Here is a 72,089-nt window from a genome sequence, read left to right as displayed (position 1 = left end):
TGATAGAATATTCATTAGTCAAACTAAATATATTTTTGATCTTTTAAAGAAGTTTGATCTAATGGATTGTACATCTGTAAAAAATTCCCATGGCCACAGCAACTAAGCTTGAATTAAACACTACTGAAAAATCTGTGGATATTTCAAGTTATAGAGGCATGGTTGGCTCACTTCTGTACTTAACAGCTAGTAGGCTATATATAATGTTTGCTACTTGTTTATGTGCTAGATTTCAGGCTGATCCTAGAGAATCTCACTTAATAGCTATTAAGAAAATTTTCAGATATCTCAAGGGAACACCAAACCTTGGCATTTGGTACCCTAGAGATTCTGGTTTTGATCTAACTGGTTATTCAGATGCAGATTATGCAGGTTGTAGAATTGATAGAAAGAGTACAACAGGAACCTGTCAATTTCTAGGAAACAAGCTTGTGTCCTGGTTCAGTAAAAAGCAAAATTCAGTTTCTACTTCTACAGCTGAAACTGAATATATTGCTGCTGGCAGTTGCTGTGCACAGATTTTATGGATGAGAAATCAATTGCTGGACTATGGTTTGCAAGTTGAGAGGATTCCAATTTTCTATGATAATACAAGTGCAATTGCCATCACTGAAAATTCAGTGCAACATTCAAGGACAAAGCACATAGATATCAAGTATCATTTCATAAGGGAACATGTAATGAATGGTATTGTGGAGCTACATTTTATTCCAAGTGAAAAGCAACTTGCAGATATCTTTACCAAGCCACTGGATGAATCCACCTTTTCAAGGTTGGTAAGTGAGTTAGGTATGCATAATTACTCTTAAATCTATCTGAGTTATTTTGCAAGTTGATATGTAACCAGAAATTTAATTGATTTTTCAGTCCTGGATGAAATTTTGGCTAAGTCAAAATTTACATCTCGACGGATGACCCTTATCCATCGAGTTTGGTCATCCGTCGACACACAATTTGCTAATAAAAATCAATTACTTTTCTGGAATATTTTATTTCTCGACGGATAATAGTTTATCCTCATCCGTCGAATTGTCTTAATCCCAGCCGTTAATTCCCTGTACATTATCCATCGAGTATACTTACAGTTTGTAAGCATTACACGACGGATAATGGGTGGAATTTTTACAGTTTATTTTTAAACGGTTATTTTAGGCAATTTTTATTGGTTAATTTATTTTAATTTATTATTTTTATCAGTTATTTTTGAGATAGTATAAAAGCTTATTTCATTGCAATTGTTTTCTTTTATCATTCTCAAATTCAACTGCTCTAATTTCATTCTCTCTCAAGCACTTACTCTCCTTCTCTTCAAACTTTTATTCTCTAAACAATGGCACATGTTGTAAAGATTATGTCTCAAACTGGGTTCATTTATGAGAAGAACAATTTCACTGCATTAGTTAACAAGGGTATTCAGCAATCGGATGACTATCACAAGATGATGGACTTTGTGAAGAATTGCAAGCTCAATTATGTCATGCTGGAATCACCCACAATCTTCTGTGAAGTTGTTGAAGAGATGTGTACCACTGCTACCTACAACTCTACTGACAAGACCATCACTCTAACCATCAAAGGTAAAGAATTTTGTATCAATAGTGATGTGATAAAAGCATGTTTCAAAATTCCTGATAACAATGTAACTTCACCACACAATGACACTGATATCATAAATATGCTTAATTCCATGCACTATGCACTTCCTACTTCTAAACTGAGTGATATTAGGAGAATGGGTCTTAGGAAGGAGTGGAGTTTCTTGTGTGATGTAGTTACAAAGGTTTTCTCAAAAAAGATCAGTAATTTTGATTCAGTGAATATTTCTATACTTAACATGCTATATATGCTAGTTACAGATAAATTTTATAATTTCAGTGACCTTGTCTTGTTTGAGTTAGGTTTTAAATTAGGTGAGTTAGCTAAAAGAGGTAAGAATGTGTATTATGCTAGATTTCTTATGTTATTGGCTAACTACCTTTGTGAAGAGATTGTGCTTGAGAACCCTAACAACAAACTGGATTGTTGGGTGCAAGAGAGAAGGCTCATTGCAGATTTGAACAGGGCCAATCATCACAAGGATGTGCCAATGTTCTACTTTCCTGTAATGCAGGCACCTCAGGTAAGTGAGGTAAGTTCATCCATCCCTACAACTATTCCAACCTCTATAATTTCTTTGAGTTCAGGAGTAGCTATGGCAACTATACCAATGACCAATCAGTTGCCTACCAAAGCTGCAAAACTTACTACTATTTCCAAATCCAAATCAAAGAAAACCCCCTCTGGTATCTCTCAAAAGATGCCAGTTGAAAAATCCACCAAAGCCAAAGAGGGGAGTGTGAAGGAGGGTAAGTTAGGTGAGGAAAGGGGTGAACATAAAAGAAACCCCAAGAATAAGGTTGGAAAGTTGAGTGAATCCCAGCCTAGCCACACTGCAGTTTCCCAACAAACTGCAGTGCTTAAAAAGGATAAAAGCTCACTTCTAGCTGCATCCTCCTAAAAGGATGTAGTTATTGAACAAAGCTCTCAACCAAGAGCACAGGCCAAGAGGGTTAGGGACACAAGCTCACCCCAAACTTATACAAGAAAGAAGAAATCTAAAACCTCTGGGGATGCACAGGATACACACATAGTGCAAACTGGTGCTAAAGACGCAGTCACTGCACCTTCTCAAGTTCAGTTTGATGTGGCTCCAATAAATGTGGAGTCACAGCCAAAATTTCTAATAATAGAAGTACCTCAAACACCATACTCACCAACAAATTCTCTGAATGTGGATATGATAAACACATCAATTCCTGATTCCCCTTCTTTAACTCTGTTGGGGAAGCCAAAATCCAGTGCAAGTGAGCATCATCTTTTAGATGATTTGTTGGCTCACTTGCCAATTCTTTCAGAAACTGTTGTGTCATCTATACCTAAAATTTCTTCAATCAGCACAGAGTCAATAATAGTTTCTCTTCCCACCTCATTCATTTCTACTCTCTCGACGGATATTGCTCATCCGTCGAGTAGTGATTGTATCCCGACGGATAAGCCTAACAGCAGTTATCCGTCGGATAGCAAAACCACTCACTCGATGGATATCACTCATCCGTCGAGTATCTCTGCACAACTTCAAACTTCAATTATTTCAAGTGCAGAAGATTTAGTGGTTGTACAGTCACTCTTAGGATTGAGAGAGCAGAGTGTCTTGAGTGAGAGGCTGGGTTGCTCCCAGGCAAAAGGAGAGGAAATGAGTGAAAATCTGCAATCCATTTCTTCAGGATTGGCAAAAGGGAGTGAGAGGAGTCCCACCTTAGTAGGTGAAGGTGAGGGTGTGAGGGTGGGGAGCCAGGGTGAGACCCTGATGCAACAAAAGAGAGAACATGAGAGAAAAGCAGGTACAGAGGATATAAGGGTGGATTCAGCCATTGCTCATGAGTCAATGATTGTGGATGATGCAGAAAAGGAAAGACAATTTCAGCAACATTACAAAACTGTAATTGATAATATTTCCTTGGATGCTGACACTTTTACTCATCCTGTATCAGCCTATCAACTGTTGGCTGCTCAGGGCAATGAGGAGGCAGAGAAGATTTTAAATCTAGTACATACTTCAGAATCTCTATAAAGGGATAAAGCTGCTGTCAATTTAATGCCTTCTACAGCTGGTGAGCCATCTGAAGAATTTGGAGTAAATTCTAATGATGATGACTCTATTTCATTTGATTGAAGCATGAACTTAGGGGGAGATGAAGGCCCAAGTTCCATTCCAGATCTACCTGAATGGGCATTGACAAAGGAGTCTACACCAGGACAATTCAATGTATCCTTAGTCAAACAAATCATGTCTATTCAAAAGGCCATTCAGAACACCTCAAATGCTGGTACCAAGGCTATTTTTCAAGCCCACTTAGATTCTCTACATCTCATGAGACTACAGCAATTAAGACAGAATCTGAGTGTGGATGAACTCAAAAAGGATATAGCTGACTTGAAGACCTATAATTCTGAGAAGCTGGATTCAATAATGTCTTATGGTACCATGCAGGATCTGCTCCTGAGACTGAGAAGAGAATCAGATGCTAAAAAGAAGTTGGCCAAATTGGAGGACAGAGTTCAAGTTATTGAAAACTCTGTGGCCACCATTCTTCAAAATCAACAGTCTCGGACCAGTCTTCTAATGCAACTGGCTAAAGCACAAGGCTTGACTCCTCAACTTGATGATAACAAAAAGGGGGAGAAAGGACCAAGTGAGGGGGAGAAACTTCAGATACTGATCAGTAAAGTAATTGTGCATTCAATTACTGTCTCAAAGCCACCAGTTGCAGATGGTATAGATCTGATTCAAGCAGCAGCAGCTAACTTGAAAGTTGCTGAGAAAGAACAGTTGAGTTTGGTCAACTGGAAGAAGATTGATGAGGAGATACAGAAAAAGTTTGAACTTGTCAAGGAGCCAGTTAAGTCAGCCATCCATCACTCTCAAGTCAAGCAAATTAGTGTGAATGAGATGAGCATGAACTATCTGGAAAGAGGACAATCTTCTTGCATCAAGTCTCCAAAGGCTGAAATGATTCTTAAACCAAGGGCAAACTACTCAAAATCATCCTTGAAGAACCCATTGGACACTGTGTATGAGACACCCAAGCCTGATGAGAAGAAGCTTCTGTCAAGATCAATTGTCTTCTATAAAGATCCAGCTTATTCAGTTTCTAAAAGGAGGATTGCTAAGATTTTCAAAAATGAGAAAGAAATTTGTGTGGTGGCTGGACACTCTCAATTTGCTCAAGCAAAGAGAGAAGAAAAAACTAGATTGAAGCAGGAGAAGAAGCAGGCTGCTCTAGATGCTAAAAAGGCTAAACAAAAGAGAGAGCAGGATTGCTATCTTGGCCAAGCTACATGCTGTAAATTCATCACAACAAATTCCCTCTCAACCGTCTGAAGCAACTGAATCAAGGAAGCAAGTTGAAGAACAGAAGAAATCTCTAAGAAAGAAGCAATTGGCTAAAAGAACTAAAAGGAAACTGGATATTGTTGACAAGGAATTGGAAGATCAATTTCCTAAGGAATCCACACCAGCTACAACTCTAGCATCAAAGCCCTCTGTGGTATTTGAAGACATAAAGGTGGTGGATCCCTACAGGAATATTCATGGTGAACCTATTGTGCCCAAGGATGAGCCAATAGAATGGGAGAACATACCAATTCCAGACTTCAATCTACCAATCCTTAGCAAGCCAAAAAGGACAAAGTCAAGAGCAGTCAAGAAAGTGAAGCTGTCACCTCTAAAATCCAAGTCTGTAGTTAAAGCTCATCCCAAAGTCAATAAGGGAGACTACTTGTACTTGTGTGACATCAAAGAATTTTCTGATCTAAACATCTATCTGGATGAACTAAATGAAGTAAGAAGTATTGATGCATACAGGAACCTACCTGAAAGGTTAGTATTCAAGTACAAAGGAGGAAAGGAGATTCAGTGGCCACTTCACAGGATTCTTCAAGAGAGCCAAGCTGTACTGATTAAAGTTTATTCATCCTTCAAGAAGAACTTTGGGTTCAATATCACTGCAAGAAGACTAGTATTGAAGAAGATTGAAGAACTAAGGAGTGTTAGAGCTAAAGATGCACTCCCAAAGACTCTTATCATCCCTTACACAGGGAGAAGAGTGCATCTAAGGCCCTACTGGCTGATGGAGTTCATAGATGACAAAGGGGTGAGAAGATTCTTCAGATTAGAAGACCAATTGAGCATCTCCAGCAATGAGACTCTCTTGGAAATGCAAGAAAAGCAAAATCTCTCAGAATCTGATGAATTGGAATTCCACAGGCAGCTCCAAAATCAGATTGATGAAAACAACAGATTGCTTGGAAGAAGATCCAGACCTTCGAGAAACTAGAAAAATCTGCTCAGGCTAGAAGAGCATGTTAAAAATGACTGTGAGCTAAACTTTGTACATTTTGATTAATTGAAGCACTTTTCAGTATTATCTACTTTTCTTTAAAGTTGTATGTTTAGGGTGTTTTATTATCATCAAGTATGTCTTAATTTATGGCTACAATTCCAGTAGACATAAATTGGGGGAGATTGTTGTGCATATGTTGTGTACTTGATGATTACACAAATAAAATATCTAAGTAGATTTTACTTAGTGAAATAATGTAGCACTCGACGGATAAGGATTATAGTCCCGACAGATAAATTATTATAGTCCCGACGGATGATGACTTATTATCCATCGAGTGAGTAGCTTATGTAATAACGAGTCTGTAGCACATTTCTGCATACACCTTTGTATAGATTCTGTAGTAGCATATAAGTCATGTTGACTTTAACTAGATATGCAGAATAGGTTGATTAATTGTACATAGATGATGTCTTGTAATTCTGCATAAATGAATTGAAGTCAAGTGCCAAAATAGCTACCGACGGATGATTAACAAAGCCATCGACGGATGATCAAATAGCTATCAACGGATGTTTAATATAGCAGTCAACGGATGATCAATGAAGCCATCAACGGATGATCATAAAGTCGATGGATGATCATGTACTCAACGGATAAAGAATTCAAATATCAGTTGATAGTGACAACTGGTCACATGCGTCGAAGTGTATGCAAATGGAATGAGGAAGCCTATTAACTGGGTAATAGAGAACAAAGTAACAAAGCATTAGACCCGATAGTTTTTACAATGATCCTGTCATTTGACTTTGTAATCTTGGTAATATATAAACCAAGAAGTAGCAAATAGAAACCAAGATCTGAGATACAAAAAGTGAGAAACATTTGTAAGCAGAATTATTAGCATTTCTCTATATTCTCAGTAGTTCATTTTTGTAAGCAACTGTGAGCATTCTTGCACACAGAGTTCTCTCGATATAATATATATCTCTGGTGGAATTGTTTAAATCCACCAGAAAGTTTTTAAAGACTCTTATTTTTAATTACTTGCGTTTTGATTCACTTAAGTTTTATTTCGCATTGTGCTAATCAATACACTTATATTTATATTTGAGTTTGAACATTTTTATTTTAAGAAAAAGGTTCAAGAATTTCATTCAACCCCCCTTCTGTAATTCTTGCTATATTGTTAAGGGACTAACAGAACATGTTTTAAAGTTTTCATCAGTTTTTGAAGAAAAAGAAAATTTAGAAAAGTTACAAAAACTCCAAAGTAAATAAGGTTTAAGTTTTTCTTAATATATCTTATTTTTTATATTTCTGCAAATAATTAAATATTATGTCATGCATGCGATTATGTTTTTAAATATCTTCGTAAGAAAAAAAATATTTATTGCTTAAAATTTGTGCGAGTAATATATTATTGTGCTTGTAAAATTTTCGTTAAATGATGTATATATTTTTGAAAATATCGTACGAGATATTTGTTTTCAAGATTTGTGGATATTTAGAAAATCTTACGAGATGCATATTGCTAAAAAAACATTATTTATGCGATGGATTTCAAAAAGATTTGAAGGTCTTAACTTCACAATAAAGACAGCAATAAATTTCCATTTTTTTACTTATACATGCACTTTTAAAATCTTGGCAAAAATATATCTTATATTAGAGCAACTCTAAGATATTCTATATTTGTTATCCGTATTTAAGAATTTAGACTAAAAAATGTATTCTAACGGAATCATAGTGAATCCTTATATATTTTACTAAGATCCTTCTTTCATTACTTATAAATAACTAACCTACCCCCTTCTTTCATTACTTATAAATAACTAACTTACCCTTTTTTTCTCGGCAAGTGCTAACTTTTATTTAATATTATAATATTATAGTACTTTTTTTCTTTCATGAAAAGTACTTTTAATGATATAATATCAAATAAGAAACCAATATAAAGAACATTGTTAGAACTTAAAGTTCTTATCAATATTCTGAATTACTAAAATACAATATTTTATATTAAATATAAGAAATGAACTAGCACTCTATTGGAGGTACTCTTAACTCTCATATACTTACACTCACAACTGGTACATATGTTTTAATGATTTATTAATCTCAGTTTTTCGAGCGACCGAAGAAAATTTGGAAGCTTGAAAATTTTTTAGTTCTCCACTACAGCAAGTTACACTAAAGAACTAAGGACTATTTGTTATACCACATTTTGGCATATTTTAATAACTCCCTAATTTTTAATATCTATTAATTATTAATTCAAATTAATAATTATAACTTATTGCCCAAGTTTTATCTTATCCCTTAAACGAGAAAAAAATCAATCTTAAAGATTACATTACAAAAAATATCTCGAAATGATATCTTTGAAATTAAGAAAAATATCACAACGTTAAGATTAAATCAAATAATATTGATAATTAACCGAAACTTATCCCCAAAGTCGCCTTGATCCAATATAAAATTGGTACGCACGCATCTTGGCAAAGGGATCCGATACAACGAGACAAAGTCGACATGTCTTCCATAAAACCTTAATCCCTACAAAAAGTTGTTATCATACTCAAATCGCTCTAACACCCGGTATCTTTCTGATTTCGTATTGTTACAAAATTCCTCCAATAATCACTCTGACACTTATTTAGCTTTTTTTTGAATAAACTTTGTAATATAATACTTTAGAAACGATAAACTTGATTACGAAATTACTTAATTACAGTTTTAATTAGCACAATCCATAAATTTATGGGTTACAAATAACAATTCATCAATTGCATTAATTTTGTGGGTGCATATATGAACATTTCGAGAGCCAAGCTTTGCTCATCACCAACACAAGCTAGGAGTATTGTTCTATTCTAGCCTTTGAATTAAACACAAAAAACATGAGTATGAACATGAGATTTGTTCCTAGCCTCGTTATTATATGTGTGTTAATAGTGACACCAAAAACCCAAGGTTCATCGGTGTTTAATAATTGTTTTTCGACAATAAATGATATACCTGGTTGTTTTCAAGAAATTCTGTCATCTTTCTTGACTATTCGTATAAAAATAGGGCCTGATTGTTGCAAGGCTTTGCTTCATATAGAAGATAATTGTTGGAGCAAAGCTTTTCCTTACATCACTCCTTCCTATCCTTCATTGCTCCGCGCATTTTGCAAATCGCCTCCACCACACCAGAAACAATCCTCATCTGCCCAGTATTTGGCGTATCCTCCACGTCAAGATGCATGATCAAAACTAATTACTGAGTTTTAATTGCGTATATGAGTATGCAGCGGATTGAATATTAATAATGTACCTCTCCTAGATCAAAATAGGAGAGTACTGAGAATAACAATATAGTAGTAGCTGGAAAATGCTCGTGTTAATTCTCCAATTTTTTATCTAGGTAAAAAATATATGTTTGCTTGGATGTCAACTAGGGTTTCTATTTTAATTACAGTTTTGGTAGGTCTATTACAGTTGCCACAGCTTTCAGCAGTACTGCATTTGAATTTACTTTTATATTTTGATTTCATTCCGAATGATCCTTATGAACTGTATTGGGCTTAATATCCAGGTGATAATGATGTAATTTATGTTCCCAATTGTAGCTTAACTTTAATTAAAAGGGTAACAACAGTTTCCATCTGATTCTTGAACTGGCCTAGCTAAACTTTCACAAAGGGCTGCCATATAATTTAGATTTCTGTAGTTGTAATAGACAAAGAGACATGTGCAACTGTAAATGGAGAAAGACGCGAATGGCTAGAGATATGATTCTGGTAAATGCTCTGTTCTATAATTTATTTTCACTAATTAGAAGCTGCAGGCTAAGTTTGGCCGCATATGATGCCAAATCACAAAATCTAAATGTTTACATTGCTAGATACAAAATTTATGATGGAACAAGCTTGTGAGCATGACAGTTTCTTTTCCCTTTTTCCATGCCGTGTAAGATAAAAGATCTGAAACTGATCTCCTCCAGTAATTTTCGGAAAGTTTTATAAGTTTTCGAAGAATATCTTTTCATTAGTCAGATGGTTGATAGTGCAGTTGTTCAGGAATAACACAACTCCAAGTAGGAACATGTGGTTCCTGTTATAAGATGGACAGAAAAAAGGTTTAATCAAAATAACCCTAGTCCCAAACTATAAAATTAGGAACATGATTAAAAAAAAATCAAATACAAACAATTTCTGTTTTCCCGGTAAGATGGTCAGTTGAGCAAGGAGTCTTGGAATCAGTAGAGAACGCAACCACACTGCTTGGCTGTGAAATTCAGTCAATAAATCATCGAAGACATCTTTGCTAGACAGTCAATCAAACATATGCAGTGTTTGGGTTTTGAACTAATTTGATAAATAATCGATGCTAGCTTTTATATCTTTCCAATAGTGTGATGGAATATCAGGTATTATAGGAAGCTAAAGTGCACTTAAGATGGTTATCGGAGAAGTTCAGATCACTTCTGTATTCAATGACTTTAGTGATGATCAATGACATCTTGGCACATGGTTGCATTTGTATAAGGCTCATCATGTTACTGATTTTTGTCAAAAAACCACAAGTAGTTCTTGCTCAGCATAAAATGTATGTTTGAACTCATTTTATTTGTAATAAATTTGTTATTTCACACACAAAACAGTGATAGTTTCTCTGACAAGCGATAACTGGCAAACCATCTATCCAATCAAATTTTCCAAGGATAGGTGACGCCCTAATACAGAAAAATGAACCTGCATTCACATAAATATTCAGTGTTTATCCTTTCTGCGTAAATTTCCCATGACTAGAAGGTTGCATACATTAATTTTCGGGGATAGAGCGAGTAGGCATTATTGGCAGAGAAGAAAGGTGGTTGAATCCATCGAATGTTAGGAACCAGTACCCTTTTATTTCATTTTCATTCTATAATTTATATGTATTTCTTTGCAAAGACGAACAATAATTATATCTTAAGCAGCAGGAAATTCCTTCAAGCAGTCACATCAATATATTATCAATATATTAGATATTCAGTTGGTGGATCTAGATTGAGGGGCTAGGGGCCTGCACCTAACGTCTGCAATATTGCTTAACGAGCGGTGGAAATTCAGGATGAAAAGGAAACATTTTCTTCCAGCACTTATCCGGTGTCCCAGCAAATTTGTTGCAACATTCTGAAGAAAGGGTAAAATGTTTGTTAAGAAGAAACTCAATTATTTGGTCCGGACATTTATTAATAGTGGCTAACGGAAACCAGCATTCCTTGATATAATCAAAACTCTCTGGTGGACTACTCGTTTTTGGCAATGATCCTGGTCCATCGAGACTGAATCGCGATGTCACTGGGCGCTCTGCTGTTGCCGAAACAAAGAAGAACATCAGCATTGCTACGAAAACCATCAAATTCGACAACGAGGAGCTTGAGTTTACCATTGCCTTTTCAAATGTGGTGAATTTTGTGCTTCCACTAATACTTGTGCCATTTTAATAGTGCCGTGATTAGAAACAGTCACAGTAAATTTGCGGTTGTTGTAAAAAACCTTAAATAGGGTGTATTAATTACAAAGGTAAATTAGTACAATTACAGTTAAATTAACATTAGAAAGCCCAAATATTAACAACAGGCCTTCAATTTCTAGAATGGGCCTATAGGACTTGTATAAAAAAGTGTTGGACCAGTGTGTATGTTTTTGTGGTGAAATGTTGAGCAGAAAGGCTAGCTTAATACAAGTAAAATTGGAAGACAGAGACGAACTCGAGTAAGCTCGCAAACGCGCCGCCGCAAGCTCAGCCGCCGCCACCGGCGCCGGAGTCAACACACTTCTTCATCACTTTGACCAAGCGTCGAAAGACTCTTCCTCCAAATCTTCTCGCATCGGTCTATCCTGATTGTCCAATTTATAATTATTATAATACGCCTATTTGTTTTTGAGGTACTCACTTCTTATTGTATCAGAATTGGCTTATATATATGTATGAGCTGAAATTTGTAACTGATATAAAACTGCTATACATATATTATAAACGATTAGGTTTCTAGTTTCGTTGATGAGGACTTTAAAGTGAAATGAGAAATAGGAAGCAAATTAGAGGTTGAATGGAGTGATATAAAGAAGAGAGGAGATAGAAGAAGAAATGACACATGTAAATTTTACGGAGAAGCGTCTATGTATTAGTATATAAAACATTGACTAGTAACCTGCTTGTGAGGTTGAGACCTGAGCTTAGACAAGTTTATGCATGTGAGTAGGAGAAAGAATCAAAACTTATACAAAATAGAGCAAACTTTATTGTTCCTTACAACCATAACTTATGCACTAGTAACTTACTGTAATTGTTTCCCCCGTTTATCAATATTGTGCAAGAATTGGACCTTGGTATTTTTGTAAAAAATAATTGTGATTGCAGTTAGAGATTTTTGCTTCTTTATTTATTTATTCTTTCCCTGTTTGTGAAATTCGAGAATGGAGAGTGACGCGTAGATAGGACTTATTAACAATTCAAGTCATAGCTCGGAAGAAATGTAATAATAAATTTTAAATGTGAATTTAATAATTGTTCTCGTAGAGTGGCGTAACGTAGACTTTAGAGTCATTTTTATTGTGATCTAATATAATTTCTAAGGGTCCTGTTCCCTAGCAATCGTGTGTTATATAAGCTTTATCTAACATACTACCACAGGGGCGTCGGATCTATATTTCAAGGGCCCATATTTAAAGAATTTTTTTTAGCATTCTGCGGATATTTTTCACGGAAGGGTTCCGCGGAAGGGAGAAAAGCCCTTCCGCGGAAAATATCCGCGGAATGCTAAATTTTTTTTATTAAATCTGGGTCCTTGAAATATTGATCTAAGGGTTCTGGAACAGTGTGTTAGATATGGCTTATCTAGCACACGATTGTTAGGGATTAGCGCCCAATCTCTAAATATTAGATTATTTGTTTGTTATGTGTTAAATTATAGGTGATCTACCAGAACTAGTTTCTAGTCTCGTTCACTGATGGAGGTTGAAGTGAAGCTCAAGCTACCAGATTCGACCACTCACCAGAATCTTCAAGCTCTCCTTGCTCCCTTTCACGTGATTACCCACAGTCAGTACAACACCTTCTTTGATGGTGCCAGTGCTGAGCTCTCCACCCGGCGTGCTGTTCTCCGGCTCCGCTTCTATGGTGACAACTCTAAGTGTGTTGTCTCTCTGAAAGCTAAAGCTGTATTAGTTGATGGAGTGAGCCGAGTTGAGGAGGACGAGGATGATATTGATCCGTTGGTTGGGCAAGAGTGCGTACGTGACCCAACTCATCTCAGGTCCGTGGAATCAAGGGTGGTGAAGAGGGCTAGAGATGAGTTTGGGGTGAGTGAGAAAGGGTTTGTGTGTCTTGGTGGTTTTAGGAATGTTAGAGGGGTTTATGAGTGGAAAGGACTGAAGTTGGAATTGGACGAGACAATGTATGATTTTGGAACCTGCTATGAGATTGAATGTGAAAGCACAGAACCTGATAAAGCCAAGAAACTAATTGAGGAGTTTCTGATGGAGAACGGGATCAGTTATTCATATTCGGAAGCTTCCAAATTTGCTATTTTCCGATCCGGGAAATTGCCGTAGTAAGTTACTTACCTTCATGGTTTTATTATGATCCTGATGTTTGCAGTAAGTTTCCTGATGTATTTATATTATGTATGTTATCGCTGACCGTAATATGCATTGCAGACTCTAGGACATTATGGACTCCCCTGATACTTTAATGAATGCATAAATACAACTACAATTTCATGTCTGCATATGCAGTGCTGAGCTTTAAATTCATCCTTTACAAGTTACAATAAAATTAAATAGATTCCAGAAGCACTAATATGTTCGAATGTGTATTTTTATTTAGGGAATTTTATATTAGTTATATGCAAGTTTAACAAAAAAAAGATATAGAACTGGGGATAAGTTGGGGTTCTAGGATTTATAGCGGACTTAAGAAGTACACATGAAAGCTTAACAATTTGATCGATTTTTCTGCTGGAAAATTAGGGAGTGTAAAAGAATAAATGTTGGTACCAGTGAATCTTAGTGATTTTTCTAGAGTTGAAGTGTATAAAATAATTCATCTTTTTTGTTTGTTTGTAGATGTGTCAAAAAGTTAAAGTATATACTTTATCTTTTTTTGTTGGATTCGATCATATTGATGTTGCAAGTCGAAGAATAGCCCATGAAACAGATAAACACACATAAGACTTGAAGACTGTGGTAATACTTTTGTTATCAGTTTCCTGTCTACATACTAAAAGTTTGACAAATAAACACACATAAGACTTGTAGACTCACTGTGGTACTGTAATATTTTTGTTATCAGTTTCCTGGCCACATACCAAAAGTTTCTGTCAAAAATTACAAGTCTGAATTACGTTTAACTGTAGGTTACTTGATGGATGGTTCATAAAAGACGACTACTGGGGTTTGAGACAACCTTTGCCATATAGAAGATGGCATTGCTTGGCGACTTCAGCATTACATCTTGCATCAGCTTTCAAGTTTAACTTTGATGATATTTTATTTAAAGTCCATGTATGGCTACTTAATCTAGAATCTAGATTGTTGCTACGTATTGCTACTATTGTTTAATATGAACGCAAATCGGAGCCCCCCTTTAATTTTATATTGCCAATACTTGATGCAATTGTCCAGGTCTTCTCTGTCTGCCTAGGTTTCAAATTATAGGCATACCATAAAAAATTATAAAATTGATTTAAAAAATGTCTAGTTCGTTAAGGCCTATTTGGAATTGTCAAGTCAATTACCAAGTTAGCCAGCACTGGTTTTAGATTGCACAGTGTGTGCCAAGTACAATTCGCGAAACAATGGTAGTTTCATAGTTCGTAACTAGAGTGCGTTGCATTTTGCACTGCTTATTTACAGGTTCCTAGCAAACTTATCTTCCTAACACATGAAACAACCTTAAGTTTGCACAATGTATCCGGCGACTCGTCATAACTATTTTTAAGTACCATCTTCACCCTGTCCACCCTTGTAGATAAAATCAGTAACTCCTGCATTATTTCATTATCATCAATGATGACAACTTGTAGAACTTGATAAAAAAATATCCTGCAACAACTAATAATTTGAGGATTATCCTGGCAGGAGACTTTTCGAAGGCTCGCCAGAAGACAATGATATATAATTTTCTTTTTCGTCTGCTTGACAAATGATAAATAGCCCAACTGGGGCACTTGCTACAATAAAAAAGTCAAGTCTTCCTCAAATATAATATAACAATTGTTATTATTTTATATAATATTCTTAATTTACAGAACTATCCTTTTTTTCCTCTCTGGTTCTCTCAGAGTTTTGTCTTGTCATATTGACAAGTTTTTCTTTTGTTCACTTTGGTCGATAAGAAAATCTCAAGATTTACTATGGAACATAATAAAGCAAATCTGGAAACATTATATGCGAAATTAACAATTGCAGATGAAGAAGAAGAAGGAGTTGTCGTAGGTGCGGCGGAAGGGCAAGAAAGAAAGGAGAGTTTTATCCTGATGGGAAGGTTTTTGACGGACAAGAATATCAATTTTCAAGCAATGCAGAATGTCCTCGCATCACTGTGGAGGCCTGAGGAGGGAATGGAAATACATGACATAATGACATAATGACATAGGGGGTACAGGTACTCTTTTGTTTTCTACCATATTATGGATCTGCGAAAGATGGTTGAAGGTGGTCCATGGTCGTTTGAGCAAAATATGTTGGTGTACCAAAGATTACAAGAAATGGATGATACATATACGATAGCTCTTAACGAAGTGGACATATGGGTGCAGGTTCATGATATTCCCAAAGGTTTTATCTCGGAAACTGTCCTCAGATGTAGTGGAACATTTGTAGGCAAGTATGTTCAGTCAGATTCGGCTAACTTTGATGGCATATGGAAGGCGTCTGTTCGAATATTGGTCATTTTAAATATCTTGAAGCCATTAAAAAGACGGATGAAAATCAAACGAGAAGGAGGGAATTGGAGCTGGGTTAATTTTAAGTATGAAAGGTCGGGGACTTTTTGTTTTGTGTGTGGAATCATAGGACATACAGAACGTGACTGCAATGTTGTCTATGCACATCCTAAAAAAGAGATTGAACATGCATATGGAGTGTGGCTGCGAGCACCTGAACGTGGAGGAAGACAGAATGCAGGAGCAAGATGGTTGAGAAATTCAAGTGGTGGTGGTAATACGGCGGAGTACGGTGGAGAATTTACTCGACAAACATCAGGCAGTGGAAGTATGGAGGGTAAGGAGATATTTACGGCGATGGATGGAATAGTTAGAGAAAATAGTGGAGAGATTGGAGCTCTGGTTATTACACCAAATCCGGAACATAAAGATAAGGATCGATATATTTTAAATGTAGAATCAAATCAGGAAAAGCTAGCTATTAATTCAGAAAGTCAGAGAAAAAGGGTTGATACGGGAAAAATTGATGCTGACAATGGGCCTATGTTCATGCAGACAGATGGGCCAGAAAAATCAATTGCTGACAACATAAATATAGAAAATAGTTCAAAAAACTTGCAAGGGGCGGGCTCTGGTATCCAGACCCGCTGAGAATTATGAGTTTCTTAGCCTGGAATTGCCGTGATATAGCTAAGCCACGTGCAGTTCGTTTTCTTAAAGAAATTATTAGCCAGGAGAAGCCGAGTATTATTTTTTTGTCTGAGACATTAGTTTTGAAAAATATAATTGAGGAAGTGTGTAAGGCGATTAACTATAGTGGGTGTTTTGCCGTAAACGCTCAAAGACATGGAGGAGGGCTTGCGTTATTCTGGAAAAACGAGGGTGGTAATGAAATTAAGGGCAGCTGCAATCACTATATAGACTGTGAAGTGGTGTGCGAACAAGTGGGAAGGTGGAGATACACAGTGTTCTATGGGTGCCCTGAGAGAGAGAAGAGAAGAATCGTGGAGTATACTGAATCAATTAGCAGGAGAATCACAACTTCCATGATTTATTGCGGGTGACTTTAATGATATGATGTTTGCATATGAGAAAGTTGGAGGGAAACCACAACCTAGACGACTACTAGAAAGATTCAGAAATACGATTAATGATTGTGGCTTGTATGATATAGGTTTTCAGGAAAGTCAATTTACATGGGAAAGAGCGAGGGGTACTGCTTCATGGATTCAAGAAAGGTTAGATCGGGGGTTGGCGAATTATGAGTGGAAGAACATGTTTCCCAGGGTTGAGCTTATAGTTCTCGAGGTCTCTACGTCGGACCATTTACCTATTTTTCTTGACTTAAAAACAAAGGTATACGTCCAAAAAATCTGAAGGTTTCAGTTTGAGAATGGATGAATTCGAGAGGAGCAGTGTCGTAAGATAGTACAGGATAGCTGGATGCAGCTGGAAGGTAGTGGTGTCATTAGTAAGCTCGAATATGTCAGCGTAAAACTTGCAGAGTGGGGAGGGGGTCATGTGAAGGAGATGCGAATCAAAATTCAACAGTATAGGAGGAAAATGAGAGAATATAGATGTCGAAGGGACGCAGTGGGAATAGGGAGATATAATGAAGCCAAAGATGAATTTTTAAAACTACTGGAGAGACAAGAAATTTATTGGAAACAATGATCAAAGCAATTTTGGTTAAGGGAGGGGGACCAAAACACAAAATTTTTTCACAGATTTGCTACAACTCGACGAAGGCAAAATCAGGTGGTGAGATTAAAAGATGAGGAGGGGGAGTGGAAAGAAGAGAAAGAGGATGTTCGAAAGGTGATTGTAGATTACTTCTCGGAGATTTTTCAGAGCTCGATGAATGAGGAAAGCGTGTCGGACAGAGAAAGAGTAAAACAGGTCACAAATGAACAAAACCAGGAGCTTGTTATGCCTGTGCAGAGTGAAGAGGTTAAACGGGCTATTTTTGCAATGCACCCGGATAAGTCTCCGGGTATTGATGGATTGAACCCAGGTTTTTTCCAAGCATATTGGGGAATTGTAGGGGATGTTGTTGTTATATTTTGTGAGCAATTCTTTATGACAGGGGAGCTACCAAGGGACAGTAATCGCACAGTGGTTTGTCTTATTCCTAAGGTGAAACAACCTCAACAAATGACGGATCTCCGACCAATATCCTTGTGCAATGTGCTGGTTAGAATTCTTTCAGAGGTAATGGCTAACAGATTAAAGGAGTGTTTGAACACGGTGATCTCGGAGCAACAAAGTGCAATTGTGGAGGGACGGTTACTTACAGACAATGCTTTGCTTGCATTTGAAATCAATCACTATATTCGAAGAAAGACACAATGAAATAATGGTGTGGTGGGGTTAAAACTTGATGTCTCAAAGGCATACGATAGGCTTGAATGGGGGTTCCTTGATGCTATGATGCGAAAGTTTGGTTTTAGTAACGTATGGAGAGAAAGGGTTATGACATGTGTATGATCAGTGTCATATAGCTTCATTTAGGATGGTGAAATCTTTGAGGATGTACAACCGCATCGAGGCATTAGACTGGGAGACCCTATGTCTCCCTCTCTTTATATCCTCTGCGTTGAAGGCTTAAGTGTCATGCTGAGACGATATGAAGAGGTAGGGTTGATACATGGCTGTGTTATTGCTAGAGGAGCACCGTCGATATCCCACTTGTTGTTTGCCAACGATTGTTACATATTCTTTAAAGCTACAGAGGCTGAAGCAACTAATGTTAAGAACTTATTGGGGATATACGAACGAGTCTCTGGGCAGGCGATAAACCACAGAAAATCAAATGTGTGCTTCAGTCAGAATACCACTACTATGGTTAGGAGGAATGTTTGTACTGTGCTGCATGTGGGTGAAGTTTTAACACCGGGAAATTATCTTGGATTACCTATGCAGATAGGTAGAAAGAAGAATGAGGCGTTTACATTTCTTATTGATCGAATTAGCCAAAACTTCAGAGCTGGGGAAGGAAAGCGATATCTAAGGGAGGGAAGCTAATATTACTCAAAACGGCAGCGCAAACAATAACTAATTTCTGGATGAACTTGTTCTTGATACCAGCTGACATATGTAATGGCATTCGAATACAAATGAATTCGTTTTGGTGGGGAGGGGGAAGAACGGGGAAAGGCATACGATGGTTATCATGGGAAAAACTTTGTATGGTTAAGACATGGGGGGTTTAGGGTTTAAAGAGTTAAGTAAGTTTAACCTAGCTATGTTGGTAAAGCAGGGTTGGAGGTTGTTACACAATGCAAATCCCCTTGTCACAGGTGTTATGAAAGCAAGGTATTACCCGGAAACCGATTTTCTCCGAGCCAAGGTAGGAACGAACCCAAGTTATATGTGGAGAAGTATTGTTGCAACGCAAGATATTATTGGTAAGGGAAGTCGAAAGCGTATTGGTGATGGGGAGACGACAAGCGTATGGAAGGTTCCATGGTTGCCGTGCACAAAAAATGGTTTCTTAACTTCTGAAATGTCTCCACAGCTAGAGCATATTCGAGTAGTAAATCTTATGGAGCCAGCCACTAAGCAATGGGATATGGAGGTCTTGCGAGATATTTTTAACACTAGAGATGTGAGCTTGATTACAAGAATCCCACTCAAATTCAGCTGTAATGCAGATAAATGGTACTGGACATGGGAAGACTCAGGACGATTTTCGGTGCGAAGCTGTTATAGAAAATTCAGGGAGAGCAGGAGTGGGAATACCAGGCTTTTTGGAGAAAATTGTGGCATCTAGACTTACCAGGTAAAGTTATAAACTTGGTATGGAGGGTGTGTCTAGCAGTTTTGCCAACTACAATGGCATTGATAGTCAAACGAGTGCAAATTGATGTAAGATGTCCGTGGTGCTTAACGGTGGCTGAAGACTCAACCCATGTACTGTTCGACTGCTCTTTTGGTCGATCAGTATGGGCGAGTCTGGGAGTTAATGAAGTAAGTTCAGGGGGATACAGTGGAAGTGCTTTTGAGATTTTTAGACAGATTGCTACTGTCTGTGATCGAGATAAGTTGGCATTGGTTGTAACGGTATGCTGGAATTTGTGGAACAGAAGAAATAGATGGGTATGGGATAAAGTAAATGTATCTGCGTTTGGGGTGACAACAACGACACTCAATATGCTGCAAGAGTGGAAGCGAAGTAGGGTGGAGAGGACAAGCATGGAGGTCTGCATACTGTAAATCGTCGACGATGGAATGCACCTCAATGAGGTTGAGTTAAGGTGAATGTGGACGCTGCTGTATTTACGGAAACAGACTGTGTTGGTATTGGGAGTGTTATTAGCGATGAGAATGGTGGTTTCTTAAGAGCTCGGACTCAGAAAATTAGAGCATTGTTCCAGCCTAGAGAAGCCGAGGCTATTGCGCTAAAGAAAGCTCTCTCATGGGTAAAAGAGGTAGGCTATCAAAGATGTGTCTTCGAAACGGATGCAAAGACGGTGGTGGATGCTTACAAGAGTGGTGAAGGTAATACATACTTTCACTTAATTATTTCAGGATGTATCGATATAGGGAAGCACTATGATGAGGTGCTAGTTGAGTTCGTTCATAGATCTGCGAATGGTGTGGTTCATGCATTAGCTAGGGCTTCTCATTCTGTGTTAGATGTTCAGGAGTGTGGATTTGTACTCCTCCAGACTTTGTTTCTGATGTATTACTTATGGATTTAAATGAATAAAAAGAAAGTATGTTTTATTCAAAAAAATAATATTCTTAATTTTGTGGCAATCCCCCCCACAAGGTAATGGCTGCCAAATCCTTCTATTTTTTTTGACAAATATGACTTATAACCTTACAAATGAGTATCTGTTCTCATAAATTCTCGGGGTGAGCGAGAATCGAACCCAGTACCTCAGACGACAGATGATAAACTCTTAACCAATTGAGCTATCCGTGCTCAAATCCTTCTATTATTAAGCACGGCTGGAGCTAATATTAATTTTAATTATTACTTTAAAAATGAAAAATTATATTGATACAATTTATAATTAATTGGTCACCTAAATTTTTAAGACATTATTTAAAAAAAATCGTATATTTTGGTTAATTTTCGTAGATTTATAAAAAAAAGTAGGAAATAATTAAAATGGGCGCCTGTTGTCGCGGTTGCTGTTCGATAATATTGTGGTTGTTTGTGTATCCCTCTAGAGACATTAATCTCGACCGAGTCAACACGGACTCATCTCTCTCTCCCGCAGCCTAGACATCTCTTCTTCATCTCCGATTCCAATACATTTCTATAAAATTAATCACATCTGCCGGTGCTATTGTTTTCTAACTATTTTAATTATATTATACAATTACAATGTCATCGGAGATTGAGGTTGTTAGCGAGGTGGAGTCGCGAGATGCGGCGGCGACAACGACGGCGACTAGCGGCGAGGAAGATAATCTGAGAAACGACGTGTACACGGCGGCGGCCTATGGAGATATGGAGAAGTTAGAGAGATTGGTGAGGTATGAAGGTTGTTCAGTTACACAGCCTGATTCTTTAGGTTATTATGCTCTTCAGTGGGCTTCGCTTAACAATCGCCCTGCTGCTGCTCAGTATATCATTCAGGTCTAATTCCTCTATCCTTTCATCTCTTATGTATTCTGTCTTTTTATTGCTGTTTTTCGAGTTTACAGAATTCAGAAGTGGCGGTGAGCTGTATATTCAGTTTGAATGCTAGGTTTTAAGGAAGTTGAGATTTAGTACTGAAAGTATGAGGTAGAAAGGTTGCGAGTAGCTTAATTAAGAGACACTGAATTTTTAAGTTTGGAATTGAAGGATTCTATATTCATAATTTTTGATGAATCAAATAAGGTCTATAAAGAAGTTGAAGTTAAGCATGGAAATTGTTAGCTCGAAAGGTTGTGACTTGTGAGTAGCTTAATTAAGTAAGTTTGGAATGGGAGGATTCTACATTTAAATTTTATAATGAATAATTGGAAATGGGGTCCGTAAAGAAGCTGAGCTTGAGCACGGAAAATTAAAGTTTGAGAGGTTGCGAGTAGCTTTAGTGTTGACGGGCAAAGAGTATATAATGCAAGGTTTGGGGTTTATATGTTTGATGAAGAATACGTTTAGTAATTAATAAGTGTTGAAGTTTAAGGAATATTCTGCTGTTGGATAGTATTTGAATTTGGAGTTGTGGTATTTATTTTTTCTAATACTGTGAGCTTTTGGACAGTATCATGAGATCACGGACATATAAAACGAGGTGCTCATGAAAATCTAGTAACAAACGAGTGACTTGTAATCGCTTTCTTAAACAACATTTTGAGCTAGGACCAGGCTTGGGGTAGGGATCACCTATTTTTTGGCGAGCCCAGCTTGAGTTGTGTGAAACACGGCACGTTTCATTACAATCTAACTTAACTTTTTACACACAATAATCATAATAGTAGCTTCACTTTATTTGTAGTGTATTATTCCTTTTGTGTTTATTTCTTAAGCTGTGTGAAGCATTAAGTGAATATAATTTTGGATTTATGTATTTGAGAAGACAACAGGGTATATAAATTTGAACTGAAGCTAACTTCGTTGTACTTACTTTCCTCGGGCAGCATGGGGGAGATGTGAATGCCGCAGATCATACTGGACAAACAGCACTACACTGGAGTGCGGTGCGGGGAGCTGTTCAGGTTGCAGAGCTATTGCTCCAAGAGGGTGCTAATGTTGGTGCTGCTGATATGTATGGATATCAGGTTGATATTTCTTTTAATATTCACATTTTAAAATGTATTTCCAGAAGATATCCTCCTTTACCGAGTCCAGCTTTACCCAAAAATTATATGCGCCAACTAACAATTACAAGTTTCTTTTCTAGTTTCAGCAATAAAATTCATTGAAATAGAAGCAATTATATATTAGACTGGAAATATGTATTAGGGGAATTTATAATTAACCGTACATCGGACATCTGCATTTCTGCTCTCATCATTAAATTGAATATAATGGTGTTTTTACCAAAAAAGCAAAAGAAAAAGGAAAATAAAGAAAACTCACTAACACTTTCGATGCTATGAGAGGCTTCTGTTACGTTCCAAGTTTTACATAGATAGAAAGTAAAGTTTATTATGTATATCTACACTTATTTTTGTTAATTAGTATATCTACTCTTTGGCCGACATATAACTTGTAAAATACACTTATGAGCCTACCACTTGTAAATCGAAGTTCAGATTTTGTTTATTTTAGCTGATTTTGTGAACCTTTTTTGTCAATTTTACATTTCAGCGACTATATGTGTGTGTGTATTATATATGTTAGGCCCAAACGGAAAACGTAGTTGTTGAAATAAGAATTGGACGAAAAATCCTCAACTAATTCGTTAAAATAGACGAAAATTGCACAAATGTAACTGAATTTGAGTTTTGGTATTGCGAATGGTAATTTTGAAAGTGTACATTGCACGTGGCATGCCAGCCAAAATTCAAGTACACATATTGCACACTTTTAAAAGTAAGGAAGATTTAAGTTGAACTGGAAGCTTAAGTGACATTTTAGCACTTCTTTGAAAGTCAAGTGGTAGAGGACATTCTAGTGCTTTTGCGTCCTTATTTGGTCTAAGCAGAATTTTTCAAATAGTGATTCCGAACTTTCAAAAATGATAAATTAGCATATTAGAACAACTATGTAATTACTGAATAAACCAGTGCATGTTTTATTTTTTTGTACATTACTGAAATATGCATATACATGCTATGGAGAATTCAATATCCACTACAACTCCAGACAAGCAAACTCAGCTTCAAAATGAACACTTTCTGAATATTTAATGTATAGGTATCAGATGTCTTAGGGTATTAGCAAATTACAATATTCTTACAGTACCTTAATTCAAATGTTGGACCCATCTTCACAAGTAAAATCAGTGTTGGTATTTCTTAAAGTTTCGATTGAAGTGGTAAAGTATTTACATACTGTGGCGGGACCAGGACTCTTAAGATGCCTGGGGCTATAATATTTGTCACTACTTTCTAGAGGCTGCTTTCTCCTGCTGATTTTTGAAGTTCAAGTAGAATAGAAGTTTAAAAAAGTTGACGAACTCATGTTGCCTGATGAACTCTTTTTTCTATTTTATTCCCTTCTTATTCATATATTTAATATTTCTATTATCATCTTTATCCTTAATCATTTTCTGCAGTATCCGTAATATTTTTGTCCTCTTTTTTTTTCTATAAGATACTTAAAAGATCTTTCAGTATATAATCATTGCTTAACTGCAGGCATCACATGTTGCAGCTCAATATGGCCAGACAGCGTTCCTATATCACATTGTTACAAAGTGGAATGCAGATCCAGATGTTCCAGATAATGATGGACGAAGCCCTTTACATTGGTACCAAAATGCTAGTCACACATATATAATAATATTTCCTTTCCGTGTCACTAAATTAGTAAATTTATTGTAATTGCTCTTATATTACATAGGAGGACCTTTTCCCATTTCTTTAGACATTTGAGACTACATGTGCATGACAGAGCAAGTTGGCTCTATGGCTTCCCCACTTTTTTTGGGTGGGGAAGGAGGGAGGGTTGACTTTATATATATTTCAGAGTCATTTTTATAGTGATGATAAATATTCTTGTGTAAATGTAGGGCTGCATATAAAGGCTTTGCCGATTGCATACGTCTTCTTTTATTTTTAAATGCATACCGAGGACGCCAGGACAAGGAGGGTAATATTTTTATGTTTGTCTTACTAAGTTTTTCATATATTTGTGACTGAATCTTATAGTATAGTTGTAGTGAAAATGAGAATTATAGTTTGTGGATTTAGATATATTTTTGCTTTGTATTGTTAGGCTGCACACCTCTCCACTGGGCTGCTATCAAGGGGAACTTAGAAGCATGCACGGTATTGGTGCAGGCTGGAAAAAAGGAGGATTTAGTCGTGACAGATAACACAGGTCTCACTCCGGCACAGCTTGCTTCTGATAAGAATCACAAACAAGTTGCCTTTTTCCTTGTAGGTATCTCTTTGTACTTGTAGATTTAAATTTGGTAATAGTACTTGTCTGTTAAATAATATATTATTGTTAATTAAAAATACAATATACATATATATATACACACACAAATGTATATATATTATGTATTTCAGATTTCTAAGTTCTAGGTTTTAAGTTCCAACTCATTCCACAATGTTTTATTTCAGATTGTAAGGAATTAAGAATCTAACACCTGGAGAGAATGATGAAAAAGCTAGAAGATCTAACAAATGATAACAAAGAAAAGTACTTGCAATCATCTAACAATTTAGAACAACAAAGAAAAGTACTTGCAATCATGTGAAATAAGTAACAATTATTCAATAACAATTGTCTGATACAAATGTGATGTGATGTGGTAGTGCAGCATGTAAAAAAAATTATGCAGAAAAAATATATATACACTGAGCAGCTCGACTAGTCGACCGCTTAGTCGACTAGTGATGTGATGTGGTAGTGCAGCATGTAAAAAAAATTATGCAGAAAAAATATATACACTGAGCAGATCGACTAGTGGTCGACTAGTCGACGGACTAGTCGACCAGGCGACTGAAATATCGACATTCAGCTAGTCGACATGTTGAGTCGACCTCCAATCACCGCTTAGTCGACTAGTCGCCGACTAGTCGACCGACATGACAACCATGACGCTGACCACAATGATAAATTTTCCAATATTGGACGCTGACCACAATGATACGTTCTTACACATTCTATTATTAAAATGTAGGTTTTTGTTTTATTTGTGCATCAACACTTTTCTCATGTCATTCTACCTTTGTTTAACTGGCTTTGTTGTCTTTTGGAACTATCCTCCTTTACTCTTTATGTTCTTTGACAAATTCTTTTCTACAGGGTAACGCAAGGAGGTTGCTTGATAAACGTTGGGATGGAAATAGTCACCTTGGACAGCTTTCAAAATTAGGACTTGCACCAATACTTTGGTGCATCATCTTCATGTTACTTGTGACCTATGTTCATTCAGTAATCATGGGTATGGCGGAATATACATACTTGTGTGTTTTATAGAATAAAAAGGTTGCAAAAAAAAGGTGAGTTTTGATTATTTTATGTCCGATGCAGTTTCAAATCTTCCAAAGTTGACTACTGGGCTTGCCTTTGTTTCCTGGCTGGGTGTATTGCTAGCAACGTCTGGACTATTTTTCTTCTATAGGTGTAGTAGGTATGTGTTGTTAATTTGTTTCAAGAAAAACTTTGTTAATTCCCGTAATGTGGTGATCTACGATGCATTTAGTTAAAATTTCCATGATGTGGTGATCGACAATGCATCTAGTTAAAATTTCCATAATGTGGTCATCTATAATGCATATAGCTAATGCATTTTGCTAAATTTGCATGTTGCCATATTTTTTTTGGGAGGAAAGGTCTATTTAAAATGTGATTTATCATTCCCGTAGTTTTTTGAACTTAACCAATTAATAATTATTGCATGCAATATACATCTCAACTTTTGCATTCAACCCAATAAAAATATTCAGATCAATTAATAATTACTCTGATAGCTGTTATTTTGTAAATATTCAGATTCTTCCTGTAGTTTTTTGATAGTGGAACTTGCTTGTCTTTTCTTATTTGGATCTCTATACAGTTCTTTTACGAATTACCCTGTAAATGACTAAGCTAAGGTGACATGTTTATTTGTCTTCTCGATTTTACTGTGTATGACTGTTACAAATTAATTTGTTGACACCTTAAAACATATCAGAGAACTTGCAAGTTGCAACGCAAAGAAATCAGTACTGAATTGATGTTGGGGTTTATAGCTTGTTTTCTTATGGTTACAATTTACCCCCAATTCGAGGAGAGGTGTGCCTCCAAAACAAAGATACGACTCACAACTTTTTGCCTGCCTCCCCACTACTCTTTTCCCTCCTTATATTTTTTTTCCTCCTTTTTAACCCCTCTTAATATTCAACTAATTACCCCAGTACTTGTTTTACCCTCCCTTACTATTTTTCCTCTGGTAAGTCAGCAAGACAGGTGGCATATTCTGATTCACGGCATTACCCTGCGCCCAAGCATTCACCTTGTCCTCAAGGTGAAAATGGGGAAACAGTAAACTCGCTTGCTGAGTGTCTTCCCAAGTTGCTTCCCATTAGCCGTGATTTGTTTAATAAATCCATCTTTAATTTGAGGAAGGAAATCAGTCCACTGAACCCCGCAAGCTGTTACTAATGTAGTCAACTCTGCGGAACCAATATACTCCCTTGATAACGCATCTGCCACCCGATTAGAAGCCCCTGGTTTATACACAATCTCAAAATCACAGCCCATTAATTTACTTACCCATCTCTGATATTCCATTCCCACCTCGCGTTGCTCCAATAGAAAACGTAAACTTTGTGGGTCTGTCCTTACACAGAAACGTCGACCCAATAGGTAGTGCCGCCATTTTTGAACTGCGAACACTATCGCCATTAGTTCTTTTTCATAAATAGCCTTGAGTCTTGTGCGCGACCCCAACAATTTGCTGAAGTATGCAATTGGGTGGTTGTCTTGGAGCAGACTGCCCCGACACCAAACCCGGAGGCATCCGTTTTTATGGTGAAAGGTTTGTCAAAATTCGGTAGTACTAGAATTGGGGCCTCGACCATGGCCTTCTGAAGTGCTTTAAATGCCTTAGATGCACTCTCCGTCCAGTTGAAGCTATCCTTTTTTAGCTGATCAGTCAAAGGACCCGCTATTTTGGCATAATTTTTGATGAATTTCCGGTAGTAACCGGTCAGGCCTAAGAATCCTCTCAACTCCTTTGTGTTTATAGGCTGGGGCAATGTTATTAAAGCCGAGATGCGCACCGAGGCGCTAGGGTCCCTTGGAGCCTAGGCGATGAGGCGCGAGGCGAGGCGCGAGGCGAGGCGCGAGGCGAGGCGCGAGGCGAGGCGCGAGGCGAGGCGCGAGGCGAGGCGCGCGCCTTATTGAAGTGAAAAGAATTTATTTAGAAAACAAATTATTTATTATAGAATTATGCAAAAACACCACAAATAGGAATATGAAACTTATAGGAACTTCCATGTTGGATTAATTTTTTTACTATCACTTTTTTCGGTAGCCATTGCTCCTTTACGGTGTAAATTCATACATATATATTAGTATGTAGCCGGAAACACAAAAGAACAAGTAAATATATGGTATATTAGTATGTATAACACTACAGCTGTAAGAATATACACTATATATATATTTGTATACACACCCAATATATATATATTTATTTATTTATTTATTTAAACTATATATATACATAATACACACCCTGCTTTACTGAGTAGAAAAGAAGTAGAATATTCATGTCTATGTAAGGATATATCTTCACTTTTGTTATTATTGATAACATGAATTTCTAAACACTTATAGGCTTAAAAAAGTATGGGTTTTAGGGCTGTTTTTGACTATTTTTACTGTTTTTGCGCCTCGTTGCGCCTCGCGCCTCGTTGCGCCTCGGTAAGAACTATGCGCTAATAGTGCGCCTCGGCGCGCCTTTAACAACACTGGGCTGGGGCCAGTCAAGCATCGCTTGGACTTTAGATAAATCTACAGATACACCAGCGTAAGCTACTCGTGTGCTGCCAAACTCACATTTTTTCTTGTTCACGTACAACTGATGTTGAGCCAATACATTTAAAACCTCTTGTACATGTTGTATATGATCGTCTTCATTCCGACTATAAATTAAAATATCATCGAAAAAGACTAACACGAACTTACGGAGAAATGGACGGAACACGTCATTCATTATAGCCTGGAAAGTTGCAGGCCCATTAGTTAACCCAAATGGAAGGACCAGAAATTCATAATGGCCTTCGTGAGTCCGGAATGCAGTTTTTGGAATGTCAGCTGGCTTCATTCGGACCTGGTGATACCCCGATTTCAGGTCTAGCTGAGTGAATACAGCCGCCCCGTTAATCTCATCAAGAAGTTCGTCGATTACAGGGATATGATACTTATCGGGAACCGTGACTTTGTTCAGGGCCCGGTAGTCGACACAGAAACGCCATGATCCATCATTTTTCTTCACCAATAGAACTAGACTTGAGAATGGGCTTGTCGATAATTGTATTATGCCAGCACTCAACATGTCTTTAATTAACTTTTCAATTTCTCCTTTCTGCACTTGAGGGTACCTATATGGACGAACACTTACTGGATTTGCACCCTCCTTTAAGACAATGGCATGATCTTGACTCCGTTTTGGGGGCAGGCCTTGAGGCATGTCATGTTTATATTCTTCGACCACTGGCACCAAAAACGCAGGAATCCTAGTAGGTTCTGTTTCAACTGATTGCAAACCAAAAGGGGGTTGTCCCTAAAAAGTTGAACTGTACTAGTATTCCATTACCTTCTTTTCGCAGATTCCTTATCATTGCTTTCAACGAAATCCTTTACTTCCCAGGGATGGATGACCTCTTAGTGTTACTGTCTCTCCCCCCAACTGAAATTTGAGAGTTTGTGTTTTCCAATTAGTCATCATGGTGCCTAACTTCTCAAGCCACTGGATGCCTAAAATGACATCTGAATTTCCCAAGGGCAAGGGCAAATTTTTTTCGACAATGACAATGCCCTGCAACTCCAAAACTACGGACTTACACTCCCCTTCTCCCTGGACTGAATCTCCGGTTCCCAAAGACACTCCAAACATTTTGGATGGGATAACTGGAATTCCTAATTTACTGACAGCCTCATTTGAAATAAAGTTATGTGTGGCCCCTGGATCCACCATTACAATTACTTCCTTTCCTCCAATGCATCCAACCAATTTTAACGTTTTGGGACTAGTAATACCCATAACAGAATTTAAAGAAATTTTAGGTTGATTTAGCTCAGGAATTACCTCTGTGGTATCATCAGACATGTGGCTATTTGGGCTTAATTCTGTATCTTCCTCGTCTCCTTCACTTGTTAGCAGCACACTTAATTCACTTCGTTTACAGCGATGACCCAACGACCATTTGTCGTCACACCGATAACATAGCCCTTTTTCTCTCTTGCTTTGTAATTCCTTATCACTGAGTCTTCTCACTTCTCCGACTGGTTTGGCCGATGAATATGCACTGCTGATACTCGAGGACATTACTGATTGCCCAGTACTCAAAATTGTTCGGGGATATACTGTTCCCGTTGAGTGACTAGAGGTATTACCTCGAGAATAATATGAAGGATATTGGTTGTAAGGACCTCTGGTTGAATTGATTGGACTAAAACGATTTTCAATCTTTTTTACTGAGGAAACTCTCAGTTTATCCTCTACCATCAGGGCAAGGTCCATACTGTGATCTAAATTACGAGGCCCAAGCAATCTTACTTCCACTCTTATTTCTTCCTTCAAACCATTAAGGAACTGACCCTTCGCTATTTCTTCTGGAATTCTCTCTAGAGGAGCTAACAACTCAATGAATTTTCTTCTGTAATCAGCCACGCTTCCACTTTGTCGGTGACTCAACCACTGCTCATGTATGTAGAGTCCCTGTTGCCGTTGATCTAACATGGCGCCTAATCATGGTCTTCATCTCTTCCCAATTTTGAACAGGCCTCCACCTATTCTCCCATTGAAACCACAACAACGCATCTCCTTCTAACGCGACAATTGCCGCCTCCACCTTGTCTTCTTCACTCAACCGATAAAACTGAAAATAACGTTCTGACCGTAGAATCCACCCATCGGGGTTAACTCCATCAAATAATGGCATATCCAGTCTTTTAAATCTCCAATTTTCTCCACCCCCCGGATTTCCGTTACCTCCGTTCGTCATACCAGCACTTCCCCCAAATCCCCCAGCCGACTGCTTGTACTACCTTCCAAACCCTTTATCCCTGGTCCTCTCTGAGTTTCTCGATGATACTCATTCACCCCATGGCTCACTCCGCTTTTCTCCACTAGACCCGACCGAAACGCCGTCTGTAACTTTGTCTGTTCATCTCTCAGCAATCCAAACATGTTTTCATAGTTTTCCCTGGACCTGTTAATTCTCCCTTCCAATCGCTCACCGAGGTTTTCGATTTCTACACTTTGTTTCCTCGATGTCTCTTCCAAACAACCAACTATTTCTGATGAAAGAGATGTTCGAAAAGCAGACATCGCCCTTTCGATTGCTGCTGAAATACGCTCTGCCATAGTTGTGTCCATCGAATTCAACCTTTCTTCAAGTGCCTCTAATCGTTGTTGTTGCGTTGGTGGTCCCATGAATCTCATGATACCACTTTGTTACAAATTAATTTGTTGACACCTTAAAACATATCAGAGAACTTGCAACGCAAAGAAGTCAGTACTGAATTGATATTAGGGTTTATAGCTTGTTTTCTTATGGTTACAATTTACCCCCAATTCGAGGAGAGGTGTGCCTCCAAAACAAAGATACGACTCACAACTTTTTTCCTGCCTCCCCACTACTCTTTTCCCTCCTTATATTCTTTTTTTTCTCCTTTTTAACCCCTCTTAATATTTAACTAATTACCCCAGTACTTGTTTTACCCTCCCTTATCTTCTTACTGTTTTTCCTCTGGTAAGTCAGCAAGACAGGTGGCATATTCTGATTCACGGCAATGACTTGGTCACTTGGGCAACATTTTGAAATGCATGTACTCATTTCTATTGTTTTCTCTGTCCTCATTCTCTTTAAACAGTTTATGTTTATCTTCAAGGCCTAGACAATATGATTCTTATAAGTAAATTCGTTATTAGCATTAAACAGATATTGTCACAGTTTTCATCTGGTTACAATATTCTAATGTTGCCTTTGTATTTTTATGCATTAATGGTATCTAACAGGTGCATTCTTTCATTTGGATGCTGATGCTTGTGCTGATCTTTTACTTTTTTTGCATATATATTACGTGGACCATTTATGTTCCAGTGCAGAATGCAAAATCTAGTTTCAGTTACTGTTATGGTCCGTGGCTATGGATCTCGTCATCTAGTTTCAGTTACTGTTATGGTCCGTGGCTATGGATCTCGTCACGGGTCTATTACCAGGAATAGATGGATTGATTCCCCTGGTCTTAGAGGAACCTTTCTTTCACAATAAGAGTTTTACTCAAGAGAACTCTTCAACTCTCCTTACACAATTGTTTACTGAATGAGTAATGATTTTATTTCATTCAATCGTCTCTCCATATATAGGAAAAGAACGAATAAGGTAACACACAATTAAGGGAAATAGTGATTCCCACAATCAGGGAGCTATCTTTGACTCTACCTATAACTGAGGAACACAACCAAATCACATAGCCATAAAATCAACTATGACTTATTTGACATAAAGATTTACTTAAAAACAAATCCCTGAAAATATTTTAGAAATAAGAATGCGATCATATCTCTGAAATTACTCCAACAGTTTGCTGCTTTCCTTTATTCTTCTTTTGGTACTTTTGACCAAAGAATGCATCCACAACATTACTCCCCTCCTCGACAACAAGCTTGTCCTCAAGTTCAAACTCAGGATAAACTTCTTTAAATGTATTTGCTTTCTCCCAAGTAGAATCAGATTCTGACTAACTAGCCCAATTTACTAGTAGCTCAGGTACACCTCTATTGACACGAAAACGAAGGACAGATAGTGGTTGGGGAATTACTTTTCCATCAATAGTAGGAGGTAAAGTGGGTTCTTCTGCAATTTTCTCTCCCTTAAACTCTTTAAGCACTGAAACATGGAAAACATTATGGAGTTTGCAATCAACAGGAAGCTCAAGTGTATAAGCAACTGAACCTACCCGATTCAAAATCTTGAAAGGACCGTAGAACTTGGGTGCTAACTTGGGACATGATCTGTTGCCAATAGAACGTTGTCGATAAGGCTGCAGGCGAAGCCACACAAGTTCACCTTGACTGAAAGACAAATCTCGGTGGTGCTGCATCATGAAAATGTTTCATACGGTCTTGAGCCTGGTGTAGATGAGCACGAGTTGTAGCCAGAACTTCATCACGATCCTGCAAACAACGATCAACGGCGTCAACGCGCGTTGAACCAGGTTCATAAGATGGCAAACGAGGAGGTGGCCTGCCATAAACTAGTTGGAAAGGAGTGGTACGGAGAGCTGTGTGGAAGGACCATTCTACCCATTTTCTTGGTGTATCACCCACAAAACAACGCAAATACATCTCAATTGTTCTATTAACTACCTCTGTTTGACCATCTGTCTGAGGATGGTAGGCTGAAGAGAAAGATAATCGAGTAACACTCAAGCGAAACAACTCTTTCCAAAATGTACTAGTAAACACAACATCCCGATCACTTACTATTGACTCAAGCAGACCATGTAAACGAAAAATATGGCTGAAAAATACTTGAGCAACTGAAATAGCAGTGTACAGATGTGCAAGAGGAAGGAAGTGAGCATACTTTGATAAGCGATCCACCACCACAAATAGCACAAATTTTCCCCCTATCTTAGGCAGACCCTCGATGAAGTCCATAGAAATATCCGCCCAAATATTTTCTGGAATTGTTAATGGCCGCAAAAGACCTGGGTGAAGATTTTGCCACTTATGTTGTTGACATATCACACAACTTTGAACAAAATCATGAATTGTAGTTTTCATCCCCTTCCAATAAAAATCAGCCCGCACTCGATGAAGAGTTTTTTGAATTCCTTCATGAGTTGCATTGTGAATAGCAGATACAATGGTAGGAATCAGCGGAGAAGTGGGCAATAAATAAACTCGATCCTTGTAAAATAATAATCCATCACGGAAAGTAAAATGTGTTTCTGCAGTACCTTTGTGAATGAGAGTGATAATTTCTTGGATAGATTTTGTGGTTACGACCTCTCTTTTCAAATCTTCTAAAAGTGTCAAGCGAGGTTGTGAGATGGCGAAAACAGCCCCTACCTCATCTTCCCGACGTGACAAGGCATCAGTGGCTTTGTTAAGCGTCCCGGGCTTGTACTCCACTCGAAAATAAAACCCAAGCAACTTACTAACCCAATGTTGTTGAGGGGCAGTTGTGAGACGCTGTTCCAACAAGTATTTCAAGCTGTAATGATCAGTTTTAATAAGAAAAGAGCGTCCCCAAAGATATGGTCGCCAATGTTGCACTGTTTTGCCCAATCCAATCAGTTCTCGCTCATAAGCAGGAAGTTTTAAATGTCGATCAGCAAATTTGCGACTGAAAAATGCAATTGGATGGCTTCCCTAGTGTAAGACAGCTCCAATGCCTATACCAGAGGCATCACATTCTACAATGAACTCTCGATCAAAATCCGGAAGTTGTAACACGGGTGCAGTAGAGAGAGCTTTCCGCGGGTCATAAAATGTTGTTTCAGCAGCTGGAGACCAGTTAAAGGAATTGTGCTTCAATAGGCTTGTCAAAGGAGCTGCTATAATTCCATTATCTTTTACAAATTTACGATAATAACATATGAGCCCTAGAAAGCCGCGCAAAGCTTTAACAGACTGAGGTAAAGGCCATTCAATTATTGCAGAAATCTTACCAACATTAGCTGAAACCCCATTTGCATGAATAACATGTCCCAAATACGTGACATGCTGCTCACCACACGAACATTTAGATTTTTTAAGGAATAGTTGATGTTTTCGTAAAAGTTCAAACACCTGACGGATGTGTTGCATATGCTCCACCCATGTCCTGCTATAAATTAAGATATCATCAAAGAAAACGAGAACAAATTTACGCAAATAAGGTTGAAAGACCTCATTCATCAATGCTTGGAAGGTTGAAGGAGCATTTGTGAGACCAAATGCGAGTACCAGAAATTCAAAATGGCCGTGGTGTGTACAAAATGTTGTCTTCTCTATATCTTTTGGATGCATCCGCACTTGATGATATCCCGAGCGTAAATCAAGTTTTGTGTAAAATTTTGCACCATGGAGTTCATCCAATAGCTCATCCACCATCGGAATCGGAATTTTATCCTTTTTTGTCATAGTATTGAGCTCTCTATAATCAACACAAAAACGTGATGAGCCATCATGCTTGGAACTAACAATACCGTAGAAGAAAAAGGAGACTTGCTAGAACAAATTATGCCTTGCACAATCATTTCCACACATTGTTTTTCAATTTCATCGTTTTGACGATGAGGATATCGGTAAGGCCTGACAACAACAGGGCATGAACCAGGCAACAAATTGATGCGATGATCACATCCTCGTGCAGGTGGCAGCCCTTTTGGTTCCTAAAAAAGTCAGCGTAATCAACCAATAATTTTTCCAAAGTTGAGCGCAATGTTGCCTCTTCTTGCAATGTAAAAACAGTAGCATCCCCTTTTTTGACAACTTCCCCTTTCCAAATAATGTGTTGATCTTGAAGGTTAAACCTCATGGTAATGGTAAGGGTGCTGAAATCCCATAAGATAGGACCTAGTGTTTGCAACCACTTCACACCAAGTACCACATCAAATCCTCCAAGAGTTATAACATACAAATCCAAATAAAAAATCTGATCTTGAATGCGTAATGGAACAGCAATACAAATACCTGGACTAGACACTTTCTCACCATTTGCTACAACTACTTGCAATGAAGAACGACAGGAGATAGGTAATTGTAATCGCAATGCAGCCTCTTCACTAATGAAATTATGTGTGCTGCCTGAATCCACCAACCCTAGGATCATTTTTTCAGCCACCTGAATTTTAAGCTGCATCGTTTGAGTTGTTTTGATCCCTGTGATAGCATGTAGGGATATCTCAGGCGTTGTTAAAAATTCATCCTCCCTATCATAGTCTTCCACCATTAGACAAAATATTCTTTTACATCGATGACCAACCGAGTATGATTCGTCACAATTGTAACAAAGCCCTTTTGATCGTCGTTCCGCCATTTCAGCCCTGGAAAGCTTCTTAATAAATGGACTTGTCACGCTCCCCACACTTGATGCCTTGGAAGTACCCGAAAATGCTTTTTGTCCTATAGTCTTAGCTTCTTGACAAGGTGTTGCCGACAAGCTTGAAAAGGCAGTCTTGCTAATATTCCAGGAAGAAGTAGTACGTTGCACACTACTTTTGTTGGTGATTTGTGACTTTCTCTCAAAAGCATGTGCTAGATTCATTGCAGTTACAAGATTAAGAGGGTCGTGCATCTCTACATCCACCCGTAATCCTTCATTTAATCCAGCAGTAAACAAATCTACTTGTTGATCGGTCCTTACCGTGGTTGCTCTTGCTAAGAGTGTTTGGAATTGTCGTTGATACTCCTCCGCGGTGCTTTCTTGTTTAGGATTAACCAGCTCTCCCAGAGGGTTTCCGCTTAATGGAGGACCAGAACGAAAAAGATAATAGGATTTGAACTGATCCCATGTTATTTTTGGTTCCTCTTGCTCCAACTTGTATCCCTATAGCTGAGCCTCTCCAATTAAATGAAAAGCGGCTAGCCCCACCTTATCTTTGTCTCCAGTTTTCTGGTTAACAAAAAATTGCTCACATCAATACAACCAACCCAGAGGGTCTTCAGTACCATTATAGGATGGAAATTCCAATTTAGAGTACCTTGGAACAATCCCATGTTTGTGATTCTCATCCTTGGCTTCTGTTTCCGTTTCTGCACCATTAGAATTTGCTGAAGTTTCTCCCACAGACTTTTCATTTGATCTTTGTTGTACTGCTAATGCGCGCTGAATTGCTTGAATCCCTTCCCGTAACTCTCGAATCTCTTGGCTGACCTTCTTGTCCAACTCTTTTACAATGGACATCACTTGTTCGGTATCTCCCATGACGTGAGGCTCTAATACCAAGTTGTTATGGTCCCTGGCTATGGATCTCGTCACGGGTCTATTACCAGAAATAGATGGATTGGTTCCCTTGTTCTTAGAGGAACCTATCTTTCACAATAAGAGTTTTGCTCAAGAGAACTCTTCAACTCTCCTTACACAATTGTTTACTGAATGAGTAATGATTTTATTTCATTCAATCGTCTCTCCATATATAGGAAAAGAACGAATAAGGTAACACACAATTAAGGGAAATAGTGATTCCCACAATCAGGGAGCTATCTTTGACTCTACCTATGACTGAGGAACACAACCAAATCACATAGCCATAAAATCAGCTATGACTTATTTGACATAAAGATTTACTTAAAAACAAATCCCTGAAAATATTTTAGAAATAAGAATGTGATCATATCTCTTAAATTACTCCAACAGTTTGCTGCTTTCCTTTATTCTTCTTTTGGTACTTTTGACCAAAGAATGCATCCGCAACAGTTACCCGAGGTTGTGTTGATGATTTTGTAGAAGACAGATCTTTCTATGGATTATTATTTAGCATAGTTGGACTCTCTTTTATTTCCTTTTATAAATTCTCATGGTGGGTTTTCTAATTTATTTCATTCACTTATTTTTATGTAGAAAGGATCCAGGTTACATCAGTATGAATGTGCATGATCCACAAAACCTAAAAGATGATGTAAGTATTATATTTAATACATCTACTATGTTTTAGTAAATATATTTATCTCTATTATCACCTTAACATATATGGTCCTTAAAGCTAACTTTTCTATTTCCTGCTCTTCATTCGTCATGCTACATAAACTCGGGCTTTCCTTTGAGAAGCATGCATGTTCTGATATGTTTTCACTTTCTAATGGATTTCTAGGAGCCTTTGCTGAAGATTGAAATTGGAAATCCTGCTTTGCTGGATGGTAATTGGTCTTTGCTTTGCCCAACTTGCAAGGTGATGCCTACTTTTTTGCAAATTTCAACTCAGCATTCATTTGCAATATAATTAACGTAACTGTTAATATCCACCATCAGATTGTCAGGCCTCTTCGTGCGAAGCATTGTTCTACCTGTGATAGATGTGTTGAACAGTTTGACCATCATTGCCCCTGGGTATCAAATTGCGTTGGCAAGGTTTGTGGCTTTCAGAGTTTCATATTTAAAGCTATATTTTAATTTAGTCTCAATGTTTAAAAAAAGTGAAATAGTGCCATATTCTCTATTTTGAGGAAATAATTACAGATTGAATATTTCAATTTTTTACTGTGGCTGCAAGTTTATATAATTCACAAGTTGTGCTATATGTGGACTTTACTGTGGCTGCAAGTTATATAATTCCCAGTTGATTACATTTGACCATGAGATTTGTTTGGGGCTGATCCTTTTTAGTATGTTGTTCACCTTATAACTTTTTGTTTGGGATCCTCTAGACCTATGTATACTACAAGTTCGTGAGGACTGGGTTTCTAAAAATAATTTATGTGTCATACTATTGGTTAAACCGACCCACTTTGTACTTTGCTATAATTATTGACCATACTCTGATTTTTCTGTTATACTGATATTAAAATAAATTTTATGTACAGAAAAATAAACGAGATTTCATCCTGTTCCTTGTATTGGAGTGTTTTGCTATGATAGTAACTGGTGGGATTGCTCTCACAAGTAGGTTCCTTATTTTCCATTGTTCACTTCAGCTACATAAATATTATTGTGCTCCTGGTTTTGTTTTGCCACAAAAGAAGCAGTTCTCCTGATGAATATTTTCTTAACGATACAGGGGTTTTGACTGATCCATTAGCTCCATCTTCATTTGGGGCATGGCTAAATCATGCTGGTAACGAGCACATGGGTGCTATAGCATTTATTATGGCAGATACTTTCCTCTTTTCTGGTGTGGCAATCTTGACCATTGTACAAGCTTCTCAGGTACGCCCTCAGATTATTTTAGTGTAGTAATCTTGGAAATCTTTCTTTTAGTTCCTAATTGTTGCCTGTCTATGATTTTCTTCTATAGTTAAACATGATAGTTGCATCTGTTACATTAGAGCACAATAGGTTGCACTGAAAAACATAATACAGGAGTACACACTACACAGGAGTACACACTACAGACTCAACCCTGTGGTGCTGTTGATGTTGATGTTCTTGTCTAAGCGAGCGATATGATTTAGCACTTGCAGCTGTGAGGTTTTTTATGAGGTTATTTGTCAGCTAATTTTAATGAGATGGTTTAATTGAAAATGTTTTTTGGATGTGTCAATTGGCAAGGCTCTAAGTGATATATTATAAAGAAGTTTTAAGGTCAACAATTTGGTATATGTGGACTCCGAAATGTACACTTTAGGTATACTCATTCTAAAGAAAATTGAGTTCTTTTGGTTGCTTCATACTTATCTATGTTATCGAATGAAATATTATTTTTGTATCGATGTAAGAGACATAAAACTATACCCCTAGATTTTATGCATTGAATTATATTTATAGTCAACACAACACTTAATGGTATATGCGATGAAACTAGCCTTTAATAAACTATTGTCACATCTTTATTATAACATTCCTTTTAAATAACCCCTTTTTCATTCTTTAATGTAATAAATAAATCATATGCACATATTAATATAAATATAAAACCGCAAGTTTAGAAATATTGTCGTAGGGTCTGGTGCCCCATAGGGAAAACGGACACTGGCCCCCAGTGTTAATCATCTCAAGCACCCTTAGAGCATCTCGAATGGAAAAACCTGATCATTTCAAAAGGAAAAACCCCTTGGCTAAAATATTCATGGGGCATACCAAAATTAAAATTGTACATAATTTGTTTAATATACGTCTGTATAATTTGTTTAATATACGTCTGTCCAACTGGATCTCCCCCTTGGGTAAAATTTTAGCCAACTCAGTTATGTTGGCTATATATGCTAGTCCTCTACAGACTTGTAGGAAATTCCATATCAACTATTGCCAAATAGAAATTCTAGTATGTATTTATAAGAAGTTGAAATAATAGTAATAAAAGACTATTTTAGATATATAGCCGGTCATTGTACCAACCCTGTTAGTGTAAAACACCTTGGCTAAATATTCTAGGTGGCATCTAGGTGTCATGTATGTGGCATTTTTAGAGAATATGTAAAAAAATTGCACTCCAGCCTTGTATTTCCTTAGCAAAAAATATAGATAATCATTTTTAGTTGGCTATATTTTTCCAACCAAGAAAGCCATTAGGTATAATTTTACATAATCAAAAAATGGATAATACCATTGGAGTATTTATCATACCCCTTAGCTATAGTCAATCATTATAGCCAACCATTTTACATTTTAGCATTGGAGATGCTCTTACAGGTTCGCAGCAAATTTTAGGTGGTCTTTTTTTCTTTTATATATTATTTTAACTAACCATTTTAGCCACCCCATTGGAGATGTTCCTAAGCAAGTCTGGTCTTTCTTAAATGATGTATTTATATACATTATACATGTTTACATGCTCGTTCATTTCTGTTTCTATTTTTCCTTATGCAAAAAATGAAATACAAATTTTTAATTTAAGGTATTTATCTTGTATTTTTCCCTAGTACTTTTATTTTTGAGAGGACATCTTATGTATACAAAATCATTGTGTTCACAGATCTCTCGCAATATCACAACTAACGAATTGGCCAATGCGATGCGCTATAACTATCTTAAAGGAGCAGGGGGTCGATTCAGAAATCCATATGATCATGGCTGCAGGAAAAACTGTTCTGACTTCTTGAGAACTGGTTACAATGAAGATGTGGAGTACAAGGAAGAATCATCTGAACCTGAGGGGATCAGTATGATGCATATGAGCAGAAATTCACATTTGCAAAATGGGGTCTCTGGACCGTCTAATCAAACCAATGGAAATAGTCATGTGGCCTTAAATATGAATGGACAGTCGAACCATCGGCATGGCCATGTGCATTCTTCCCAGTGTAGCCATAGTGATAACAGTAAAGTTGATCCAGTTCCGCTGGGACTGGGTCTTGGTCTAGCAAGAAACTCTACCCGTTCCTTAATAGCTACATGATTCAGCAGTACAATTATCTTTTAGCTTTGACAATTCTGTTGTCTGGAACTGTCAATAGGCACATTTCCAGATGTTGTAAATCAGTTAATCGTTGCTTATACAAGTTCTGTACTTTCCTGTTATGTGCTTGCAATCTGGAAGTTGATAAAAGCACGTTCTGATAACATGAAGCGTGATGAACAAATATTGTTATAATTTATCTTTCGGGATACCTGCAAAAAGCTATTTCTAATGTTAAGCTACAAACTTATTGAGTGACATTAACAGTTTCATAGGAACAAGTCTAATATCGAAGAACTCGAGTAAAATAATGTTTATTTTTCACTTGAGAAGAGAGCGGAGAGCCCTCTCTGGAAATAATTAAACGTCACCAAAGTTCGTTGATACTGTATTTGGTTTTTCTAAAAATAACAAGTAATTTTTTGGCTAGAATAGTTTTTGGTAATTTCAGAGTTACTTTGAAAGATATCATTTTGTTATGAATGATAATAATTCTGACCTATAGCCTGAACCAAATCTAGATTTATGTCTTAGCTTTTTTTTTTGTTGATTTATGGGCCTGTTTGTCTACCGTTTATAATAAGCAACTTATGACTTATAAGCCCGTAACAGCTTATCGACCAGTGTTTGTCGACCTTATAAGCCGATAAGTTGAGTGTTAGCAACGACGTATTTTTTCTCAACTTATTATGTTTTTTCGTTTTATTTATTAATTTTAGTTTTAAAAAATATATTTGTAAATGATAATCTAATATAAATTTCACGAATTAAGATAATTATATTTAAAATTTATTTATTTTAGTTCATTTAAGTAAAAAAAATTATAACTTATAAATAAAAATATCCAAACACTTACATAACTTATAAGTAATTATCTACTTATATATCATAAATTACTTATTTTAAAATTTTCTAACGGGCACTATGTCTCATCTTTAATACCGAATTTTATATTGTTTTCAGTATTCCCGTTTTTTTACGTAAAAATTAGACGTATTATTAACTCATGAGTTAGTAGTATATATGAGTTGAGAATTACACTTTTCAATAAGGAATATTGAGTGTTTATTTCTCTACAAAAGTTTATTATCTAACCGAGAAGTATGTAGACCGTAACTTAAGGCTATCATGAAAGATTCCTCCGGTAGTTTAGATAATTAAACCTTTGTTTCAGAAAAGAAAAAAATGTCTTATAATTGAAAAATGTCCTCCGGCCAAAAAGGCATAAAATAACAGAACACGGTTTTTGTTGATAAAAAATAGCTCCACTCCAGCCTCAACCTTCCAGCTCTCCTTACAGTTCCATCTTATAGTTGAAAGTGTAAACCTGATTTACCAAATTAAAACACTAGGTATTAATGATCGCACCAACATGAAAATATAATATGGTCCAATCCAAAAGTACCATTAAAGAAAAAAAAAACTATAGCTAAAAGTTTAAAATCCAACCAAAGGGAATAATTCAATCCAAAAGTATGGTTAAAGAAAATAAAAAGTATAGCTAAAAGTTTAAAATCCAACCAAAGGGAATGCTTTTGGTTAGACACAGGTAGGAACAAGAGGATTTTAGATAAAAAAAATTTACCTGTGTTGCCTCCTTTTTGATAACAATATATCCGGGATTTACATTCAGGATCATCGTCTATATTTCAGGATTCTCATTTTATTTGATTCCCATTTTCATTTACCCAGTCCCCATTCTGCATTTCCTTACTCACACTTCTCATAACCATTTCCATTAAACACCCCTTAGATAATCTTGCCTTGAAGGATATTCAACAAGTGGAAATCAAGGTAAAGTGCATTACCTGTTTAAAACTAAAATATATGTTTTTTCTTTAAGAAAGAAATTTTAAAATATAAGCCAATACAGGTGTAGATTATAAACAAACAAACACACATTTCACCATTGAAACCAAATAATGTTTCTGTCCTCTGGTAACACTCCAATATATTACGTGGATGATACAGTTGAGGGCTTGAGCTTACAAATAAGAAATATATATCAAGCACAACCAACAGATAGGATAAACCAAAACTGCATAAAACTAAAGGTCTACTCCTGAATATCTTCAGTTTCCTTTACCAAACCAATATGGGGATTGGGGAGGTGATGAGGGTAAAGTAGCAGCTTACAAAAAGACCAAATCTCTGTTGTCTCATCTTGTTCCCAAAAATCAAAAATCAATATGTCCTTCTGTTTCCCTTGTGTCGAAGTATAAAAAATAACATATCTAAGCAACCGATAAAATGACCACCCATAGTAATGGTGGAATGGAGAAGCGGAAGCTAAAGCAAGCTGATGACATCGATAAACCTGCACAATGTGATTATGACAATAAGAATGAAATCTTTGTGACGGGGAAATGTAAAATTTAGCATAAGATAGATGTACAAGTGCATAATTTATAATTGTAATAAAATGTTAATGCTGTTCCAAATACAAACCGCGCATGACATTTAATGCACAATTATCGTATTAATTAGATAGGTTACTACAGTTGCAGACATATGAGGTCTGGATTCTAACACTTAAATGTTTTAGTGACCAACTATAATTGATCAAAGCCAAGTTTACCCAATGGCCTGAAATCAAGCACCATTAGTCACATCTATTATGAACAACTTTGTTGCCTCAAGTCTGTTTACTCATCAGGCCCAGGAGGCAGGGACCAGATCCCTTAGCCGAAGCAAATATAACTGATACGACAGGTCCATGAATATGGTTCCGGGAACGAACATCGCTGGGTGAGGAACTATATTTAACAAGTCATCAGTCTGTTGGCCTTCAGTCAATCTGAAAATATATACCTACAGTCTATCTGTACTGAAGATGCTGAAGTGGATGCACACACGTAACATAAAGACATTAAAGACCGAAAGATCAAAATCAACTAGTCAGATTATAGTTAAGAAAAGAGCTCATTGTGTACATGCCACATGGTATCTTCGAACATGTCGTTATGACATGAGATTGCAGAACAAAGTTTACACCACACTAGAGAAAATAATGGGCCACAGATAGGTTTCTATGTACCAAAATACAAAGATTTTACGCCCACTCAATCACGTGAGACCTCAAACTTTAAAAGATCCTTTCCTTGCAGATTTGCACAGGCCAAGGTATTCAACTACCAGAAAAATTCACTCTAAATGCTAGTAGCACAATTTAATATTCATTGTAATTAAGTACAAGTATGATACTGTATTGTATTAAATGAAACAATTTGATGATACACATATAGGGTGTGTAACAAATTATGTGTATATATATAATTTTGTCAGGCAGCTATAAATCTATGGTTGTGTAAATTCCAATTAATACATAAGCTCATCATTAATCAACTATACGTCCATCAAAACATACCACACAGAGTAATCCAGCATAGGTTACTTACTGATACAGATGTAGAAGTACGCAAATCACAAGTGATGCAGAAATTAGTAACAATTTTTTTCTCGTCTTTCTCCAGAAAATTCAATCACCAACAAACACTCATGAACGTTCCAGGACTTGATAGAACTCTGAAGCTCGTCTGCGAAGCAGTGGCTCTAATCGTAAAGAAGGAACACTGGTTTGCCATTTTTTTGCTTGATACATTTCATTCCATGCTTGTACTATTTCATCGATATTGAACCCTAATCCTGCAACCGTTTTAATAATTAAAATGAAATATTAAAATATTTCTTAAAAAAAAACATAAAGGAAATGCATAAGAATTTAAATAGCGCCAATTTCTTACCTTCTGATGATGTACCACTGGAACAGTGGTTCTTTATCATAATAGCTAAATCTGTTTGAGAGGCTCCAGCAAGCTCAAACTTTTCAACGCCAGCCTCCAAGCTTTCTTGCCAAACCGGAAGACCTAGTTTGTATTCCATGATTGATCTCTCATAGAGCATGGTTCCCCATAACATATTTATCTGAGACCTCATATTTGCAGCCTGCTCTCTAGCTTCATCCATAGTTATGTCTTTTAATAAAACATGTGAACCCAATTTCTGTAGAAGGGCTTTCACCTTATTTGCATCGGATATTTCATTGTGACGCTGCCCTTCTGCATCCTCCCACATCTGCATTCCTTTATCCATATTGTCCTCGGCACAATTATAAAGTTGAATCATGTCTGAAGAAGGCCATGTTTCCAAATTAACGTTGGTAGCAATTGCATGATACCAGGAGAGTTTTGCGAGCTCAAACTGCTGCTGTCCTAGAGCTACAACTCCTTCGTAAAAATCTTGTTTAATTTTTAGCGCTTCTTGGTATCTCTCTCCTGCTTTTATATATTCCTTCCTTGCCCAATCAAATGCATTTTCAACCTGTGTAAGTACAGATTTTCCTGAATCTTCTGTCAAGTACACTCGCTTCCTTGCCCTGGACATATGAACATTTCCCCAATTGAACAAGGCCAGAGCTGCCATCTCCTGGAATTTATCTGATGCTTTGTTGAAAATGTCTTGGGCTTCTTCACTTGTAATTGCCTCCTCCATTGCTTCGGTGTAGAACTTCATTCCAAGCTTGTGAAGATCCAAATAAGCATCAGAATTTACTCCAATGTGGTTTTTAAATAACTGAGCAAACTGGACGATCCAGTCATCAATGCAAGATGGACGGTCATGTCCTTCTTTTTTCCTTTTAACTACCCCAAAGAATGGGTCTTGTTCTGGATTAACTTCTACGATATACAGCCTGAGAGAACTGTGTTGTTCAGCAGCTGATTCAGCCAATTTTAGTTCTTCATTGGTTGTAACAGTAACCAGATCACCTTCTTGGTCCCTGTATTTGACGAGTATAGCTTTTAAACCTGGAAATCTGTCCTGTATAATCTCCCTCAGTTTCAAGATACTGCAATCTATGGGAGCCTGAGCCCATCTTATATCCTCCCCAAACACCAACTTTAAGGTCCTTTTTGGCTCCTCTTTCATAATCTTATTTATATTTTCCTCCACAATCAATTTATCTTCAGGGTTCCCTTCCTCGATATTTTCCATAGCTTTCTTCTCCTTGATTTCATCCTCGTCATTTTCTTCCATAGCTATCTTATCTTGAGTTTTGTCTCCAATCTTTTTGTCTTTTATTTTGTTACTCTTTTTCTTTGTTGGCACTGTAGAGGTCGATTCCACATACTCAGGGATTTGAACAGTATCAATCTCGGGTACATTCACCTTTGGACTTTTTATCCCAATTGATCTTTTAACCCTATCGGCAATCTCTATAGCCATAAGATTATTTGGCTCCATCTTCAAAACAGTGCTAATGTCTCTCAACGCCAACTCCAGCCGATTCATAGCCTCATAACACCTAGCTCTCTTCAAGAGAGCTTTACTATACTTAGGTGTAACTTCAAGAGCCAAGTTACACTCATGAATTGCTCGAGGATACTCACTTAAACCCAGCTGCATATAACAAGCAGCCAAGTTACTCCGTAAATACGATACATTGATGTGATTCCGTGGAAGCAATTTTAGAGCCTTCTCATACTTCAACATGGCACTCTCATAGTCCCTACTCTGGAAACACTTATTCCCTTCGTCTTTCAATTCTTCCGACATTGAAATAAACACTGCCGTATCCTTATCATAGGTATTATTCACACTCTCACCAACCTTATTCTGTTTATTTCTCGAATTTCCCGATAAATCTCCTGCATGTTTTTTCTTCTTCCCAAACTTCTTCACCATTATGAACCCCAAAGATCGAAACTTTATATACCTATATTTCTAGCTACAACCTCAAATCAAAGCAACTAACTCCTATATTATTTCAGCCAAAAACTTGGCCTTATTAGACTTAAAAACCTACAAATATTACTACACCCTTGTACAAGAAGCAAAACCCAGATCAAATCAACTTAATAACAGATAATTAACACAACCCAATTCAAATTTAGACTATAATCTCAAGAAAAAGCCTGTCTTGAGCTTCAATACTAATTAAAATACAAAAACTTGTATATTTAAACCCTGAAAAGGAAATAAAATTTGAAATGAAAGAGCAAAAACTTATCTGGGGTAGCTTTGAAGCCTTCAAAATCAAGAAATGTATTTTCAAGATTTGGTCTTTGTATGTATGTGTGTGTATGAGTTGCAGAAATGGTCTGGCTGGCAGTCCAGGGGAGGATATTTGACTTGTCGTGCCAGGGTTGTTTTACTGCTTAACGTGAACGCCAGAAACATTAAAGCTGCGTTTTGTAGTATTTAATTATTTACTATACAATTAAAGAAATTAATAAATGTAAAGATTATATTTTTAAAAAAATAATAGTAATTTGCACTAAGAGCATTCACAATGGCATCCCATCCACATCCCAAAAATATACTATAAATATTAAGTTTATAAAAATTTTCTCATATTTTATTTATCTTCAAAAATTTCCTATATTACAATCCCCAATCCCCAATCCCATCTCTATATTCTTTTTTATTAATTCTTTTTCCCACCTCTTTTCACAACTTTAACCACTAACTATTATTTTATTATTTCTTATTTCAAATTTACACTTAAACTTGTATAAAATATAAAATGGGGAATGAAAAACAAGTCCCCAAATATGGGGACTCAAATACTTGTCCCTAATTTTTTTTTAAATGAGGAACCAAATGTAAAATGATTTTTAAGTTAAATTTCATAAATTTCCTAAATTATGGGGATCGGGATAAATGCGGAATGAGATGTGAATGCTCTAATAAGCCCTTTTCTGTTTATGCTAACAAATCGCTATGGGATTTTTTATTCTCAGTTAAATGACCAAGGAGAATTGAACCCGAGCTTTTACATTCACATATACATCTATTTAGTACTACATCACATTATTATTTAAATTTATTATCATTCATATAATATGCGAATATTGTAAATAATGACAATTTATTTAAGTTTAAACATAATTATTAAATTATTTGGAGAGTTAGATTTAAACAATTGAATTTGAGATATAAAGTTAAGTATAGTACATAAACAGATCATTCTCTTATTTATTAACTAATTTTTAATTTGAAAAGTATGTCTCGTACATTTTTAATACATATTTTTAATAAAAATAAATAAATTGTACATATAATTATTTTTTTTAAATGTTAAAAATAGATACACTTATATAAATAATATATATGTGTGCGGCATATTTAGATAGATTAGGGTAATAAATAGTCAGTGTATTTTGGTTTATTTCGAATTCGAAATCAGAAATTGACCCATTTTTCAAAAAATACTCGAAATATGACTACACGACCTGGCCTAAAATTCAACGTCAGTATCTAAGTTTAAATTAAACTACGAGTTTGACGAGAAAATCTTACAAATAAGGAAATTTTTGTGATATCTTATGTTGATAAAAATTAATATTTTTGAGTTCTTTATCGGATCAAATCAATTGATATTATGTATCATAATTAATAGCTTCGAAATCAGATTTTACTCATTTTAAAAAAATACTCAAAATTTGACTACATAACCCGGTCGAAAAAACATCATCACCATGTAGGCTTAGTAAATTAAATTACGAGTTCAACGAGAATATCTTACCAATAAGGATAATTTTTTGTAATATCTTATATTAATAAAAATTATTATTTTTGAAGGATCAAGTCAATTGATATCATGTATCAAAATTACTAAGTGACTGGTTGTACATTATTATTTCTGGAACTTGACCCAATGTTTAAATATATTCGAAATTTGATATGAGATGTCACAAGATTCGTTAAAACGATGAAGTTATACTAAATTGATTTATTTATTAATGTTTCACTTTTCAAAAAAAAAAGAATTAGGTTTATAATATTATTCAATGATGTTGAATCAAAATCCTACCTTTTCATTCTCTTTAGAAAAATTAAGCTACAACTATAAAGCAAAATTTAGAATTTTCAATAACATGTTATTTGAAAAATGGTAAGACATTTAATATTTTTTTCGCAAAAATATAGTTTATTTACTGCATTATTTAATTAACAATACATTTGTATTCAAATATTTTTGAAACAAATTTTAAATTGCTCAATTTGATATAGTTATTATAAATAATCATATACATGGAGTCCCTATTTGTTTTGAAATCTGATATCCAAAATCCCAAAATTATATTATAATCCAATCTAATGGTTCATGTTTTATGTTTTTAATAATTTAAAAACTACAATAATAAACCATGGGATACGTGTGTTATGGTGTTATATTATTAATGTTCAACAAGTTGAACATGTAGGGTGAACATTATGTCCTGTTCTATAAAATCATATGTTCCCCAAGGTTCAACTTGTCAAATATATGAGACTTGTAATATTTTCATTAAATAGTAATATTTGTAGAACATGATTCATATTTTAATATGTTTTATAATTTTTTTGTACTATTTTACTTGCAGTTAATATGTGGACTCCCGTACTAAAAAACAACGACTCAATCGAACTTAACTCTTATATATATATATATATTTAAGAAACTTGAAAAATTATATAATTCAACCTTTTGAAAAAAAAATTAAGTTGAGTAATAATAATTTACGAAATTAACATTTAATGCCGGAAAATATCGTATAACTATTTTGAATTATTTGGAAAAAGGTTAAAATTATAATTTATTGTAACATTTGATTTAATCCATGTTATGTTATCTAATAAAAAAAATTAATGTTAGTCAATAATTTGAAAGTATTAACAAGTTCAACTAGTATTTTAAAAAAAAATTATCGAATTGAAAAATAATTAATTAAAGAAAAATAATATATAATGTTAACAAGTTATTATAAAAAGAAAGATTAAAATTATAAACGAAAGAAACTTGAAAATAATTTAAATGACGATATTAGTATAAATTTATCTTCGGATTCTTGGAAACGAAAACTTGTGAATATCAGTAGTTAGTTTTTACGATCTATATTAGTTTTATATCGCATTCATGATTTATGTTATATTGAGTAAAAATAAATATTGATTGATTGTCAGTGCTACTACGACTGTAATTTATAAATAATTATAATTTATTTATTAGATAATTATAATATTTGAATAATTGTAAATGCATGTTATTTAAGTAATTTATTGGCTAACGATTAGACATATACATAACTAAGATATCTAGTATATAAATGAACGAGATCAATATAATTTACTCAAAAATATAACAAATAATAATTTACATACATACAAACATATGACTTTATCTTTATTAATTTTAAAAGATTTAATGCTAATGGTGTATTCGGATTTATTGATACACTATACGAGAATAACAAAAGTTGTTTATGTTGTGAAAAAGAGAATGATCAATTAAATTTAAGTTTTTTTCAATGTATTAAAAACTAGGTGGATTATGTCAATCTTAATTTATGAATTATGACATCGACAATTATATGATATCTTGTGAAATTAACTTTATGTAATAGATTAGATTAAAAACTGAGGACCGGCTGGGTCAACTTTAGTTCATTAATTAGGAATTAGCAATGACATAAAATCAACATAAATATTGAATTAAAAAATAACATTTTTTTTAAAAATAAACTTATATTAACAGTAGTGTAAATTCTACTTTGCTGAATATTACAATTGCAAGTCTTGACAATTTTAGTTATGCTTTATTAATCCTTTTAAATTAATTAAGATGGTTGTAAATTAGTAATGACTTGAATACTAAAATAGCTTATTACTCAAGTTTATTTAACCAAAACTAAAAAATTTCACCTGACTCTGCATTAACATATGTGTTAATTTTAAGTTTTCTTTTTATTAACATGGTGACAACATTCTATAGGTTAACTTCAAATCTTTTCCTTTTAAACGTACAATGACTACCCTATTTTTATTAATTCAGTAAATATAAATTAAATGACACAAACAAGAAAATATGTAATTTGATTAATGAGTTATATTGAAAGCGTTATGTACGTTGTTAATGTTTTATATTAAAATTTTACACATTGATAAATACTTAATTTGTATATGATATACTTTAGATGTTATACAATATTTACCAATAAGAAAATGATCAAAATTTACTATTATAATTGTGTTAAGTCATACACACACTGTAGAGGGGGTGAATACAGTGCAATGTACAATTAAATCGAACTTTAATAACTCAAGTAACAGAAAACAAACTTTATTGAAACAATAAATTCTGTTACAGTATGGAACTGTTACCTCTCAGTGATGAACAAATATCACGAGAGCTGCTAGGGTTACAATGAATAATCTTCTCGAATATGATAACACTTATAGTGTAAACCCTATGTCTGTTTTTATATACTACACAGTTACAAGATAATCGCTAATTGATATGGAATATAATTCTGCTTCCTAAAATATATCAATCAGATATCTTTTCTTCCAAGTATTCTATTCTTCATAGAATTCCTTCTTCATGCATATCTCTTCTTATGTTTGTCTCGATCTTCTTTCCTTTAATCAGCTACTGTCCTTATCTGATCGTCCTTCAGTACTTAAGTTCTGATATCCATCTTCTGATAATTATCTCCTGATAATATAAGTACTGATATCCTTAAGTCCTCACTTCCAGTAAGTACTGATTTATCCTGTTTAAGTAAGATCTGAAAACTAAACATAAATCATATTAGCCATGCCATTATCAAATATATCTAACAATCTCCCCCAACTTGTAAATTAACATAATATACAAGTTTAACAGATATTTGATGATGTCAAAAACATTAAGTACAAATGCATGAGAATTAGACTAGATAACCACAACTTACAGTCCTTAAAGCTTTACCAATCTTTAATTTCTGATAACAACTTCAGTCTGTACAAATATCAGAATTTAAGCAGTTGTAGATCTTGACTTGGCTTCATCTTCTGATCTCTCTGATGTCAGGAGTTGTTCTGAGATAGTTCTTCAACAAACATCTCTCAGCATATCTGAGTTCATCAATCATCTTCCTTTTAGCATCTTTAAGCTCTGCAGTATCTTCACCAATTTGAAAGATTGCAGCCCTGAGATCATTAATCTTAGCTTTTCTTATATCCTGATCCAGTCTGATCAAATATGCCTTATCAGACTCAAGATTGAATTCCACAGCCCTGTAACCCAGAAAGGTAGTTATAATCTTAGCAGTGTTGGGCTTCATTTCAACTATATCACCCTTGTGATCTCTATACTTTGGAAAATATGTGTTGTCAGACTTAATAGAATAAAGCCTTTTCTGTCTCTAAATCTGATCCTTCAAATAGTTTGCAGCACTTTCTGTTAATTTGTCGTTCACTTGAAGTAAGAATAGTACATGCTCCAGTTCTTCAAAATACTTCAATGGAATGACATTTTGCCTTATATGATAAACCCTACCATCTGTCATGAAGTACAACAAGATGTGTTCTTTCAAGTAGGTATGGTAAACCATTTGTACAGATTCCAGTTGATTCAATCTCTCAGGAGTTGCTCCAATACCTGGTTCACTCAAGAAAGTTGGATCATTGGTAGTGTTCTGTATTCTTCTTTCATCAGCACTTCCCAATCCAGTTTTATCTCTTGCTTCCTTTCCAGTAACTACTCTTGCTTCAAAACCATTTGCAGCAGTCTTCAAAGGTTGAGTCTGTTTTGCTTTAGTGAATCCTGGTAGGAGTGTCTTTGATTTATCTTCTGATATCAAGTTAACTTGAGCTATGTCAGAGGTTACTTGCTTCTTCGAAATATCAGAACTTACTGTCTCTTGACTCTGAACAACTTGAGCCATGTCAGAGGTTGTCTTAAAAACTTTTCTTGAAGTCAGATCAAGATCATCCTTTTCATCAGTGATTTCTTCATTCTCAGGAGGCACATAAACCTTGATAGGTTCACCAACTTTTTCTTTACCCTTGGATCTTGGATCTATCCGCGATTGTGATTTAGCCAATGTTGCTTCAGTATTTGTCCTTTCTTTTATCACAATGCCTTTGAGTTTTGGAAGTGTCTTTTTACGAGAAGCTTCAAATTTAGATGTGACTTTCTCTGATTTAAGTCTGGCTTCTTCTTCCATTAAACTCTCCAAGTCCATTCCTGGATTTTCCTGAAGAAATAACTGTCTTGACATTTCTTCATCAAGATCTAAAAGTTCATCAAAACTTATCCTTTTACCAGTAGCAAAACTAATTCTTTTTCCAGTATCAGAACTTGTCCTGTGACTTGTGGTTTCCACTTTTCTTGATGAGAAACCTCTACCTTGACTATGACCTCTACCCATTCCAGGGTTTCCATGATCATCCTTTTCATCATCCTTCCCCTTCAGTGTCTTATCAGTTTTACATTTGGACTTAATCACTTTCTCCCCCTTTTTGGCATCAGCAGGTAATAGAAGAGAGACAAGCAATTCCACTGAGGCTTGGATTTCATTAAGTTGAGATTGCGGAGAAGCTTGATTTTTCAGAATATCATCAATCTGAGCTTGTTGGTTCTCTTGAGTCTTCTCAATATACGCAACTCTGTCAAAGGTAGGTTGGAAGAACTTTTTCTTGTCAATTTTCTGAACTTGTTCTTGCTTAATGAATTCTTCCTGAATCTTATGTAACTCTGCATGAGTAGTTGAATGAAGACCTTGTAGATGTTTAGTACTCAATGCAGTGACTCTAAGCTGTGTTTTGAAATCATCAGTCATTAACATCTCATTAGCTTTAGTCAAGTGCTCAACAAGATGCTTTACATTTGGAACATAGGAAACTGAGTTCCATTCTGAAAGGAATATGTCCTAAGTCCAATCATGTATTAGGATTTAGGAATAACGTTTATGTAATCTGTTTTGATTCATATTATGTTAGGTCACACACACTGTAGAGGGGGTGAATACAGTGTATAGTACACTCAAATCGAACTTTAAGAACTTAAGTAACAGAAAACAAACTTTATTGAAACAATAAACTCTGTTACAGTATGGAACTGTTACCTCTCAGTGATGAACAAATATCACGAGAGCTGCAAGGGTTACAATGAATAATCTTTTCTAATAATGATAACACTTATAGTGTAAACCCTATGTCTGTGTTTATATACTACACAGTTACAAGATAATCACTAATTGATATGGAATATAATTCTGCTTCCTAAAATATATCAATCAGATATCTTTTCTTCCAAGTTCCATTCTTCACGGAATTCCTTCTTCATGCATATCTCTTCTTATGTTTATCTCGATCTTCTTTCCTTTAATCAGCTACTGTCCTTATCTGATTGTCCTTCAGCACTTAAGTTCTGATATCTATCTTCTGATAATTATCTCCTGATAATATAAGTACTGATATCCTTAAGTCCTGACTTCCAGTATAAGTACTGATCAACAGTTAAGTACTGATTTATCCTGTTTACGTAAGATTCTGAAAGCTAAATATAAAACATATTAGCCATGACATTATCAAATATATCTAACAATCTCCCCCAACTTGTAAATTAACAAAATATACAAGTTTAACAGATATTTGATGATGTCAAAAACATTAAGTACAAATGCATGAGAAATAGACTAGATAACAACAACTTACAGTCCTTAAAGTTTTTACCAATTTCAACTTCTGATAACAACTTCAATCTGTATAAATATCAGAATTTAAGCAGTTGTAGATCTTCGACTTGGCTTCTTCATTTTCTGATCTCTCTGATGTCAGGAGTTGTTCTGAGATAGTTCTTCAACAAACATTTCTCAGCATATCTTAGTTCATCAATCATTCTCCTTTTAACATCTTTAAGCTCTGCAGTATCTTCACCAGTTTGAAAGATTGCAGCTCTGAGATCATTAATCTTTGCTTTTCTCAACTCCTGATCTAGTCTTATGACATAAGCTTTGTCAGACTCAAGATTGAATTCAAGTCCCTTAATACCAAGATACGTTCTGATCTGTGCAGTATTTGGCTTCATATCAACAATATCACCATTGTGATCTCTGTACTTTGGAACATATATGCTGTCAGACTTAACAGAATAAAGCCTTTTCTGTCTCTGAATCTGTTCTTTTAAGTAGTTTGCAGCAGTCTCTGTTATTCTGTCATCCACTTGAAGTAAGAAAAGTACATGCTCCAATTCTTCAAAATACTTCAAAGGAATGGCATTTTGTCTTATACGATAAACCCTACCATCTGTCATGAAATACAACATGATGTATTCTTTCAAGTAGGTATGGTAAACCATCTGTACAGATTCCAGTTGATTCAATCTCTCAGGAGTTGCTCCAATACCTGGTTCACTCAAGGAAGTTGGATCATTGGTAGTGTTGTGTACTCTTCTTTCATCAGCACTTCCCAATCCAGTTTTATCTCTAGCTTCCTTTCCAGTAACTACTCTTGCTTCAAAACCACTTGCAGTAGTCTTCAAAGATTGAGTCTGTTTTGCTTTAGTGAATCCTGGTAGGAGTGTCTTTGATCTATTTTCTGATATCAAGTTAACTTGAGCTCTGTCAGAGGTTACTTGCTTCTTCTGAATATCAGAACTTACAATTTCTTGACTCTGAACAACTTGAGCCATGTCAGAGGTTGTTTTAAGAACTTTTCTTGAAGTCAGAGCAAGATCATCTTTTTTATCAGCAATTTCTTCTTCCTCAGGAGGTACATAACCCTTGATAGGTTCACCAACCTTTTCTTTACCCTTGGATCTTGGATCTATCTGTGGTTGTGATCTAGCCAATGTTGCTTCAGTATGTGTCCTTTCTTTGATCACAATGCCTTTAAGTTTTGGAAGTGACTTTTGACCAGAAGCTTCAGATTTAGATGTGACTTTCTCTAATTTAAGTCTGGCTTCTTCTTCCTTTAAACTTTCCAAGTCCATTCCTGGATTTTCTTGAAGAAATAACTGTCTTGACATTTCCTCATCAAGATCTAGAAGTTCATCAGAACTTATCCTTTTACCAGCAGTAGAACTTATTCTTTTCCCAGTATCAGAACTTGTTCTGTGACTAGCTTGTCTTGATGTAAACCTTCTACCTTGACTATGACCGCTACCCATTCCAGAGTTTCCTTGGTCATCTTTTCCATCATCCTTTCCTTGCAGTGTCTTGTTGGTTTTGCATTTGGACTTAATTACCTTCTCCCCCTTTTTGGCATCAGCAGGTTGTAAAAGAGAGATAAGTAGTTCCACTGAGGTCTGGATTTCAGTAAGTTGCGATTGCTGAGAAGCTTGATTTGTCAGAATTTGATCAATCTGAGCTTGTTGTGTCTCTTGATTTTTCTCAATATAAGCAATCCTGTCAATGGTAGGTTGAAAGAACTTTTTCTTATCAATTTTCTAAACTTGTTCCTGTTTGATAAAGTTCTCCTGAATCTTGTGTAGCTCTGCATGAGTAGTTGAATGAAGACCTTGTAGATGTTTAGTACTCAATGCAGTGACTCTAAGCTGGGTTTTAAAATCATCAGAATTTAACATTTCATCAGCTTTAGTCAAGTGCTCAGCAAGATGTAAAGCATTTGGAACACATGAAACTGAGTTCCATTCCTTAGTCCACTGGTGGAGTATGTCCTGAAGGACCTGCTTCATCAGCATCGACAGTTGGAGCAGCTTCACCAGTATCTCCAACATTTGTAGCATCAGAACTTAAAGAATCAGTATCTTCTGATAAGACAACAGTGTGAGTAGCAATGGAGGCTTCAGCATCCTCTAATTGCTGATCTGATACTAAGTTCTGATCAACAACCATATCCTGATGCTCACCTAAAATCTGATCATCAGCATCTTGATGCAGAGAAGGTGTTGTTGATAACTCTGGAGTTTGAACAGCATCAGTAACATGTGTTGTGGAAGGATTATTTGCTGTTGGAGCTTCTATGAAAAGTATTTCAGGCACAACCAGGTTCTGAATATCAATTTCAGAACTTGTGCCTGGATCAACAAGAGACACAGATGGTGAATTAGCCTTGTCAGATACAGCTTCCTGAGATGGAGTTGATGGAGAAGAAGTGACTGGAACAAATTCCTTGTCTTGTGAGATCAGAGATTCCTGATCCCCTTCCTTAGCTGCTTCCTCCTCATCATCTGAAACTGGCCTTTGGGCCCTCTGTTTCTTGTACTTCCTTGTTGATTTGGATTCCTTGGGAGTTTCAGGAACTATCATTCGTCTAAGCCTCTTGAGAAGCCTAGAACCCCCAATTTCAGAATCCTTCTGAGAAGTTGCTTTCTCAGCTTCATTTACCACATGTTCTGAAGAAGGAATCTGATCCTCAGAATCTGATTCATCTCTCAAAGTAATTCTCCTCCTCTTTTGAGGTGTTTGAGGAAAAGTCTTTGTTCTCTTTGGCTTAGAGGATGTAGGCTTCACAGTAGGTGCTGAAGAAGAAGGTTGAGCAGTCTGTGAAGTGGAGAGATAGGATTTGAGATAAGTTCTGAGGGTAGGTTGAGTAGAATGAGAGGTAGGTACTGAGGTTGATGGATTTTGGGTGTTTGGAGTTGGTTGGACATCAGAGTAAACAGATCTATAAGTATCAGGATCAGCATTTACCAGGATCTGTTTTACAGACTTAGGAATCTGTAATGGTCTAACCACTTTTTTCTTAGTATCAGCATTTACCAGGTCATTAAAGTATCGTTTTGCAACCTTAAAAGGTGGGGTCTGAGTGCTGACTAAATGAGGTTCATCAGTACAGTAAGTGTAAATAAGTTGACAGAATCTAGCAAAATAAACAACATCTCGATCCTCTGTCATCCTATCCCCAATAAAACCAATTATTCCAGTTGTAAAATCAAAATGAGTTTGATGAATAATAGCATACCCTATGTGCTGACTCAGAATTGGGATAGCATCAAAATTTGAACATTTGTTCCCAAAAGTTTTGGTGATGCAATCAAAGAAGAAACTCCATTCTCTTCTGATATTAGCCCGTTTCAACTGTCTAAGTTTCGCCAGATTCTTTTCATATCCCAATTCAGCCATTAACTCCCGAAGGGCTGAGTCCTCTAGAATTGAGAAAGTACAATCTTCTGGAAGATGTAAAGCCCTGCGTACTGTACCATGAGTGACTATAAAGGATGAATCACCTACTTGGAAGATAATACTGGGAGTTCCACGTTTACCACCATCATCAAAAACTCCAGTCCTCCAGAACCTCAGAACTTGTTGGCTTGAAAAGAATTCAGGCTGTGTTAATGCATACCCAACCTCACTATGTGCAAGAAGATCTTGCACAAAGTGCAATTCAGATGGAGCTTCAGCATGATCAAGAATTGCAGCATAGTTGTTTGGAACAAACTTTGCTCCATCAATGATTAAATCCTTTGGTGCCATGTGAAAAAATATTGAGATTCAAGTATGCCTGTTAGGTGTTTGAGATAATGTCTGTATGAAAAACCAACGTGAGAAAGAAGAAGAAAGAGAGTAAAAGTAAGGAGAGAGATAAAGTATAAAAAATAAAAGATTAAAGAAATCTTCTCTCTGTTGTACTTATACTCTGAACAAAAAATGTTACCGTTGGACACCTGTCAGACATGCAGTAATAACGGTCAGTTACTGGGCTCGAGAAAACAGGAATCATTACTTACCCAGTTGCCTAGTTTCAAGGAAAAACCGTTTCATTAATCAAGAGAAACAGTTTTAATTCAAAATGTAAACCATTCGTACTGATTGAATTATTTTTCACTGCATCATTGATATTCTGAGAATACATCACATGAAAATGACCAAGATAATTTAGATGAGTAAGTGCTGAAAATGAATCAGAACTTAATATAAAACAAAATATATATGGTCATCAGAACATCAATCAGGATTTATCAACACAAGATGAAATAACTCAGAGACAAAATCTTGAAGTAAAAACAACTTTCATTAATATATCAAGACAATACATTTATGAAATGGAAATTACATCAATACTTATACAAGATTTTCCCTAAGCTTCTAATCCTAACATCAACAGCTTTAGTCCTAGCTAAGAAGCCTGACAAAGCTGAGGATGAAGAAGAACAGGAAGAAGACAAGATTAAGTCATCTTCCTCTTCCTATCTTCGACAAACAAGATGGCGAGTCGGATGTTTCGCTCTTGCTGACGGATAGCTTCCCGCCTTTCCTCCTCCAATTGCTCCAGATGGCGATGGTAATCCATATAGAAGAATAGAAGGTGAGTCAGCACCTCCTGTGGGATAGAATCCCAGATCTCCTCAGGAATGGCTGTTACATGCCACTCCTGCTGCCACTCGGCACAACTTAGCTCCATATTGAAGGTTTGGTAGTTCAAAAACATGTTGTATCGAACCATTGTGTTTTTGACAGAAAAAGGAGGATAAGTGTGTGAGAAGAATGTGATGGAAAGACTGATGTGAAGTGGTTGCTTATATAGGCAAGAGAATGCCAAGAGACGCAAAGATATTTAATGCTGACAGGTAGAATTAATTCTACCTCGTCTCCCTAGACTTTGAAAAAGAATAACAGTCATTGGAAAGAGGAATCATGGTCTAAACCGCACAAGACACAAGAAACAGTGGACTGTTCAAGTATGAATACCATTAATCCTAATCATAATGACTATTAATCTTCCACTTCAACATATTCTAGTTCGAACTGAGACTGTTATCAAATTTTATTCACAGATAAGCCAAGTAAAGGATTAGACTGAGAAATCAGAACTTAGACCTATACCAGAACTTAAGAGTCATCAGAACATAATTTCTTAACTCGAAAAAGGAATGCCCATCTTAGTAAATACTCATACAAGTTCTGAGTTATGGACGTCAGAACTTAATCATCAGAACGTGTAACTTAGAACTTGTCCTCAGAATTTGTGCAATAATGACACTATGACTGTTTATCTAAAATAACATAGACCACCACAAAAATTTTCATCATTCAGATGGAGTGATTAGTGTGTGCATTAAGCTAAAAACAGACAAAGAGTAAAGTCTGATTCACTTCAGTACATCTTAGAAATAAGGCATAACTAAAATTTTGCTAAAGATCTGTCATTGTCCTGAAACCTACTGATGAATGAGTCCATGCTTGAGTCCATCTCAACTGTGTTGTGCTAATTTTATGCATCTTTTGCAATTCTATTTTACAGTGGCTTCTCAGTATAAGTGAGTCACGACTGTTTATCAGAATTTATGCTATTTTCAGAGTATTTCTCCAGTAATCATAGAGTGTGAAAAGTCACCAAGAAAATATTTTGCTTTTCTAATGCATATTTACTTAATACCAGCAATGCACTTGGGTCGTCCCTTCCACATTTTTACTCTAGATCTCAAAGGAGTACCTGATTTTATTCTTTGATCTTTTTGCTTTTTCTTTTGATAAGTGAGGTTTATCAGCACTTAGTACATTCAGCAGTTTTACTAGTATCAGAACTTAACAGATGAGTAGCATTATTCTAATTTGTGACTTAGTAATAAGATATACAAAGTAAACTTAACTAAGCTCAATTATCAGAATTTGCTAGTGTCATAAGATTTCCACCGAAATAATTACTTCTTACATGGAATCATTTGTTTATTAAAGACTATTAGGTCAGTTATCTAGCACAGTTATCCTCATAGGATTGAATAGGTACTAGAACAAACATATCACTTATCAGAGTTTAGAAACATATATCAGACAACAGTCAGTACTTAAAGACATTTATCAATTAAGCACAGAATATACAATGAGATTAATTCTGTAAATACTGAGCATAAAGTCTGATAACATAGAACAAGTCTAAGCAGATTTAGAGAAAGAACCTGAAACCATTCCAAGTTCATTTACCAATCTTGTAAAAGTAGCTTCACATAATGGTTTTGTGAAGATATCTGCCAATTGTTGATCTGTGGGAACAAAATACAATTCCACTGTACCTTCATCCACATGTTCCCTGATGAAGTGGTACCTGATGCTGATGTGCTTTGTCATTGAGTGTTGAACTGGATTACCTGTCATAGCAATAGCACTTTGATTATCACAGTAAATAGGGATTTTGAAATATGTTAACCCATAATCCAGTAACTGATTCTTCATCCAAAGAATCTGTGCACAACAGCTTCCTGCAGCAATATACTCTGCTTCTGCAGTTGATGTGGAAATTGACTTTTGTTTCTTGCTGTACCAAGAAACCAATCTGCCTCCAAGAAATTGGCAGCTTTCATTTGTGCTTTTCCTGTCAATTTTGCAACCTGCAAAATCTGCATCTGAGTAACCTATTAGTTTAAAATCTGATTCTCTAGGATACCATAATCCCAGAGCAGCTGTTCCTTTAAGATACTTAAAGATTCTTTTTACAGCTGTTAAGTGAGGTTCTCTTGGATCTGCTTGAAATCTTGCACAAAGACAGGTAGCATACATGATATCAGGTCTACTAGCAGTTAGATAGAGTAGAGAGCCAATCATACCTCTGTAGTCAGTAATATCTACTGATTTATCGGTATCCTTATCCAGTTTTGTCGCAGTGACCATTGGAGTGGATGCACTTGAACAATCTTGCATTCCAAATTTCTTTAGCAAGTTTCTGGTGTACTTGGTTTGACAAATAAAAGTGCCTTCCTCATTCTGCTTGACTTGAAGGCCCAGAAAATAGCTAAGTTCCCCCATCATACTCATCTGATATCTTGACTGCATTAGTTTGGCAAACTTCTTGCAAAGTTTGTCATTTGTAGATCCAAAAATGATATCATCAACATAAATCTGGACCAGAAGTAAGTCCTTTCCATGGTTGAGGTAGAACAGTGTTTTGTCTATTGTCCCTCTGTTGAATCCACTTTCCAGAAGAAACTGAGCTAAAGTCTCATACCATGCTCTAGGAGCTTGCTTAAGTCCATAAAGTGCTTTATCAAGCCTGTAGACATAATCTGGATGTTTGGTATCTACAAAACCTGGAGGTTGTTCAACATATAGCTCTTCCTCCTATTCTCCATTGAGAAAAGCACTTTTCACATCCATTTGAAAGACAGTAAACTTTTTGTGAGCAGCATAAGCCAAAAATATCCTTATGGCTTCTAACCTAGCAACTGGTGCAAATGTTTCATCATAATCAATTCCCTCCTGTTGAGAATATCCTTTTGCAACCAGCCTTGCCTTATTCCTTGTAATTATGCCATCACTGTCAGTTTTGTTTCTGAATACCCACTTTGTACCAACAACAGATCTATTCTTTGGTCTTGGCACTAGGGTCCAGACTTTGTTTCTTTCAAATTCATTCAACTCTTCCTGCATTGCTTGCACCCAATCAGCATCTTGAAGAGCTTCTTCCACTTTCTTTGGCTCAGTCTGAGAGAGAAAAGAATTGTAAAGACACTCATTTGAAGTACCTGTTCTAGTTCTGACACCTGCATCAGGATTTCCAATTATCAAATCAGGTGTATGTGATTTTGTCCACTTCCTTGCAGATGGAAGGTTTTCTCTAGAACTGGATGCTCCCCCATGATCCATGCTATCTTCATTTTCATTTTCTGATGCTCCCCCTGAAACTATGCTCTCTCAGTTGGATTCTTCAGTATTTAGATTTTCAGCACTATCAGAACTTGGCTTATCAGAACTTGACGAATCAGAACTTGAAGAGCCAGATGCATGTTCTGATGTTTCTTGAGATGTGGTAGGATCTTGAGTATGCTCCCCCTGCATAGGTGCATCTTCCTTTAACGTAGTCACCACAGTTTCAATAACATCAGAGTTTAATCCATCAGAGTTTGCAGTATCAGGACTTAGACTGTCAGGATTTTCAGTATCGGAATATGAGTCTTCATTTTCAAATCTCAGCTGATAATGGTCAATGAAATCTTTAAGACCAGTGATCTTCTTGTCATCAAAAGAGACATTGATAGATTCCATGACCACTTTTGTTCTCAAATTATAGACTCTGAAGGCTTTTGTGGAAAGTGGATATCCAACAAAGATTCCTTCATCTGCTTTTAGATCAAACTTTGATAGCTGTTCAGGATGAGTCTTGAGAAGAAAACACTTGCATCCAAATACATGAAAATATTTCAGATTTGGCTTCTTTTTCTTCACCATCTCATATGGTATTTTTCCATGCTTGTTAATGAGTGTTGCATTTTGAGTAAAACAAGCAGTCTGCATAGCTTCAGCCCAGAAATAGGTTGGAAGATTTGCTTCTTCAAGCATTGTACGTGCAGCTTCAATGAGAGTTCTATTCTTCCTTTCAACAACTCCATTTTACTGTGGAGTTCCAGGAGCAGAAAATTCCTACTTTATTCCATGGCTTTTGCAGAACTCTTCCATTATCAAATTCTTGAACTCAGTGCCATTATCACTACTTAAAATTTTCACAGAATCTTTGACCATTTTATCCAGCTGTTTGACATGATCAATCAAGATAGATGCAATTTCACTTTTTGTGTGCAAGAAATACACCCATGTGTATCTGGTGAACTCATCCATTATGACCAACACATACTTCTTCTTTGCAATAGACATGACATTTACTGGACCAAATAGATCAACATGTATAAGATGATAAGGCTCAAGAATTGATGATTCAGTCTTGCTCTTGAATGAAGATTTTCCTTGTTTGGCTTTCTGACATGAATCACAAAGACCATCAGGAGCAAATACTGTGTTTGGCAATCCTCTCACAAGATCTTTCTTGACCAGTTCATTTATATTGTTGAAATTTAAATGAGAGAGTTTCTTATGCCAATTCCATCTTTCTTCAATTGATGCTCTACTTAACAGACAGATTGCAGAACCATCAGTACTTGTTGAAAGCTTAGCTTCATAAATGTTACCACGTCTGTATCCTTTCAGAACAACTTTGCCTTTAGATTTACTCACAATTTCACAGTGTTCTTCAAAGAAATAAACATGATAACCTCTGTCACAGATTTGACTTATACTCAGTAGGTTGTGTTTAAGTCCTGAGACCAGAGCTACTTGTTTAATTATGACATTTCCAAGATTGATATTGCCATATCCCAATGTTTTTCCAATGTTGCCATCTCCATAAGAAACACTTGGGCCAGCTTTCTCCACAAAGTCTGATAGCAGGGCCTTACATCCACTGTCCAGAACTAGAATATTTTTCCTGTTGCCCTGCAATCACAAAGACCACTAATTATTAGTTTTAAGGGCCCAGAGTTGCTTGGATCCTTTGGCCTTATTAAGTTTGTTAACATTTGCAGCGGATTTAGCATCAGAGTTTATGTTAACATTTTTCTTATCAGAACTTACACTATCAGACTTTGAATCAGAATTTACACTAGAAGGAACAATGGAAACTTTCTTCAAAGAAGGTTTTATTTGATAATAATCATAGTACAAACTATGATATTCCTTACAAGTATAAATGGAATGCCATAAACTACCACAATGAAAACAAGGATTTTGTGGTTTGTATCTAACAGACTGACTCTGAACTCCTGATTTTGAAGGTAAGGAGTTAATATTCTTATTCTTCCTGCAAAAAGAAGCCAGATGGTTAGAACTTCCATAGTTATGACATGTTTTCCTAGGAGCATCAGGAACAGGTTTATAATCATTGCTTTTATTCACACCTTCCTTTCCATTCCTATTTTTCCTAGGTGATTTTACCTTATTTGCATTCTTGACATCTTTCAGCTTATGCTTAAGCTGCTTCTTTGTCATTAAGCCTATGTTCACTTCAGCTGTCTTTTCCTGTTTTAGTTTGTCAGAAGTTAATTCCTCTTTAACTTCTGATTTCTCATATTCAGACTTTACAGTTACAAACTTAACAGGTTTAAACTTTGGCTTTTGCTTAACAACAGGCTTAATTTCTTCAGTTCCTTTATCATTCTTATCTTCTCCATAACCTAAGCCCTCTTTCCAGTTTCCACTACTTAGCAGATTTTGAGTTGTTTTTCCAGAGTTAGTCCAAGTCCTGATAATCTCTCTTTCCTTTTCTAACTCAGTTTTTAGAGATTCATTTAATTTTAGCACTTCATTCCTAACATAAAAAGCATCATCTCTATCCTTCTGAGTTTGATGGAACATGACTAACTCTTTTTCTAAGAAATCATTCCTTTTCTTAAATGCAAGATTTTCAGAAGTTAATCTTTCACATGTTAAAGTTTGATCTCTATAGCTAACAAACATGGTTTTAAGATATCTTCTCAACTCATTAATATCATCAGTATGAAAAGCATAAGTAGTCTGAGGTACCTTTGTTTCAGCAGCTTCAGAACTGCTCTCAGCACTTTCTTTATCAGCATTTGCCATCAATGCATAGTTCTCCTCACTTTCAGATTCTGTCCAGCTTTTCTGCTTTGTGACAAGAGCCTTGCCTTTGTCACCCTTTACCTTCTTGCAGTCAGGAGATATGTGGCCTTTCTCACCACAGTTATAGCATTTAACATTGGTGTAATCTCCTCTGTCAGACTTTCCTCCTCTGCCTTCAGATCTTCTGAAATTCTTCTTATCAGAACTTATGCTTTTTCGGGAAAATTTCTTTCCCTTCCTGAACTTCCTGTATGCAATCTTTGTGATTCCTTTCACCATAAGAGCACACAGCTTCATCATCTCCTCATCAGCATCAGTCTCAGGCAAGCTTTCAGAATCTGAGTCATCATCACTCTCAGAACTTGATGACTCAGTATCAGACTTTATGAAAAGAGCTTTACCCTTGTCTTTCTTTGAGGAAGCTGCTTTGGGGAATTCTTCTTCAGACTTAAGAGCAACTGTCCTTGACTTTCCTCTTTTCCTCTTGCTTCTTTGTTCCATCTCCAGCTCATGAGTCTTGAGCATTCCATAGATTTCATCAAAAGTTGTTTCATCAAGATTGTAGTTGTCTCTTATTGTCGTTGCCTTCAAATCCCAGCATTCAGGAAGAGCTAACAGGAACTTAAGGTTTGAATCTTCAAGATCATACTCTTTATCAACCAATGACAAATCATTCAAAAGTTTGACAAATCTATCATATAAATCATTCAATGACTCATTAGTCTTTGAGTCAAAGTGTTCATACTCTTAAGTGAGTATTGTCTTCCTGTTCTTCTTAATTATGTCAGTTCCCTGACACCTTGTTTCCAGAGCATCCCATATCTTCTTAGCAGTCTTGCAGTTGATTACCCTGTTTGACATTACATTATCAATGGCACTATGCAGTAAGTGTCGTACCTTAGCATCCTTAGCAATTGATGCTATGTCCTCAGCAGTATAATCACTCTTCTCCTTTGGTACGGTCTTTGCTGCTTCACCTGCAACTGCAACAACGAGTTTGGTTGGTTTGTGAGGACCTTCCTTGATTCTATCAAGGTATTCTGGATCTGTTGCTTCCAGGAACATGGTCATCCTTACCTTCCATATGGGATATTCAGATGGTCTCAGTATGGGGACTCTGATGGTCTCATACCGACTCTGAATTTGTGTCTTTGGTGGTTCCTCAGTTGTGGTAGGCTTAGTTGGAGTTTCTGTGTCCGACATGATTGTGTTTGGATCTTTAACTGTATGTATGTTAATAGATAGGCTCTGATACCAATTGTTAGGTCACACACACACTGTAGAGGGGGTGAATATAGTGTATAGTACACTCAAATCGAACTTTAAGAACTTAAGTAACAGAAAACAAACTTTATTGAAATAATAAACTCTGTTACAGTATGGAACTGTTACCTCTCAGTGATGAACAAATATCACGAGAGCTGCAAGGGTTACAATGAATAATCTTTTCTAATAATGATAACACTTATAGTGTAAACCCTATGTCTGTGTTTATATACTACACAGTTACAAGATAATCGCTAATTGATATGGAATATAATTCTGCTTCCTAAAATATATCAATCAGATATCTTTTCTTCCAAGTATTCCATTCTTCACGGAATTCCTTCTTCATGCATATCTCTTCTTATGTTTATCTCGATCTTCTTTCCTTTAATCAGCTACTGTCCTTATCTGATTGTCCTTCAGCACTTAAGTTCTGATATCTATCTTCTGATGATTATCTCCTGATAATATAAGTACTGATATCCTTAAGTCCTGACTTCCAGTATAAGTACTGATCAACAGTTAAGTACTGATTTATCCTGTTCACGTAAGATTCTGAAAGCTAAACATAAAACATATTAGCCATGACATTATCAAATATATCTAACATATTAATAAAGACTTGTTTTGTTTTTATTACGGGCTTTATATATTTAAGTGTTTAAATAAGATATACCATAGTTTAGAGTAAAGCTTTTTATGGATTAGGAAGAGATCATAATAGTGAGACCTAAAAAGATGATAACTCTAAACTTAAATAGTTCCTGGTCGTAGGATTACTAACTGGTAATTAATAATCCGCAAAGATCGGTACATACTATGCTTGCTTCATTATGAAGGATGTCTGTTCTCATAGACATTTGTGTGGTGACACTATAGCTAGTATGTAGGTGCTTATTATAGAATAAGTTCACTGAACATGACTCGCACAGCTGAACAACTGATGGAGTTCACTCACGTGTCAGCAGTTGTTCCCATAGTGATAGTTGTACAAGTATCCTTAGACTTGAGGTCATCATAGTCATCTTGTGTACACTGAACTATGCTTTGGTTTAGTTCTTAGTCTCCAGGGACAATTATTAGGGCTCTTCTGGGTATAGGAATTTGTACACAAAGATAGTGTATGATCAATAAAGGATCTACCCCTTCCAGTGAAGGAAGCGAATGTTCAAGGCTGATCCACTTATGCTAGTTCAGGAACCTCTGGCCAGAGTAAATGAAATTAGAAAGGAGTTTCTAATTTGCATAGAACTACGCATAGTAAATGGTAAGCAAGTGATTAAATTAGATAGGCTTGACACGAGATCCATGCCTTGTATTTAATCGGAACATTGTAGGGTAGAAGAAGTTTATTGTACGGTAACTATTCACTGAATAGGTTCTTGGTATTCTAAGCAGTAAATTCATATTATTCGGATAGTCGCGATATGCTGAGAAGTATCCCTCACGATGTAGATTAAATGTGATTAATTAATTAATCATATTTAATAAATTAGAGAATTTATATAAATAATGATAAAATAGTTTTATTATTATTTATTTCTACTACCGGCTTAATATTGAACCTACAGGGTCACACCATAAAAAGAGAATGATTTAATGGTGGAGGAATTAATTAATAATGGCTGATAATTATTTATTTATGAAATAAATAATTAATTGGCAAATTTAATAATTGATTAAATGAGATTTAATTGATTATAAATTAATTAAGAAAAGTTCTTAATATTATTAATTAAGGATTTAAATTTTGGAAATTAAATCAAGAGAGAGAATTATTTCCAAAGTGTTTAGAAAAATGATTAATAATTAAAAGGTGTTTTAATTATTAATGAGAATAATAAATGGGAAAATAATAATAATATTTATGGGAAAATTTCAGCTGAAAATTTTGCCTATAAATACACTATTATAGACCCTATTTTTATTCTAACCCGAAAACCCAAAAAGTTTGGAAAACCCAATTCTCTCCACCTCCTTCCTCCTCCTTAACATCGTTTTCTTGGTGGATACCGGTGGAGTGCTTCACACTTGAGGAGCAACTGCTAAGGATTTCTGATCGTTGTCTCCGAATTATTTTAAAGGTTAGATTCGATCCCTCGAATTTTTATTCATGATTTATATACTTTTATTTGTATTTTGTATGTGTAAAAGTATTTTGCCATGACCCCGTTGCGTTAAAAATCCAACAATGGTATCAGAGCATAGGTTGTATGCATATAGATCTGTGGTAAAAATTTCAGAATTTTATGTGCTTGTATGAATTAATTATGATTTTTACAAGTTATATCATGGATTAATTTTGTCTGATGAGAAATCGTTTCTCAGAATAATTTTAAATGTTGATCTGGGTTCTACAAGTGTTGTAGATCGTCTGGGTATTTTTTTCATAATTTTAGGATGTATAGATTTTTTATTATGAATTTTTGAAGTTCTTGTAATTAAAATTCGTAATTAAATAAGTATAAATATATGTATATATAGTATATATATATGTTTTTTATTGTATGTATACTGCTGTTGCTTCTGTGCTGCACGGGTAAAGTACAGAAAAAGGACAGAGAAGAATCAGAGTTGTCAGGTGCGCAAACCGAGGAAAAGCGGCGGCTGCTGAAAGAAAAAAAAATAGGGGTGTAACGCATTCCGGGAATGCGTTACACACCTGTGGTGCATTCACGGAATGCGTTACACCCTTTAATGGCTTAAAAGGGGTGTAACGCATCACCGGAATGCGTTACAGGTCCTGTAACGCGTTCCTGTAATGCGTTACAGCCCTTCTGTTGATTTTAAAATTGATTTTCTGGGAGCTTCGTAACTCCGTTTTAGGCATGCAATATACCGTTGGATTCGTTTTTTCGAGACGGATCTAATGGAGTGATCAATTTTAGTTTATATAAAAGTTTTGAACTGTTTATATTTCCATGAAGTGTTTTAAAGCTATTTTTAACTGTTTTAGTTGCTTTTAAATGCTTCATGTGATATATAGAGATGTATAATGCTTAGACCTATATGCTAGATGATGTAAAATGCCTACCTTGATGTTTATTCATGTTTATATATGTGATATATACTTAGTTTATCATGCGATGATAGATTTATGTGAACTTAAATGAACATAAGGCGTTTGTTAGACAACCTAGTATAGTGAAATTGTTTCATAACCTTAAGAAAAATATTATGAATACAATCATGAGATTCTTGTGTTTATGAAACACGTAATTGAATATGAATTTTTGATATGAGAGAAAGGATGATTCTGTCAACAACAGATTTCTATCTGTAAGAAAGGGTTATTAAGTGACGCCTCTTGACAATGCTCCACCCGATCTGGGAATCATCTGATTATTGATTATTGATTTGAAATATTTAATTTAAAAGGAAGAATTTCTTTATAATATGATTATGATTGTAACGTAATATAATCCCTCTAAAATTAAATAATATCAAGTAGTAATTGGCCAATGACACAACGGGCTTGTGTCGGTCATAGCCTTCCAACATGATAGAAAAGTAGTTCTTATTTTTGAATCATTATCGTTTCGTGCCACAGCCGAGGGCTTTGATTTCGAAATAAGAAATACTTGTCTATTACATAGAGATGTGTACATTGAATAAGAATCTAAAGGTCGTTACGTGCCACAGCCGTGGGCCTTTGGGGACTGATTCAATTGTACGGAATGTTGGGTTTGACTTGACTTAGAATATTGAGTTTGTCGTGCCACAACCGTGACTCAATTATTCAAGAGGCTAAAGTTTGATTAGGGAATAACATTAGATGTAATTGACAAGAGTTGTCTGCCTATTGAATATTACATGGCGTTTCGTGCCACAGCCGGGGTTGTGTAATGGAATGTAGGATCCCTATTCCCACTAGCATTATGAATGCTTAATTTTTCACGTAGGGGGTTGAATAAATTTGGAAAAGTAGTGGGAGCCACTTATGAATAAAGACCCGATTCATATAGTATTTTGAAATGAAATTGAATATTTGCTAAGTGTTGTTATGTGTTTAATCATTTACAGATTTACTTTGTACATTATATCTTCTGCACTATCACTCAGGAGCATACTGGATGCTCACAAATTGACTGGTCCTAATTATGCTGACTGGCTTCGAAACTTGAGAATTGTTCTCAGGATTGAGAAGCTGGAATACGTGATTGACTCACCTAAGCCTACTGAACCTGCTAGTGATGCACATAATGATGAACATGTTGTGTATCGTAAGTGGATAGATGATGCAAATGTTGCTCAATGCATCATGCTAGCTTCCATGAACATTGAGCTACAGAAGCAACATGAGCATATGGATGCTCACACTATCCTCATGCATCTACAAGAGTTGTATGATGTGGCGGGGAGGACAACTCGATATGAGATATCGAAGGAGCTGTTCGGTTGTAGGATGTCTGAGGAATCATCTGTGAATGACCATGTACTTAAGATGATCAATTTGATTGAACGTCTTGGACAACTTGGTTTTGTCATGGATGGGGAGCTGAGCCAAGACCTGGTCTTGCAATCGCTTCCGAGTTCGTTCTCGCAGTTTGTTGTGAACTTTCACATGAATAAGTTGGATGTCAGCCTGCCTGAACTCCACAACATGTTGAAGACTGCGGAATCGAATTTTCCCCCTGAGAAGAGTTCTGTTCTTCTAATTGGTGAAGGTTCCAATCCTAAGAAAAGGAAGAGGAACTCTTCCAAGAAGAAGAAAGTAGGTGAGAAAACGCCGGTTCCACCAAAAGCTGAAGACCCCAAGAGCAAAGTTGTTTGCTTTCACTGTAACAAGGTGGGGCACTGGAAGAGGAACTGTAAGGTTTACCTTGCAGAATTGAAGAAGAAGAAGGGTAGTGAGACTACCGCTTCTGATTCGGGTATGTTCATGATAGAAGTGAATATGTCATTAAATCAAATTTCTACTTGGATATTAGATACCGCCTGTGGTTCTCATATCTGCAATTGTTAAAGGGACCAAGGAGAAGTAGGACTCTTGAGGAAGAGGAGGTGATTCTACTGATGGAAATGGAACAAGAGTTGCTGCTGTAGATGTAGAATCATTTCATTTACATAGGCCTACGAGCAAGACTATTGTTTTTAAAATAATTGTTATTTTGTTCCCTCGATTGTGATGAATATTATTCCCATGTTAGACTTGGCTGGATTTTCATTTATTATTGAGAATAATGAATGTTCTATTCTTAGAGATAATATTCTTTATGGACGTGGTGCTTTAAATAATGGTCTGTATATATGTGACATAATTTACTTCAGATTGAACAAACTAATAAAAGAAAAGGGATGATGAAAATCTCACTTCATTGTGGCACTGCAGTCTCCATTTAGTAGACATGGAGAGAGGGCTGCAGATTTGCTAGGAATGGTACACACAGATGTATGTGGACCAATGTCTACGCAAGCCATGGGTGGATTTTCATACTTCATTACTTTCATAGATGATAGATCTAGATTCAGATATGTGTTTGATGAAACACAAGTCTGAAGCCTTTGAAAAGTTCAAAGATTATAAGTATGAAGTGGAGAAATAAACCAAATATAGTATTATAATTCTTCGATTAGATCGAGGTGGTGAATACTTTAATGGAGTGTTTCTAGATTATCTCAAAGTAAATGGTATAGTCTCCCAGTGGACTCCTCCAGATTGGTATCTGAAAGGAGAAATCGAACTTTGTTAGACATAGTTCGGTCCATGATGAGCTATGCAAATCTTCCAGTATTCCTATGAGGTTATGCATTGGAAACCTCAGCATATTTACTGAATAAGGTGCTTTCCAAATCTGTTCCTCAAACTTCGTATGAGATATGGAAAGAAAGGAAACCGAGTCTTAAACACGTTAAGATTTGGGGATGTCCAGCTTATGTCAAGTAAGTTGACCCAGATAAGCTGGAATATCGATCCGTAAAATGTAGTTTTGTGGGATATCCTAAAGAGACTTTAGGGTATTACTATTACACCGATCATCGGGTGTTTGTCTCCAGACATGCTAACTTCTTGGAAAAGGAGTTTATCCTTGAAGGAAACAGTGGGAGCAAATTTGAACTTGATGAAGTTCAAGAAGCACAAACTACTACGGATCAAGTGGAAACACCTGTTCTGACTGAACAACCTTTTATGGAATAGCCCATTCATAGGTCAGGGAGAGTGTCTCGCTAACCTGAGAGGAAATATGGCCTTGTCAT

The 72,089-nt window shown here is 36.0% G+C and overlaps 5 protein-coding genes across 7 annotated transcripts; 4 read left to right on the top strand and 1 right to left on the bottom strand.

Moving 5' to 3' along the window:
• The first annotated feature begins 11,549 nt into the window (after positions 1 to 11,549).
• On the top strand, positions 11,550 to 14,515 carry LOC141720677 (triphosphate tunnel metalloenzyme 3). 3 transcript variants are annotated; one of them, XR_012574474.1, is made up of 4 exons: positions 11,550 to 11,805; positions 12,834 to 13,472; positions 13,987 to 14,106; positions 14,277 to 14,515. XR_012574474.1 is itself a non-coding variant. In XM_074523222.1 (3 exons), coding segments are annotated over exons 2-3 (603 nt in total). In that variant the 5' UTR covers positions 11,551 to 11,805; positions 12,834 to 12,870; the 3' UTR covers positions 14,278 to 14,515. The 3 variants fall into 3 exon arrangements, 2 of the variants coding, with proteins under 2 accessions (XP_074379325.1, XP_074379323.1); XM_074523222.1 differs by lacking the exon at positions 13,987 to 14,106 and having other exon boundaries at positions 11,551 to 11,805; XM_074523224.1 differs by lacking the exons at positions 13,987 to 14,106; positions 14,277 to 14,515 and having other exon boundaries at positions 12,834 to 13,473.
• Positions 14,516 to 18,374: 3,859 nt separating this feature from the next.
• On the top strand, positions 18,375 to 18,830 carry LOC141719405 (uncharacterized). The gene has a single exon (XM_074521784.1). It carries the CDS (start codon positions 18,375 to 18,377, stop codon positions 18,828 to 18,830), a length of 456 nt encoding a protein of 151 aa, XP_074377885.1.
• An 810-nt stretch (positions 18,831 to 19,640) lies between these two features.
• On the top strand, positions 19,641 to 20,509 carry LOC141719404 (uncharacterized). The gene is made up of 2 exons (XM_074521782.1): positions 19,641 to 20,006; positions 20,063 to 20,509. The coding sequence occupies exons 1-2, from the start codon at positions 19,641 to 19,643 to the stop codon at positions 20,507 to 20,509; spliced, it is 813 nt and encodes a 270-aa protein (XP_074377883.1).
• Positions 20,510 to 20,946: 437 nt separating this feature from the next.
• LOC141720676 (protein S-acyltransferase 24-like) lies at positions 20,947 to 40,694 on the top strand. The gene is made up of 13 exons (XM_074523221.1): positions 20,947 to 21,399; positions 22,389 to 22,529; positions 24,054 to 24,166; positions 24,428 to 24,507; positions 24,634 to 24,797; positions 25,675 to 25,813; positions 25,903 to 26,002; positions 37,143 to 37,200; positions 37,393 to 37,470; positions 37,551 to 37,649; positions 38,102 to 38,180; positions 38,296 to 38,444; positions 40,150 to 40,694. The coding sequence occupies exons 1-13, from the start codon at positions 21,145 to 21,147 to the stop codon at positions 40,570 to 40,572; spliced, it is 1,878 nt and encodes a 625-aa protein (XP_074379322.1). The 5' UTR covers positions 20,947 to 21,144; the 3' UTR covers positions 40,573 to 40,694.
• Positions 40,695 to 42,452: 1,758 nt separating this feature from the next.
• Positions 42,453 to 46,744, bottom strand: LOC141720675 (protein PHOX1-like). Its single transcript, XM_074523220.1, has 3 exons — positions 44,316 to 46,744; positions 43,971 to 44,217; positions 42,453 to 42,889 (listed from the first exon to the last, which is right to left on the bottom strand). The coding sequence occupies exons 1-2, from the start codon at positions 46,252 to 46,254 to the stop codon at positions 44,069 to 44,071; spliced, it is 2,088 nt and encodes a 695-aa protein (XP_074379321.1). The 5' UTR covers positions 46,255 to 46,744; the 3' UTR covers positions 42,453 to 42,889; positions 43,971 to 44,068.
• Between the last annotated feature and the right edge of the window lie 25,345 nt (positions 46,745 to 72,089).

The sequence above is a fragment of the Apium graveolens genome, chromosome 4, assembly GCF_009905375.1.
Source record: "Apium graveolens cultivar Ventura chromosome 4, ASM990537v1, whole genome shotgun sequence".
NCBI lineage: Eukaryota > Viridiplantae > Streptophyta > Magnoliopsida > Apiales > Apiaceae > Apium > Apium graveolens.
This window is presented reverse-complemented; position numbering and strand designations above follow the sequence as displayed.

Coding starts and splice junctions, on each gene's coding strand:
- LOC141719405 (XM_074521784.1), top strand. CDS start 18,375: ATGTCTCCCTCTCTTTATATCCTCTGCGTTGAAGGCTTAAGTGTCATG.
- LOC141720675 (XM_074523220.1), bottom strand. CDS start 46,254: ATGGTGAAGAAGTTTGGGAAGAAGAAAAAACATGCAGGAGATTTATCG. Junction 44,218..44,315: donor CAGTGGTACATCATCAGAAG/GTAAGAAATTGG, acceptor AAACGGTTGCAG/GATTAGGGTTCAATATCGAT.
- LOC141719404 (XM_074521782.1), top strand. CDS start 19,641: ATGGCATTGATAGTCAAACGAGTGCAAATTGATGTAAGATGTCCGTGG. Junction 20,007..20,062: donor TGGAGAGGACAAGCATGGAG/GTCTGCATACTG, acceptor GGTTGAGTTAAG/GTGAATGTGGACGCTGCTGT.
- LOC141720677 (XM_074523222.1), top strand. CDS start 12,871: ATGGAGGTTGAAGTGAAGCTCAAGCTACCAGATTCGACCACTCACCAG.
- LOC141720676 (XM_074523221.1), top strand. CDS start 21,145: ATGTCATCGGAGATTGAGGTTGTTAGCGAGGTGGAGTCGCGAGATGCG. Junction 24,167..24,427: donor GGACGAAGCCCTTTACATTG/GTACCAAAATGC, acceptor GTGTAAATGTAG/GGCTGCATATAAAGGCTTTG. Junction 37,201..37,392: donor CACAAAACCTAAAAGATGAT/GTAAGTATTATA, acceptor ATGGATTTCTAG/GAGCCTTTGCTGAAGATTGA.